At 43.6% G+C, this 72,089-nt stretch overlaps 3 protein-coding genes and 1 pseudogene across 3 annotated transcripts; 2 read left to right on the forward strand and 2 right to left on the reverse strand.

Annotated features, from left to right (window-relative positions):
- The first annotated feature begins 8,087 nt into the window (after positions 1 to 8,087).
- On the forward strand, positions 8,088 to 9,770 carry LOC123098913 (24-methylenesterol C-methyltransferase 2). The gene has a single exon (XM_044520989.1). It carries the CDS (start codon positions 8,261 to 8,263, stop codon positions 9,353 to 9,355), a length of 1,095 nt encoding a protein of 364 aa, XP_044376924.1. The 5' UTR covers positions 8,088 to 8,260; the 3' UTR covers positions 9,356 to 9,770.
- A 19,184-nt stretch (positions 9,771 to 28,954) lies between these two features.
- LOC123098914 (ABA-inducible protein PHV A1) lies at positions 28,955 to 29,856 on the reverse strand. The gene is made up of 2 exons (XM_044520991.1): positions 29,331 to 29,856; positions 28,955 to 29,223 (listed from the first exon to the last, which is right to left on the reverse strand). The coding sequence occupies exons 1-2, from the start codon at positions 29,754 to 29,756 to the stop codon at positions 29,122 to 29,124; spliced, it is 528 nt and encodes a 175-aa protein (XP_044376926.1). The 5' UTR covers positions 29,757 to 29,856; the 3' UTR covers positions 28,955 to 29,121.
- Positions 29,857 to 30,830: 974 nt separating this feature from the next.
- On the reverse strand, positions 30,831 to 31,745 carry LOC123098915 (ABA-inducible protein PHV A1). The gene is made up of 2 exons (XM_044520992.1): positions 31,256 to 31,745; positions 30,831 to 31,114 (listed from the first exon to the last, which is right to left on the reverse strand). The coding sequence occupies exons 1-2, from the start codon at positions 31,673 to 31,675 to the stop codon at positions 31,034 to 31,036; spliced, it is 501 nt and encodes a 166-aa protein (XP_044376927.1). The 5' UTR covers positions 31,676 to 31,745; the 3' UTR covers positions 30,831 to 31,033.
- A 13,130-nt stretch (positions 31,746 to 44,875) lies between these two features.
- On the forward strand, positions 44,876 to 48,718 carry LOC123098912 (protein FAR1-RELATED SEQUENCE 5-like; annotated as a pseudogene).
- Positions 48,719 to 72,089: the final 23,371 nt, after the last annotated feature.

Consider the following 72,089-nt stretch of genomic DNA (forward strand, 5'->3'; position numbering starts at 1 on the left):
TTTCACACATTAAGGTAAATAATTTGGATCAAGTGGTCAGCTGAAAAAGAAAATTTCTAGACCTAAAAAAAGACGCGAGGGAAGTTCTTGGGCTTGAATGGAGCCTTTAGGCAGTCAAAAGAGATCTGCTTGCATCTAAAACAAGTGCCAAACAGCTACCGCGGCAGGTCTATAACAGGTCCAAGATCAAGGAGGGCGGTAAAAATGAAAACTACCGAAGAACTTGCGGGCGACAGCGAAGAACATGAAGAACACGGGTGAACCCTACAGCAGATCTGTTCTACAGGGCAAGCAGGACTTACGGTGGCTGGTGAGTCGCGGAGGTCGTCGCGTTTCTCTGGTCAGATCAGGGTGATGCAGCGGCCTGAGTTGGTGACGACGAGAAGACCTACGGCGGGGGCAGCAGCAGAGCTCGGGCAGAGGAGCAGTGGCGCGAGGAAGAAGACGAAGGAGAGAGAAGTGGCTGAAGGCCCGTCGGGCCGGCCTATTTATAAGGGCGAGCTCATAAGTGGGCGCGAGAATCAAGGAGACCACGGCATGATTATCTCCCCACAAAACGCCTCGATTTTCAGGATGGCAGTAAAGATAAGATCCGTTGCGGATCTGGTGGAGTAAAAAACTGGCTTAATGGAAGATGATGTCACGGCGGATTACCCGGAGTCCAGAGGATGATGTCACGCCGGGTTATGGCCTTCACACAAATGGTAAGCCGGAGGTTTTTTCTGTCGAAGGAATTGAAGATTGACATGAGCCGGCTCGAATCAATCTGGGGCCTAATGTTGAGGATATAGACCTTAGAGTCACCCGCCAGGAGGGGCCGGGTTACTCATATGGTCATTGCCAGAAGCCCGGCGCTAAGCTTAAAGACGGTGGGCCAGAGATGGGCTTAAGACCCGGATACGGCTTAAGGCCCGTAGTTGCAATTATTATCATGGTGGAACTTGTAGTGTAAGGCAAGAATAGTTGAGAGTCCGAGCCGGACACTCTTATGAGCCGGCCGGGACTCTGAGAGCTGCTGGGCGTCAGCCTCCCTATATAAAGGGACGACCCGGCAGCGGTTTAGGGACAGAAAAGATCTCGCCGAGAGCCAGGCATAGTAGTTAAGCTCCCTGGTCATCGAAACCCTAATCAATACCACCTCAAACTGGACGTAGGCTTTTACCTTCACCGTAAGGGGCCGAACCAGTATAAACCCTCGTGTTCCTTGTCCCACTAACCCCTTCAAGCTTCCTAGTTGCGATGGCTCCACGACTAAGTCCTAGCTCGAGGACATCTGCCGTGACAATTCCACGACACCATCTTTTTATCCTCGATGGCAACAATACAATACGTGTCGTTTCCCCTACTGTCACTGGGATCGAGCACCGCAAGATTGAACCCAAAGCTAAGCACTTCTCCCATTGCAAGAAAGATCAATCTAGTAGGCCAAACCAAACTGATAATTCGAAGAGACTTGCAAAGATAACCAATCATACATAAACGAATTCAGAGGAGATTCAAATATTGTTCATAGATAATCTTGATCATAAACCCACAATTCATCGGACCTCGACAAACACGCCACAAAAATAAGAGTTACATCAAATAGATCTCCAAGAGAATCAAGGAGAACTTTGTATTGAGATCCAAAGAGAGAGAAGAAGCCATCTAGCTAATAGCTATGGACCCGAAGGTCTGAGGTAAACTACTCACACATCATCGGAGAGGCTATGGTGTTGATGTAGAAGCCCTCTGTGATCGATGCCCCCTCCGGCGGAACGCCGGAAAAGGCCCCAAGATGGGATCTCACGGGTACAGAAGGTTGCGGCGGTGGAAATAGGGTTTTTGCTCCTCCCCTGATGGTTTGGGGGTACGTAGGTATATATATGAGGAAGAAGTAGGTCGATGGAGCTACAAGGGGCCCACGAGGGTGGAGGGCGCGCCCAGGGGGGTAGGCGCGCCCCCCTGCCCCGTGGCCTTCTCGTTGATTGCTTGACGTCCACTCCAAGTCCTCTGGATCACATTTGTTCTGAAAATCACGTTCCCAAAGGTTTCATTCCGTTTGGACTCCGCTTGATATTCCTTTCCTTCCAAACACTGAAATAGGCACAAAAAAACAGCAATTTGGGCTCGGCCTCCGGTTAATAGGTTAGTCCCAAAAATAATATAAAAGTGTATAATAAAGCCCATTAAACATCCAAAACAGAATATAATATAGCATGGAACAATAAAAAATTATAGATACGTTGGAGACGTATCACTAAGACAATGTCTGTTGTGTGTTCTAGGGTGCCCCTGCCCCCGTATATAAAGGAGCAAGGGGGGCGGCCGGCCGGCCCTAGGGCGCGCCAAGGAGGGGAGGAATCCTCCTCCTAGTAGGAGTAGGATTCCTGCTTTCCTAGTCCTACTAGGAGGGGGGAGGAAGGAGCGGGAGAGGGGAAGGAAGGGGGGGCGCCACCCCCCTCCTAGTCCAATTCAGACTCAAGGGGGAGGGGCGCGCGGCCTACCCTGGTAGCCCCTCTCTCTCTCTCCACTAAGGCCCATCTACGCCCACTAGTTCCCCGGGGGGGTTCCGGTAACCCTCCGGCACTCCGGTTTTTCTCCGAAATCACCCGGAACACTTCCGCTGTCCGAATATAGCCGTCCAATATATCAATCTTCATGTCTCGACCATTTCGAGAGTCCTCGTCATGTCCATGATCATATCCGGGACTCCGAACTACCATCGGTACATAAAACACATAAACTCATAATACCGATCGTCACCGAACGTTAAGCGTGCGGACCCTACGGGTTCGAGAACTATGTAGACATGACCGAGACACGTCTCTGGTCAATAACCAATAGCAGAACTTGGATGTTCATATTGGCTCCCACATATTCTACGAATATCTTTATCGGTCGAACCGCATAACAACATACGTTGTTCCCTTTGTCATCGGTATGTTACTTGCCCGAGATTCGATCGTCGGTATCTCTATACCTAGTTCAATCTTGTTACCGGCAAGTCTTTACTTGTTCCGTAATGCATCATCCCGCAACTAACTCATTAGTCACATTGCTTGCAAGGCTTATAGTGATGTGCATTATAGAGAGGGCCCAGAGATACCTCTCCGACAATCGGAGTGACTAATCCTAATCTCGATCCATGCCAACTCAACAAACACCGTCGGAGACACTTGTAGAGCACCTTTATAATCACCCAGTTACGTTGTGACGTTTGGTAGCACACAAAGTGTTCTTCCGGTATTCGGGAGTTGCATAATCTCATAGTCATAGGAACATGTATAAGTCATGAAGAAAGCAATAGCAACATACTAAACGATCAAGTGCTAAGCTAACGGAATGGGTCAAGTCAATCACATCATTCTCTAATGATGTGATCCCGTTAATCAAATGACAACTCATGTCTATGGCTAGGAAACTTAACCATCTTTGATTCAACGAGCTAGTCAAGTAGAGGCATACTAGTGACACTCTGTTTGTCTATGTATTCACACATGTACTAAGTTTCCGGTTAATACAATTCTAGCATGAATAATAAACATTCATCATGATATAAGGAAATATAAATAACAACTTTATTATTGCCTCTAGGGCATATTTCCTTCAAGTAGTTGCTATCTTCCGAATCCTCGTGATCGGCGAGTTCGTCAGGGTTGACTTGACCCTCTTCCATCTCATCCTGCTCGAACGCAGGCTCCACGGGGTGGTCGGAGTCTTCGGTGTTGTCCGGAGTGTTATTGTCTCCGGTGCCAGTGTACTTTCGCTTCCCTGACGCGACCGTGAGCGGCGCCGCTGACGCTAGCGCTTTGGTGGATCATCAACGGGCTTATCCTCATCTGGATCTTGGGTGCCATCGTCGTCCTTCTTCTCAAGTGTGTCCACCATGTATACATCGTAAGTAGAGGTGGACGTCCACCACCCTGTGATGGGCGGGTTTTGACCTGGTTCGGCCTCAGCATCGTCATCCATGCCGTCGATGTCTTCGGAGGCGTAGTCTAGCATGTCGATTAGGTCCTTGACAGTGACTACCAAGTGGGTGGTGGGTGGGACGTAAAATTCCCTACTCTCAGCCCCCGGTTTAGGATGGGCATAGTTCGGAGGTGATACTTCCGTGATGGCGAGAGATTGCATTAAGTCCAGAGCTCCGTCTAAGAGCGAAAGCTGGGCATGAGTCTAAGGACCTGCGGAGCTAGGTTCGGTAATAACCACTTGACCGAGCCCGATGGACGCAGACCTCGAGAGTTTGGAGTTGACGTCCAGAGGCGAGTACGGCTTCCCGATGACAGGGAGAGTCCCGTTTGACTCTGGGTCTGCTGATGGCATGGTCACATCTGGGTCTCCGTTAAGAAGCTCCGTAATGGGAGAGAGTCCGACGAGGTTTATCCTCTCGTCTTCGGACGAAGGGGTCCGCCTCGGATCTAAGGCCGGGGCGGGTGTAGGCGTCGACCCTTGAGTGGAATCTGATGGTCGATCCGAAGGGCCTCCTTCATGTGGATGGGGAGCGGCGGCCGAGGCCGAGAACCCTTCGAAGATCAAGTCACCTCGGATATCAGCGACGTAGTTTAAGCTTCCGAACCTGATCTGGTGACCAGGGGCATAGCTATCGATCTGCTCAAGGTGACCGGTCGAGTTGGCACGTAGCACGAAGCCGCCAAACAAAAAGAGTTGGCCAAGGAGAAAGGTCTCCCTGAAAACAGCGTCGTTATTGATGACGAGGCAAGCCATCGATCCTTCTATCGACAACACAAAGGACTCTCAACGAAAGCACCAATGTTGGTGTCAAAACTGGCAGATCTCGGGTAGGGGGTCCCGAACTGTGTGTCTGAAGATCAATGGTAACAAGGGACGATGGGGACACGATGTTTACCCAGGTTCGGGCCCTCTTAAAGGAGGTAAAACCATACGTCCTGCTCGATTATATTTGATGAGTATAGGGGTTACAAGAGTTGATCTACCTTGAGATCGTAATAGCTAAACCCTAGCTGTCTAGCCTATGAGAATTCTGATAGCCTCTACGGACTAAACCCTCCGGTTTATATATACACCGGAGGGGCTTAGGGTTGTACAAAGTCGGTTTTTAGAGAAAGGAAACAACATATCCGGACACCAAACTTGCCATCCAAGCATACAGGAGTCCTATCCGGACACGGGGCATAGTCTTCTGTTTTTATCTTCACGGCCCATCAGTCCGACCCATATCGAACAGACTGGACACCCGAGGACCCCCTCCCTCACATGTGGAGTCTCATAAGGGTTGATGCTTCGAAACTTGCCAAACTCTTTCCCAGTCAAAGTGTTCAGAGGCTTGGACATTCGTTGCTTGAGTGCCAGAGACTTCTGATGACGGGTAGGCTTGGATATCGAAGTCACCTCTTCTGACTCAATAGGCCTCTTCTCTTGCCTGGCACACTTCTTTGTGTTATGAAAAGGACCACCACGAGAACTAGAACCACCTGCACACGATGAATAAATAGGGGGGCCGAGCATAGATGAGAAACAACAAACAATACACGAGTCATAAAAAAGAAATGCACGTAATAGAATCAAAGTAAACCAGTGAGTGGCCGAATTAGAGGGATTGGTTGTACCACCCCTAGCACCGGTTGTACTGCTATAGCGGTTGTACCGCTCAGGGGAGCGATTGTACCGCTGGCTGACAACGGTTCCACATGGGCCGGGGTAGGCACAAGCGCAAATTTGAATCTAATCTTCACAAAATTACTTTGCAACTACTACACACATGAGTCTAGTATGTAGGATGATATTCACCACCAATAGTTAGCCAAAAATCAAAAATACATAGCAGTGCCCTAGGGAACAACGGATTCAAACACTGAAACCAAAAGAAAATGAATTGGTGGCATTACTAGCATCCATTGGAGAAGATCTAGGAGGAGGATGGATCCACGGAGCCGATCCGATGAACGACTGGAAGAATTGAGGAGCCGGAGGGCTCCCGGAGCAGAAATGACGGCGGCACAGAGGCTAGGGTTATACACGGGCGTGGGAAGAATGAGGCAAAAAGATAACTCCTCGTCACGTGCCCACTTATATAGCCCTGAGACCAGAGCGATTGTCCCACTCTTGGTACAACCAGCAGCAGTGAGGGTGGTACTTCCGCTCGCCTGGGGTGGGAGCAGTAGTACCACACACACTACAACGGTTGGAGTGCCTGACGCTATAGCCCGCCAGGTGGTCGGTTGAACCACCCACCTGAGTGATTGCACCGCTTGCCACAGAAATTGCTGCTATATGCAATTTTGGAATTTGGGACTTGTGCGCCAAGATATTTAGAGGGTTTTTAGATGAGGAATTGCATGGGATGGAGACAAAGTCACTGAAATAGGGTAGTAAAGGTTGCAAGATGCAAAGAGAAAAACCAACTTTGGAGTGTTTTCCCACATATTTAGCATATAGATGACCTTAAAGTCTAATATGTCAAAATGAAGATCCTGTAACTCCAACTTCCCAAAGGGAAGGGCGGTGGCCGAAGCCACCATGTTTGAGCGTTTCGCTTGGGCAACGAAGATGTATATTGAGCCCAATGACCAAATCTCTTCATTGAAGCACATTTGTCACCGAAGTGACGATAGTGAATTATTTTTTCAATCCATAATAAGAAGAGTGTAAGTTCATGAAAGAACAACACGCCCACTATATTAACCTTCTCGGCCTTTTTTCCCTCCTTGACGTCGGAGTGCTTGACACATGCCTCCTCCTTCGTCGCCAAGAGGTCCTCGAACCTCCCAGTCATCTTGGCCACCTGCCTTCCTCTCTTTTCCTTCTCCTCCTCCCACTTCTTTCGCTAGAACCCTCTTCTAACCTTCTTGGGTGACTCTGTAGGCTCGGTTGGATCACCCGCTTCTTCATCGATGCTGATGATGGCGGTCTTGACGATGTTAGCAATGAATAAATTCCAATTGGGTTACCCACTCAACTTCAACCAACAACGCATGAGGACGAAGTTCCTCTTCTCCCTTTCAAGAGCAAGTTGCACGCACAGGAAGGCTACAGAGAAAGTTGAGAAGGGGGGTGAGTGGCGGGATGGTAGAGGAGATAGTTGAGAAGGTGGTGGGGGTGGGGGGGGTCTCGCAGGAGCAGTGCGGCCAGCTCTAAATGCACGGGCTCCGCCTCAGCTTGGGTGGGCCGGGATGTCGGAGTCCAACGTGGCTAGTGTCCAGACTGCTACAAAGCCCTATGGTTTACTTCTGGTTTGCAGGAAAACGAACACCCGAACTTGTGTGCGGACAAATACGAGACAACGTTGGATGGCTTGCGACGTACGGACAGCTCGGTCCGGACGCTTGCGGGACGTTGGCGTTGGAGATGCCCTTACCATGCGTGTTCTTGTATCTTGGAAGTCCTGTGAATCAAAAAAGGTCCAAAAATGAGCTCACAAAGCTCAAAATAAACTTTCATCCAGTTTATGAATGAAACACCAACCAAGTCCGTACAAACACCTCGCAAAGCTAGCGACATTTTCCCGGAAAATGTGGTAAACAGCTCATGAAGAAAAAAGAGGTATAGCTCGCACGTGTGCTAACATGAATGACCATAACGTGCGAGGATCGTGAGGTAACATGGTTTTATATCGATCGAGCCAGCGGGCACGCCGTTGAAACCAATGCCACACGATGAATCGACGTCGCATCAGGCTGGAGAAAAACCAGGCTGCCTGTTCCCACACCCTTTCCCTTCCCAGCGAAAAATGACGCCACCGAACCAAATCAAATCCGAGTGCTGGCTCTCTGTTTCTTCTTCTTTTTAAATGTTGGGTGGCTCTCTGTTTTCTAGCATCGAAGAAACTACGTAACTAAAAAATGGCGGCAGCAGATACGAATACTGGCAGCGCAGTGGCAGGAAAAAGAAATGGCCGTACACGTCACCGCACACATGGCGGTACGGCAGGTTCTCACTGGCTCCGGCTGGCTGGCGCCCCCTCCTTCATCCCAATCTCACCCACGCACGGTGTCAGGCCGCCAGCGCTCCCCTCTCTGGCTACATCGTGCCAAAAACCATCTGGCAGGAGGAGCGAGCGGTGGAGCCCACCACCACCACCCCGCCTCCACCATGTCGCCAGAAATATCAGCCTAAACCCGCACCAAAGCCCCGAGCGCCGTCGGATCAGATCCCACTCCACCACCACCACCACCACGCTCCTGCCGGCCACCGCTCCTTATATTCCGAGGCCGGCCGGAGACCCCCTGCTCATTTTCCGTCTCCCCCCCTCTGCCCGCCCTCCTCCTCCTCGAGCTGAGCTCAAGGGGAAAGAACCATGGAGCCGGCGACGATGGCGTGGACGGCGGGGCTGGTGGGCGCCGGCCTGGTGTACTGGTTCGTGTGGGTGATGGGCGCGGCGGAGGTGAAGGGGAAGCGGGCGGTGGATCTCAAGATGGGATCCATCACGCGGGACAAGGTGCAGGACAAGTACACGCAGTACTGGTCCTTCTTCCGCCGCCCCAAGGAGACGGCCTCCACGCAGGCCTCCGCCGACAAGGTGCCCGCCTTCGTCGACACCTTCTACAACCTCGTCACCGACATCTACGAGTGGGGCTGGGGCCAGTCCTTCCACTTCTCGCCCTCCCTCCCGGGCCGCTCCCACCGCGACGCCACCCGCGTCCACGAGGAGCGCGTCGCCGACCTGCTGGGCGCCGAGCCGGGCCACCGCGTGCTCGACGTCGGCTGCGGCGTCGGCGGGCCCATGCGCGCCATCGCCGCCCACTCCGGCGCCCGCGTCGTCGGCATCACCATCAACGAGTACCAGGTGAACCGCGCCCGCGCCCACAACCGCAAGGCCGGGCTGGACGCGCAGTGCGAGGTGGTGTGCGGCAACTTCATGGCCATGCCCTTCGACGACGCCTCCTTCGACGGCGCCTACTCCATCGAGGCCACCTGCCACGCGCCCAGGCTGCAGGACGTGTACGGGGAGGTGTACCGCGTGCTCAAGCCGGGCCGCCTCTACGTGTCCTACGAGTGGGTCACCACGCCGCTGTACCGCGCCGACGACCCGGCGCACGTGGAGGCCATCCACGGCATCGAGCGCGGCGACGCGCTCCCGGGGCTGCGCCGGCAGGACGAGATCGCGTCCATCGCGCAGGAGGTCGGGTTCGAGGTGGTGCAGGAGCTGGACCTGGCGCTGCCGCCGTCGCTGCCCTGGTGGACGCGGCTCAAGATGGGGCGCCTCGCCTACTGGCGCAACTCGCTGGTGGTGCGCGTGCTCACCCTGCTCCGGATCGCGCCCAAGGGCGTGGTGGAGGTGCACGAGATGCTGTACGAGACCGCGCAGCACCTCACCCTCGGCGGCGAGACCGGCATATTCTCGCCCATGCACATGGTGGTCCTCCGCAAGCCCGCCGCCGCCGCCGAATAGAGCGAGCGATCGAACAAGAAGTAATTTCAATCAATTTCTAAATCAGAGGTAAGAAAAACCGGGAGGAGGAAAAACAGAGGCTTATTATTAGCTAATGGAGTGCTAGTGCTATTGATTTGGCGTTGTAGCCGGGAGGAGAGAATAGGAGCGGCCGATGATGCTTACTGTTGGTGGTAGCTTTCGTTTTCTTTTTCGATTTTTGGGTGGAGTTGGACTGCATGCAGGCTGGATTCAGATTTGTTTCTGCTTCGATCCGTGGATAGATCTTCCTTCTTTTTTCTTCATGTAATCGTCATCTATATTTTGTCTTCCGCAACTAAATATCGGATGGATAGAGTCTCTCGTTGCACACTGAAATTGTGCAGGAAATCAATCAGTCTTTTATCTGAATCAATCAGTCAGTTTTGAGAGCTCATCAGTTTTCTACCCCTCGGTTCCCGTCCGTGTGTGTGTTGGGCGGTAAGAAACGACAAACATTCCCGCGTTCCCCGTTCACTGCCGCTACAGTGCTACTCTACCTTATCTTTCTCACCGGCCTCCACGTATACTCCACCCAGTACCCCTGCCCAGACGCCAGAGGAAGCTCCAAAGGTTCACGAACTCCGAGCTGTAGCGCGTGGCGGCACTCGGGCGTCCCAATGGCAGGTGGAGCCGTGAGATCGGATCTCGTTCGTAGCGTAGAGAACTGTGGGTGGTAGGTAGGTTGTGGTCGGGGCATCGATCGGTGCAACACAACACGTGAGCCCGGTCACGGAGGTCGACGCGCCATGTTTCGTCCGCCCGCCACCGCTTTCCTTTGTTTTGTTTTGTCCGGAAAGCTGGCCGCCAGCTGCGTGCCTGTCCTTTGCTTTCCTGCGTGGCCGCCGGCCCGTCCGTGGCCCCTAGCCAGAGGCCGCCACAAGTCAGTCTCTCTGGCGGCAGTGGGGAATCGTATCGAAAATATCCGTTGGAGCGTGTGCATGGCAGGTGGGGTCGTTCGTGTCAGTCGGCGTGCGGGGATGAGGATCGGGCTCTGCCGGTGAGGTGACAGGACCAGTCTGTCCATGCGGTGGCACCCATGCTGGTAAATAAAAAATGGTTCTCCTGGTCAATGTTACCACTGCGTCTTTATGTGAATTATCAGGTCCGCAATTTATGTTACAATGCTATTTACACATATAGTTATATGAGTCTTTAATGAGGACGCAAGTGGAGCTTAAATGGGTTGTAGATAGTGTGGCCCGTTCTGCACGCGCTATTTTTCAATTTATTGGTAAAACATGTACTCCCTTCGATCCATATTACTTATCGCTCAAACGGAAATATCTATCACTGAAATGCGTCCAGGTACATCTGTTTGAGCGACAGATAATTTGGATCGGAGGGAGTACGTAATAATAATTATGTTCAAATATTTGTGTATGTAAATTATTTGATAGGGAGATTTAAAATTTATATTAAATTAATTAATTAATTAATATAAAAATATATACACTCACAACTTATATTTAAATTATACAAAATGATGAATGAAAACATTTACAAATTTTTATGAATATTCCCTTGTGTATAGTTTGTACTCATGACTTATATTTAAGAAACTTATATAATTTAAATATTAGACACAATCATTCATATCAAAAGTTTAAATTCTAAATTATGAATCTTTGTAATTATATAAAGATTGAACTATAGAATGCGTGTATAATTATTGAAATGTTTGTATAATTAAATTAATATTATGAATCCCGAATTTAAAAAACATTATTTGAAATTATACAACTTTTGGTAATCCATAGAAATTATTTTAAATATACGAATATTTAGAAATAAATATATGAGTACTTTTTGAAAATAAATTAATTCGCTTGTATGCACAATATTTATTATACATGAATATTTCAACCGTTATTTGAATTACTAAGATTATAATTTACATACACAAATTTCTAGAAAAAATGAATAGGTGCAAAATCGGTCGCACTGACCGCAACCCATTTCAGCTTCACGGTGGCCTTTGTTCTACTCCCTCCATCCGTAGAAATTTGTCCATCAAATGGATAGTGTTACATACATCTATCTGAGAGACAAGTTTGGGACAAGCTTTTTTGGACGGAGGGAGTAGTACATTAATCCTACTTATCCATTGCAGACGTGTGAAGATGTGGAGGCTGGCTAGACCGGGTTGCGTGCTAGTTCGAGACTTGGTTGCCCTCTTTTACATGTAAATTTCACTCTGTAATGACAGACGGGACCCACGAGTCGTAGAGGTGAAAATGCCATGTGCTTTTCTGAAAAAAAATTCCAAGTTTTTATGTAAAAACCTGGCAACACGCCCCCTTCTCTCAGGTTCAGTGGCTGACAACGGACCTCACATGTCTAGTCAGAGCAAATTATGTATATAGACGGGATAAGAACATTGTATTGGCACACCGAAGCCAAGTTTTTACATCACTTCGATGTATACCGCAACCTCTAGCATCAATTGATCGTTTACGCCAAGTTCTAACACAACCAGTGTAATTGACTCTACAGAATTCACACAAACCAAATGAGGCCTTAGATTCGTGGACATAACTCTTGTTGCTCGGTACTCAGCAGTACTCCTGTGGCGAAACTAAATGAAAGAGTCAATTACACCACTGGTGCCACAACTTGGCAAGAAAAGTCAGTTTAGTGCTAAAACTTGCGGTATACATTGAATTGGTGCCACAACTTGGCTTTGGCGTGCATATACGGTGCAAATCACGTTTCTATACGAACACAGTGCTGATTAGGCGCGCCAACGTGGCATGGGGCCCACTGTCAGCGAATGGATGACGTGTGCTTTGCTATTTTGTGAAAAAAACCTAGCTAGGATTTGATCACGTCACGTGAAACCTGCAGTACCGCCGGCCAAACCAATACACCCAACGTCGTTCCTTGTGATTAACCGATGCGAAACACATATAACCATTCTAAAATACATGTAAATTGTAAAATAAATTTAAAAATAAAAATGAACACTTTTATATACTACATATTTTTTATTAAGATCATGAGCATTCTAAACTTATATAGCATTTACTGAAATAAAATATATATTTTATAAATTCCTAAAAAAAATAACGCTGCTGGGTGGTGTGGTGGCCACTAGCACATGATGACTACATGTCGCTGCTTCTAATCCCAGCCAACTATTTTTACATTATATGAATCTTTTAAAAGCATGAACACTTTATATACTACATGTGTTAAAACTGTGAATATTTTATAATACGTTTAAGATTTTATGAAAATATGTAGTAAAATAAGAAACTTTCTTAAAGTAAAACACTTTTATAACCAATGAATATATTTTTTAAACCGTGAGCATTTTTAAACTTATATAAGCATTCACTAAAATATGTAAAAACTTAAACACTTACTTAAAGCATGAATACATTTGTATATTACATTAATATTTTGTTAAAAATATGAACAATTTTAAACTTATATAAGAATTTATTGAATATATGTTCTTATTCAATATGCAAATTATTACATGAACAACTTTGTAATTCATAATTTATTATATGGATAAATGCTAAATCCATACGTGATTATTTTATAATGTAATTTATTTTATACTTATATATATTATTTATAGCATAATATTATAATTTACTCATATTCTATAAAATTCTGAACAAAAAAACAGTGCAAAATGGGATGCAGGGACTGCAGCCCGGTTAATAGTCAAAGAATGTATAGCGGCAGCATCCAGGTATTACATAAAATTCCTGAGGATCAGGTGGTTAGCCTTACGCTGCTGCTTTTTTTTTTTGAGACACGCGCTGCTGCTATCTACAAGTCATCCGCTCGAGTCCTCGCGCGTACCAATTTTTCATTTATTTGTGGAAGGCTGACAAGCGGACCCTTGCGGCCATGCCATAGTATTTTTCATGAGAATTTTTTTTTTGAGTTTTTTTTTGCAAAATAGCAGACCAAACGTCCAGTTTGCCATCCAGTCACCTCATGCCATGTTGGTGTGCCTAATCAGCACTCTGTTTGTATAGAAACATGATTTGCACCGTATATGTACGTCAAAGTCAAGTTGCGGCACCAGTTCAATGTATGCCGCAAGTTTTAGCATTAAAGTGACTTTTCACGCCAAGTTGCAAAGTTATTATTGGATGTTGCTCTGCTCACTAGCTAGAAGTAAAATGAAGTGGTACACAGCGGCGCCCAGTGGATTGGGTGGTAGATTCGTGCCAAAAGAGGGGTTAAGTATTACCGGATCGATGAATCACATGTCTTCGGTGAGCATAGTGGAGGGGAATCAGGGCATATCTGCGTTTGGTGTCCGTCAGTTAACTTGCATTGAATATCTGTCTATCACGGATATTTTATGATCTTCACGATCAGGCGCCACTGAATGAATAATTAGTTTCCCTAATAAGATGCACATCGTGCACTCCGGCGACCAAGCAAAACGGTCCCTGCTGCATATGCCGCTGAGATTCGCCGGCTCCCGCTCTGGATCTGCCTGGCCGGAGCAAACCCTTCCCTTTCTTTATGTACCGACTTTCTTGCTGTTTTGGTTTCAGTTTAGTGGCATTAGTCGAGGTCGAGGAGCTGTCAGCCAGTCACAATCCATCATAATCTGTCAACCGTGGCAAAGCCGCTTCAGATCAGATGCTTGACAACTGTGTAACTCTCTAGACCTATTTTCGCCTTGGGTCACGATCTCCGCGTCCGATCACCACGCATACTACCTTTTCTGGATCACGATCTACGGCATCGGATGCACGTTTCCCCGTCCTGCTTTTTTCTACGCCGTGTAACGTCAGCTGTTACGTACTACGTGCACAAATCGGCAGTAAAATTCGTCGTGCGCGCGTGTCATTTCCTCCGTGATCGCCCGGATCACTTGTGACTTCTGGCCGTGGATGGATCACAAAAGCGTGGCCGGCATGGAGCGCCGACGTGGGTGACGTCGGTCTCGATCGCCTCTCCGCACCACTCGCTCCCGTTGGCCGTTATCGATCCGGACAGGTGGTGAGACAAGGAGCGGGCCACTTGGCCGTGGCGTCGCGTACGAGGGCGACGTCGCCCAGCAACGTGACTGGCAGGGAGCCAGGGACCATCGCTCCGGCCACGGTTAGGGCATCTCCAATGCTCAGCGCTTATAGCAACTCCAACGCGCCGACCCATTCGTGCGCGCGCATTCGTTTGGTTCGGCGCGGATAGAAAAGTCGGCCCAACGCGTTGACTCAAACGGACCGTGTCTGGTTTTTGTCCGCCCGTCGATCCATTCCCGGACTATTTTTTAGTCGGATTTATGTCGGCGCGGATGCGAGACGAACGAGCGCACACGCCTGTCTACTCCTCCCCCTGGCCCGCTGGTCGGTTGCAGCCTCCACCATTTTCTTTCATTTTCCGTAAAACCCTCCCGCCCATGCGCGCTCCCGCCGCTCGCCATGGACGACGACCTCGATGCCGCCGCCGGAGTCCCCTGCTGCCGACAAGGCAAGGGTTTGCTCAAGCCCATCCCAATGCGCGTCCTCCTCGAGTCGGCTAGCCTCCAGCGCGTGCTGCAGGGCCTCCTCGAGGGCGGCTTGGTTACTCCGCCTCCGCCTCCATTTCCTCCGGCACTACCCGCGGGGGCGGCGGTGGAAACAGCGGGTTGGCGTCGAAGCCTAGCCGCCGTTGCTCCTCGTGTTTGAAGGCAAACCACGCCTCCTAGTTGGGAGAGATGGCGGCGTACTCGGACATTCGCAGCTGCGCCGGCGTGAGCTGCGCCCGGCACCTGCGCACCTCCTCGTCGTGCGGCCGCTGTGTCCACGGAACCGCCGGCACCGGATCCGGTGCGGATCCAGGTGCCAGTGGTGCGGCAGCGTCACGTCGGGGTAGGGCAGCGGCTGCCTCTACTCCCAGTGCCATCGCGCTATGTGCACCGGGATGTGCAGACGCTGGCGACCTGGGCGGACACGCGCTGGCGCCTGAGGAGGAGGGGGAGGAGGAGCACGGGAGGATGAGGCGTCGGCGGTGCACTTGCCCTTGCCGCTGCCGCTGCCGATGAGGCCCATTGCTTGTTAGGGTTTGGTGGTGTCGCCGGCAAGGAAGCACAAGGGGGTGGTGGGGGGACAAGATGTGGACGACAGTGGATGAGGCCGGCCCCGGCCGCACGCGTGGGTTAAAAAAGGATGCTTCCACTAGCTGACTAGGGGGCCCACTATCGGTGGTCGTTATAAATTAGACGTCGGGCGGTAGTTGAGTGGCCGCCAAGTGGGACCGCGGCGGACACCGAGGAGACGCACGTCGCGTCCGCGCCGACGCATTTCCGGCGCAATTTTGGGCCGGAAATGGGTCGGCGCAGACGCCAGGCGGACGAGATTTGGGTTAGGGTCGGCGCGTTGGGCGTCTACTTTTGTCCGCGCCGACCCAAACGGACGCATGCGGATAAAATGGGTCGCTGATGACCCACAAGTAAAGGGGATCAATTGTATCTCTTTTCGATAAATAAGAGTGTCGAACCCAATGAGGAGCAGAAGGAAATGACAAGTGGTTTTCAGTAAGGTAGGAAATTGTAAGTAACAGAGTAGTTTGATAGCAAGATAATTTGTAACAAGCAAGTAACGATAGTAATAACAAAAGTGCAGCAAGGTAGCCTAATCCTTTTGTGGCAAAGGACAGGCCAAAACGGTCTCTTATAATAAGCAAAGCGTTCTTGAGGGTACACGGGAATTTCATCTAGTCACTTTCATCATGTTGGTTCGATTTGTGTTCGCTACTTTGATAATTTGATATGTGGGTGGACCGGTGCTTAGGTGATGTTCTTACTTGAACAAACCTCCTACTTATGATTAACCCTCCCGCAAGCATCCGCAACTACGAGAAAAGTATTAAGAATAAATTCTAACCATAGCATTAAACTTTTGGATCCAATCGGTCCCTTAGGGAATAGCGCATAAACTGGGTTTAAACTTCTGTCACTCTCGCAACCCATCATCTAATTGCTACTCCATAATGCATTCCCTTAGGCCCAAATATGGTGAAGTGTCATGTAATAGACGTTCACATGACACCACTAAGGGAATCACAACATACATACTATCAAAATATCAAACACATATCAAGTTCACAAGATTACCTGCAACATGATTTCTCCCGTGACCTCAAGAACAAAAGTAACTACTCACAAATGATAATCATGCTCAAGATCAGAGGGGTATTAAATAGCATATTGGATCTGAACATATGATCTTCCACCAAATAAACCATATAGTAATCGACTACAAGTTACCTACAAGCACCAATCTATAGTTCCGGTAACAAGATTGAACACAAGAGATGAACTAGGGTTTGAGATGAGATGGTGCTGTTGAAGATGTTGATGGAGATTGCCCTCCATAAGATGGGAGAGTTGTTGGTGATGACGATGACGATGATTTCCCCCTCCGAGAGGGAAGTTCCCCCGGCGGAATCGCTCCGCCGGAGGGCAAAAGTGCTCCTACCCAAGTTCTGCCTCGAGACGGCGGCGCTCCATCCCGAAAGTCCTCTCCTTATTTATTTTTCTAGGTCAAAATGACCTATATACCAGAAGATGGGCACCGGAGGTGGTCCTGGGTGAGCACAACCCACCAGGGCTGCCTGGCGCGCCTAGGTGGGTTGTGCCCACCTGGTGGGCCCCCTCTGGTAGTTATTTGCTCCAATATTCATCATATATATGATAAAAATTCTCCGTGAAGTTTCAGCTTGTTTGGAGTTATGCAGAATAGGTAGCCTGACGTAGCTTTTTCAGGTCCAGATTTCCAGCTGCCGGAATTCTCCCTCTTTCTGTGTACCTTGCATATTATGAGAGAAAAGACATTAGAATTACTCCAAAAAGCATTATTATGGATAAAAACTGTTGGGGAACGCAGTAATTTCAAAAAATTTGCTACGATCACGCAAGATCTATCTACGTGATGCATGGCAACGAGTGGGAGAGTGTGTCCATGTACCCTCGTAGACCGAAAGCAGAAGCGTTATATCAACGTGGTTGATGTAGTCGTACGTCTTCACGATCCGATCGATCCTAGCACCGAACGTACGACACCTCCGTGTTCAGCACATGTTCAGCTCGATGACGTCCCTCGTACTCTTGATCCAGTTGAGGCCGAGGGAGAGTTCCGTCAGCACGACGGCGTAGCGACGGTGATGATGTAGTTGCCGGCACAGGGCTTCGCCTAAGCACTACGACGATATGACTAAGGTGTGTAACTGTGGAGGGGGGCACCGCACACAGCTAAGACAAATCTTGAGTGCCTTTGGGGTGCCCCCTGGCCACCTATATAAAGAAGGGGAGGGAAGAGGTGGCCGGCACAAGGGGGGCGCGCCGGTGTGGGGAATCCTACTAGGACTCCCCACTCCAAGTAGGATTCCCCTCCTCTTTCCTATTCGGAGCAGGAGAGAAGGAAAGAGAGGGAGAGGGAGAAGGAAAGGGGGGCCGCACCCCACCCCTTGTCCAATTCGGTTTGGGAATGGGGGAGGCACGCGCCACCTCTTGGCCCTTTTTCCCTCTCTCCACTAAAGCCCAATAAGGGCCATTACTTCTCCCGGCGAATTCCCGTAACTCTCCCGTACTCCGAAAAATACCCGAATCACTCGGAACCTTTCCGATGTCCGAATATAGCCTTCCAATATATCAATATTTACGTCTCGACCATTTCGAGACTCCTCGTCATGTCAATGATCTCATCCGGGACTCCGAACAACCTTCGGTACATCAAATCACATAACTCATAATACAAATCGTCATCGAACGTTAAGCGTGCGGACCCTACGAGTTCGAGAACTATGTAGACATGACCGAGACACATCTCCGGTCAATAACCAATAGCGGAACCTGGATGCTCATATTGGCTCCTACATATTCTATGAAGATCTTTATCGGTCAAACCGCATGACAACATACGTTGTTCCCTTTGTCATCGGTATGTTACTTGCCCGAGATTCAATCGTCGGTATCATCATACCTAGTTCAATCTCGTTACTGGCAAGTCTCTTTACTCGTTCCGTAATGCATCATCCCGTAACTAACTCATTAGTCACATTGCTTGCAAGGCTTATAGTGATGTGCATTACCGAGAGGGCCCAGAGATACCTCTCCGATACACGGAGTGACAAATCCTAATCTTGATCTATGCCAACGCAACAAACACCTTCGGAGACACCTATAGAGCATCTTTATAATCACCCAGTTACGTTGTGACGTTTGATAGCACACAAGGTGTTCCCCCGGTATTCGGGAGTTGCATAATCTCATAGTCAGAGGAACATGTATAAGTCATGAAGAAAGCAATAGCAATAAAACTAAACGATCATTTATGCTAAGCTAACGGATGGGTCTTGTCCATCATATCATTCTTTTAATGATGTGACCCCGTTCATCAAATGACAACACATGTCTATGGTCAGGAAACTTAACCATCTTTGATTAACGAGCTAGTCTAGTAGAGGCATACTAGGGACACTTTGTTTTGTCTATGTATTCACACATGTATCAAGTTTCGGGTTAATACAATTCTATCATGAATAATAAACATTTATCATGATATAAGGAAATAAAATAATAACTTTATTATTGCCTCTAGGGCATATTTCCTTCAAAAACATCGTAAATAATAGTAGGAAAACATGATGCAAAATGGACGTATCAACTCCCCCAAGCTTAGACCTCGCTTGTCCTCAAGCGAAAACCGAAATCAAAAAACATGTCCACATGCTTAGAGAGAGAGAGGTGTCGATAAAAACAAAATACGGACATAGAAGCATCATGTTCATTATTATAATAGCAACAAACTTAAACATAAGACTCTTATCATAGAAATTTTATCATAGACTTCTCATGAATAAGTATCAGTTCATCACACAATCGAAGTATAAAGCAAAAACTCTATTAGAAACCAACAAACTATGTTCTGAGTCAACTTTGCAACTACAATTCATCATCTTTTCAGGAAGGGTCACGTATCGGAGCCTTTAGGCAAGTCCACATACTCAACCATCATATAGTCTTCTATGATTGCTAACACTCACCGCATACACATGAGCAAAACGTTTCAACTGGACACATAGGAAGATAGGGGCTGATAGTTTCGCCTCCCAACGTATTCACCTCAAGGGTGATGTCAACAAAAATAACTCATGCTACCCATATTCAACTGGACATATGTGCCTAGATCTTTCCTCACCACATGATGCTTGCCAAAGGAGAAAATAAAAAGGAAAAGAAAGAAAACTTTGACTCTTTGCATAAAAGTAAATACATAAAAGTAAAAGATAGGCCCTTCATAGAGGAAGCAGAGGTTGCCATGCGCTTATTTGTTTGTATGCTCAACCCCTTAGTGCAAAAGAACGTCATGTTGCATTGCCCCTTGTGATAGCGACCTTTATTATGCAGTCTGTCGCTTTTATTCTTCACCATCACAAGTTCGTGCAATGCTCAATTTTTTCTTACACTAAATGATCTCACATTTTTAGAAGCAATTTTTATTGCCCTTTTTGCACCGATGACAACTTACTTGAGGGACCTTGCTCAATCCCTAGGTAGGTATGGTGGACACTTGAAAATAAGATTTGGGTTTAAGGGTTTTTGGATGCACAAGTAGTATCTCTACTTAGTGGAATTTTTGGCTAGCAAAGATAGGGGGTAAGCACCACATGTTAAAGGATCTATGACAATATGACTTCTATGTGAATATGAACAAACATAAATCATTAAGTTGTCTTCCTTGTCCAGCGTCAACAGTTTTGGCATATAATATTTTGATGGGGGCTCACAATCACAAAAGATTTCTAGGATAGTGTATTTATATGTGAATCTTCTTTTACCTTATTAATTCTTTCATGAATTGCATCACTGAATAATGCTATGTTTGTCAATATCTAACAAAATTTTTGGCTAGCAAAGATGGGGGCAAGCACCACATGTTGAAGGATCTATGACAATATAACTTCTATGTGAATATGAACAAACATAAATCATTACGTTGTCTTCCTTGCCCAACGTCAACAATTTTGGCATATAATATTTTGATGGGGGCTCACAATCACAAAAGATTTCCAGGATAGTGTATATGTATGTGAATCTTCTCTTCCCTTATTAATTCTTTCATGAGTTGCATCATTGACCAATGCTATGTTTGTCAATCTCTAATAAAATTTTCTACTTATACTTTTCCTTATGTGGTGCCATCACCTACCATAAGATTAGTATATGATCTTCTTGATTTATTTCCTTTCCTTTTATTTATATCTTTTCCTTTTATTGCAACAAGAAAATAAAGAAACCAAAAACTCAAACTAAACTTTATTATATATCTTGCACACGATTACAAGGATAGATCACTAAGCAAACTCTCAAAAAGAAAGGATCGAACTAAACTTTTATTCATCTAAGCAACAGATCGAACTAAGATAAGTAAAGGCAAAAGATAGTGGGGATGATACGATACCGGGGCACCTCCCCCAAGCTTGGCGGAAGCCAAGGAGAGTGCCCATACACGATACTCCATTTTCCTTTGGTGATGAAGTAGTATTCTCCAATATAACCATGAGTAGATCCTTCAAGCCTTGAATCTCTCGAAGGGCTTGATGAAGTAACTCACTGTTTTTCTTCACCTCAGCCATTATGTGTTTATTTTCCGAGCCCCACGGGTTTGTTCCTGCACCGTTTTATCTTGGGCGAGATATGTCCCAATTGGACGGTATGTGCCTACGAGGAGTATTCTCGAACCCATAATTGTGAATCAAATTGCAAAACTTGTCACGATGTAACCTGTGTAAAGGCCTCCTTGGTGGGAGTTCTTCTTGCGCTTCCAGGTTCACTTGATTGTTTGATGATCCCATGGCTTGGTGAGGATTAGGGTGGATAGAGATGCCAGCTAGTGTGCCGCTATTGGAGGCCGGAGAATGAACCCCAAAAGGATTTTCCTCTTCTTCCTCCATAGCAAGCTCTTCAGCTTCCTCTCTCCTTCGATCCTCCTGAACCAACCCTGCATCTTCTTCTCCGTTGTTGAAGGGTGAGGAAGACATGATGTTGGTCTAGCCGAATCTATCAGAAAACAGCAAGGAAAAGAAAATAGAGGATTTCTCCGTGATACGGTGGTCAATAGGTTCGGGGGTATATAAAGATTTTTTTTTATCTTGGGACACAAACAAACGGAAGAAAAACAGAGTCCGGAAGGTGTCCCAGGTGGGCACAACCCACATGGGTGCGCCCACCAGGGTACGCTTCCTGAAAGTTTCTTATTTTCCTAATTTTCTAAATATTCCAAAACTGAACAAAAATATTTTTCCGGATTTTTCAGAGTCCGTTTACTTACCGTATCACGTAGCTCCTTATTTTCATGATTCTCGAGTGTTCCAGAAGGATTCTTTTATGTGTTCTTCCGGTGTCAATGTTTGGATAATATTACTTTCAACATTAATGGGCGTACCTGAGATATAATGTTTTATTCGTTGCCCATTCACAACCTTCGGGTTAGTCCCTTCGGTATTATTTATTTTGATAGCTCCAGACCGATAAACCTCCTCGATAACATAGGGTCCTTCCCATTTTGAGAGGAGTTTTCCTGCAAAGAATCTAAAACGAGAGTTGTACAAAAGAACATATTCTCTGACTTTGAACTCACGCTTTTGGATTCTTTTATCATGCCATCTTTTAACTTTTCTTTAAATAACTTGGCATTTTCATAAGCTTGGGTTCTCCATTCATCTAATGAGCTAATATCAAATAACCTCTTTTCACCGGCATGTTTGAAATCATAATTGAGTTCTTTGATTGCCCAATATGCTTTATGTTCTAACTCAAGAGGCAAATGACAAGCTTTTCCATAAACCATTTTATAAGGAGACATACCCATAGGATTTTTATATGCTGTTCTATAAGCCCAAAGTGCATCATCTAATTTCTTAGACCAATTCTTCCGGGACCTATTGACAGTCTTTTGCAAAATTAATTTTATTTCTCTATTGCTAAGTTCAACTTGACCACTAGACTGAGGATGATAAGGTGATGCAATTCTATGGTTAACATCATACTTGGCAAGCATTTTACGGAAAGCACCATGAATAAAGTGTGAACCACCATCAGTCATTAAATATCTAGGGACTCCAAACCTTGGGAAAATAACTTCCTTAAGCATTTTAATAGAGGTGTTGTGATCAGCACTACTGGTTGGAATAGCTTCTACCCATTTAGTAACATAATCAACAGCAACCAAAATATGTGTATACCCATTAGAGGAAGGAAAAGGTCCCATGTAATCAAATCCCCAAACATCAAATGGTTCAACAGCAAGTGAATAATTCATAGGCATTTCTTGACGCTTACCGATATTACCTATTCTTTGGCATTCATCACAAGATAAGACGAACTTACGGGCATCCTTGAAGAGAGTAGGCCAATAAAATCCAGATTGCAATACCTTGTGAGCAGTTCTATCTCCAGCATGATGCCCTCCATAAGCTTCGGAGTGACATTTCCGTAGGATTTGTCCCTGTTCATGCTCAGGTACACAACGTCTAATAATACCATCTACTCCTTCTTTATAAAGATGTGGGTCATCCCAAAAGTAATGTCTTAAATCATAGAAGAATTTTTTCTTTTGTTGGTATGTAAAGCTAGGTGGTAAATATTTAGCAACAATGTAATTAGCATAGTCAGCATACCAAGGAGTATTATGAGCAATAGTTGTTGCAGCTAACTGCTCATCAGGAAAACTATCATCAATAGGTAGTGGGTCATCAAGCACATTTTCAAGCCTAGACAAGTTATCAGCTACGGGGTTCTCAGCTCCTTTTCTATCAGTGATATGTAAATCAAATTCTTGTAGCAAGAGAACCCATCGAATAAGTCTAGGTTTAGCATCTTTCTTTTCCATAAGATATTTAATAGCAACATGATCGGTGTGAACAATTACTTTTGAATCAACAATGTAAGATCTAAATTTATCACAAGCAAACACCACTACTAAGAATTCTTTTTCAGTAGTTGCATAGTTTCTTTGAGCATTGTCTAGAGTTTTACTAGCATAATGAATAATATTCAGTTTCTTATCAACTCTTTGTCCTAGAATAGCACCATGCAATAGCATAATCACTAGCATCACACATAATTTCAAAAGGCAAGTTCCAATCAGGTGGTTGAACAATAGGTGCAGAAATTAAGGCTTTCTTGAGTGTTTCGAAGGCTTCTAAACAATCATCATAAAAACAAAAGGAACATCCTTTTGCAAAAGATTTGTAAGAGGCCTAGAAATTTTAGAAAAAGTCTTTGATAAATCTCCTATAGAAACCAGCATGACCTAGGAAACTACGAATACCTTTGATATCTTTAGGACATAGCATTTTCTCAATTGCATCAACCTTAGCTTTGTCCACTTCAATACCTCTTTCAGAAATTTTATGACCCAAGACAATGCCTTCATTAGCCATAAAGTGGCACTTCTCCCAATTCAAGACAAGATTTGTTTGCTCGCATCTCTGCAAAACTCGATCAAGATTGCTTAAACAATCATCAAAAGACTTCCCATAAACAGAGAAGTCATCCATGAAAACCTCAACAATCTTTTCACAAAAGTCAGAGAATATAGCAGTCATACATCTTTGAAAGGTAGCAGGTGCATTGCATAAACCAAAAGGCATACGTCTATAAGCATAAGTTCCAAAGGGACAAGTGAAAGTGGTCTTTTCTTGATCAGGTTGAGAAACAGGTATTTGTGAAAAACCAGAATATCCATCAAGGAAGCAAAAATGTGTGTGCTTAGATAATCTTTCTAGCATTTGATCAATAAAAGGCAGAGGGTAATGATCTTTTCTAGTTGCTTTGTTTAATTTTCTAAAATCAATTACCATTCTATAGCCTGTAACAATTCTTTGTGGAATAAGTTCATTCTTATCATTAGGAACAACAGTAATACCTCCTTTCTTAGGGACACAATGAACAGGACTTACCCATCTACTATCAGCTATAGGATAGATTATACCTGCTTCCAGAAGTTTTAATATTTCCGTTCTTACCACTTCCTTCATTTTCGGATTTAACCGACGTTGGTGATCAACAACGGGTTTAGCATCAGGTTCCATATTAATCTTGTGCTGACATAGAGTGGGACTAATGCCCTTTAAATCATCAAGAGTATATCCAATAGCAGCTCGGTGCTTCCTTAGAACTTTCAATAATCTTTCTTCTTCATGTTCTGAAAGGTTAGCACTAATAATAACAGGATATATCTTCTTTTCATCAAGATAAGCATATTTCAAAGTGTCTGGCAATTGTTTTAATTCAAACACAGGATCACCTTTAGGTGGAGGAGGACCTCCTAGAGTTTCAATAGGCAAATTGTGTTTAAGCAGAGGACGTTGTTCAAAGAAAATCTTATCTATTTCATTTCTTTCATGCATATGTAAGTCATTTTCATGGTCTAGCATATATCGTTCTAAAGGATCAGTAGGTGGTACAACAATAGAAGCAAGACCAATTATTTCATCCTTACTAGGCAATTCTTTTTCATGAAGCTTTCTACTAAACTTGGAAAAATTAAACTCATGAGACTCACCACCAAAGCTAACACCGATAGTTTGTTACACACAATCTATTTTAGCACTAACGGTGTTCAAGAAAGGTCTACCAAAGATAATGGGACAAATGTCATCTTGTGGGGAACCAAGAACAAGAAAATCAATAAGATATTTTATTTTCCCACACAAGACTTCAACATCTCTAACAATCCCAATTGTGAATTAGTGTCTCTATTAGCAAGTTTAATAGTAACATCTATGTCTTCTATCTCTGCGGGTGGTATGTCATTTATAATTTCTTGATATAAGGTGTAAGGAATAACACTTACGCTAGCACCTATGTCACATAAACCATGATAACAGTGATCTCCTATTTTAACTGAGACAACAGGCATGCCAACAACAGGTCTATGATTATCCTTTTTATCAGGTTTGGCAATTCTAGCAGCTTCTTCACAGAAGTAAATAACATGCCCATCTACGTTTTCTTCCAGGAGATCCTTAATCATAGCAACACTAGGTTCTACTTTGATTTGTTCATCAGATTTAGGTGTTCTAATATAGCTTTTGTTAACCACAGTTGAAACTTTAGCATGTTCCTTTATCCTAACAGGGAAAGGTGGTTTCTCAATTAAGCAGTAGGAACAACTGGATCAACATTATAAAGTATGATTTCTTCTTTAGCTAGTACCGGTTCTATAATTTCTTCTTTAATATGTGGGTGATATTGAAACCACTTCCCTTTAGGGAGATCAACATGAGTAGGAAATGATTCACAAAAGGAGGCTACTATCTCAGAGTCAAGTCCATATTTAGTGCTAAACTTTTGAAAAGCATCGGTATACATAAAAGATTTAACACAATCATATTTAAGCTTAATACCTGACTCTTTACCTTCGTCGAGTTCCCAATCTTCAGAGTTGCGTTTAATTCTTTCCAAAAGATCCCACCGGAATTCAATAGTCTTCTTCATAAAAGAACCAGTACAAGAAGTATCAAGCATGGATTGATCATCACGAGAAGGCCGAGCATAAAAGTTCTGGATAATAATTTCTTTTGAGAGCTCATGGTTGGGGCATGAATATAACATTGACTTAAGCCTCCCCCAAGCTAAAGCGATACTTTCTCCTTCACGAGGCCAAAAATTATATATGTAATTCCGATCACGACTAACTAGATGCATAGGATAATGTTTTTGGTGGAACTCCAATTTCAATCGATTCCAATTCCAAGATCAAATATCATCACATAGCCTATACCATGCCAATGCTTTTCCCTTCAAAGATAAAGGGAAAACCTTTTTCATAACTTCATATCCGGGTAAACCTGCAAGTTTAAACAATCCACAAATTTGTTCCACATATATCAAGTGGATATCAGGATGTTCTATTCCATCTCCTGCATAAGGATTAGCTAGCAATTGTTCTATCATACCCAAAGGAATTTCATATTCAATATTTTCAGTAGGTGTAGTAGGTTGAGGGGTAGCTAATTATGGTTCTGGACGAGGTGAAGATATCCCGAACAAAGCCCTCAAAGGATTGTTTTCCATAGTAACAAGTGACAATACATTTTAGCACACCATATAAATATTTCCTTACCAAATTCCACTTACCAAAGACGCTTCACTCTCCGGCAACAGCGCCAGAAAATAGCCTTGATGACCCAAAAGTATAGGGGATAAATTGTAGCTCTTCTCGGTAAGTAAGAGTGTCGAACCCAATGAGGAGCAGAAGGAAATGACAAGTGGTTTTCAGCAAGGTAATGTGTGCAATTGCTGAAATTGTAAGTAGCAGAGTAGTTTGATAGCAAGATAATTTGTAACGAGCAAGTAACGATTGTAGTAACAAAAGTGCAGCAAGGTAGCCCAATCCTTTTATGGCAAAGGACTGGCCAAAACGGTCTCTTATAATAAGCAAAGCGTGCTTGAGGGTACACGGGAATTTCATCTAGTCACTTTCACCATGTTGGTTTGATTTGTGTTCGCTACTTTGATAATTTGATATGTGGGTGGACCGATGCTTAGGTGTTGTTCTTACTTGAACAAACTCCTACTTATGATTAACCCTCCCGCAAGCATCCGCAACTACGAGAAAAGTATTAAGAATAAATTCTAACCATAGCATTAAACTTTTGGATCCAATCGGTCCCTCACGGAATAGCGCATAAACTGGGGTTTAAGCTTCTGTCACTCTCGCAACCCATCATCTAATTGCTACTCCACAATGCATTCTCTTAGGCCCAAATATGGTGAAGTGTCATGTAGTCGACGTTCACATGACACCACTAAGGGAATCACAACATACATACTATCAAAATATCGAACACATATCAAGTTCACATGATTACTTGCAACATGATTTCTCCCGTGACCTCAAGAACAAAAGTAGCTACTCACAAATGATAATCATGCTCAAGATCAGAGGGGTATTAAATAGCATATTGGATCTGAACATATAATCTTCCTCCAAATAAACCATATAGTAATCAACTACAAGATGTAATCAACACTACTAGTCATCCACAAGCACCAATCTATAGTTCCGGTAACAAGATTGAACACAAGAGATGAACTAGGGTTTGAGATGAGATGGTGCTGTTGAAAATGTTGATGGAGATTGCCCTCCCCAAGATGGGAGAGTTGTTGGTGATGATGATGACGATGATTTCCCCCTCCGGGAGGGAAGTTCCCCCGGCGGAATCGCTCCGCCGGAGGGCAAAAGTGCTCCTGCCCAAGTTCTGCCTCGAGACGGCGGCGCTCCGTCCCGAAAGTCCTCTCCTTATTTTTTTTCTAGGTCAAAATTACCTATATACCAGAAGATGGGCACCTGAGGTGGGCCTGGGTGAGCACAACCCACCAGGGCGCGCCTGGGCTGCCTGGCGCGCCCAGGTGGGTTGTGCCCACCTGATGGGCCCCCTCTGATAGTTATTTACTCCAATATTCATCATATATTTGATAAAAATTCGCCGTGAAGTTTCAGCTTGTTTGGAGTTGTGCAGAATAGGTAGCCCGACGTAGCTTTTTCAGGTCCAGATTTCCAGTTGCCGGAATTCTCACTCTTTGTGTGTACTTTGCATATTATGGAGAAAATGCATTAGAATTACTCCAAAAAGCATTATTATGGATAAAAACATCATAAATAACAGTAGGAAAACATGATATAAAATAGACGTATCAGTCGCTAATTGGAATTGCTCTTAGTCCCTCGCGTAGTGGCGACGCGCATCCCTTGTGCAAAACGAGAGAGGAGAATAGAAGGTGAGTGCAGGTGGGACCTAGGTGGATTGGGAAAAATTTAGGTCGACGTGGCAACAGACGTGTCCAAGTGCTGGACATCCAGCACGTATGGAAGGGATTGGGAGCCTGATTGGTAGGCTTTTTTCTTCTCTTCTATCTGAATTGTCCGAGTGGTCATATAGGGAGAAAGTGGGCTCCCTGATTGTAGGTGCTCTTATTCGACTCCAGCATGCTCATATTTAATCCTCTTTTTATTCTGAATTTTTATTGCTCATTATATTTTATATAGCTCGTCATTCATGCCTAATGGTTTTAACTCTGAATTTCAGATAGGTTCTAATTGTTAGCGGGTGCCAGTCGTTTTGAGACTTTGTTTGGCTAAAGTTGTAAAACTAGTTCTCTACTCCCTCTGTAATAGAAATATAAGAGTGATCTAAAAGGTCTTATATTTCTTTACAAATGAAGTGCTTCTTTAGGCCGCCTACTGTCTGGGCGGGTTATTGCTTTGTTGTTTGGTCCTTTATTCATCGTATATCTCTTAGAGACTTTCCTCAAGGAAAAGGAATCTCTTAGAGATTTCGTACATTCTCTTCTTCTATTAAGAGATACCATGGTACTAAATCTCGGTTGAGACTTAGATATGTCTCAAGCGATGGTATATTCGTAAGATCTTGCATTGAGATTCGTGCAAAATTTTCTTCCCAGTTTTCTTTTGTTTCTTACATGTTATGTCACTTGACTAAGACTTGATTAAATCTCGGTCGACTAAGAGCTAGACACACCATTAAGCTGACATGCTGGCCTCATGAATGGTTTGAAAAAGAAAATCTGATATGTGAAGAATATATTCATCAGATGAGAATTAGCAAATCTGTATATTCAAAGCATCTTTGAATACACCGGACGAAGTTACACCGACGCATGCGTAGAAATCAGTTTCTTGGAACGGAAAATAAAGCAACACGGAGGGAATAACGAAACGAAAAGTGGGCTAGCCGTCCTTTGCGCTTTGCGGTCTTCATTTGGCGGTGCCGGTGTCGGCTTTGTCTCCTCCCATCCCGAGCGTGTTCATGACGGCGTCCCTGGCGCCAGTAGCGGCACCCATCACCTGCCCGCCGGCCTGCATAGAAACAGTGAGACATCAGTCTTGAGAAACTTAGCATGAACTGCTCAAATGGCCTAAGAATATCGTCCTCAACATGGTTAGTTTGCAAGCGATTGATTCACCTGCTGGAACATGTTGCCGGTGGGCTCCTTGGGGGCGGCGGGTTCCCCGGTGAACTTCGCCGCGGTCTCCTCGACACACTTTGCGGCCTCGGCGGACTTCTGCTTGGCAGCGTCGCCGGTGTCGACGGCCATCTTCTTGGCAGCCTCCGTCTTCTCTCCGAAGAAGCCGAACGTCTGGTCCTTGCTCTCGATGGCGCGGTCCGTGATGGCCTGCCCCGTCTCGGAGGCCTTCCCCATGGCGTCGCCGCCCATCTTCATGGCCGCGTCGGCGGTGTCCGAGGCCGCCTTGGTGACGGCCTCGCTTTTCTCGCCGATGAAGCTGATGGTCTGGTCCTTCGCCTCGATGGCGCGGTCCTGGACGGACGGCCCCGTCTTGGCGGCCTCCTCGTCCTTGGCGTCCGTCTTCCCCCCGAACCAACCCGACATTTTTGAAGGTGATAAAGCTTACGTACGTGGTGGCTTGTTGTGTTGTTTCTTCTTTCTTTTCACTTGCTTCTTGTGGAGAGAGATACTCGTGCTCTCTTCCTTTATATAGGCGCCCTTGGCACCATTGCCGAATGGCATGCTCAAGATGATATAGATCGCTCTCATGGCATCAAGATATTTTTTCTTGCAAGGACGTATCCTTGTCGACCACTTGTCCAGCATTGATGCCTAGCGGCATGTCGGCACAACCACACTGCCTTGAATCTGTCCATCAATACTGTGTGGTTTTGCCAAGAGTGAACAGCCAAAAGAGGGGCTTAACTATTTACTGGATCGGCGTGCCCGGCGGTGAACCACATGTCTGCTGCGACCTGAGCTGAATGGAGGGGAATCGGAAATATCTGCTAGCGCTGCTTGTGTGGCCTCCGTCAGTTAATTTACTGCCAGTACCTGCTTGTGTGGCGTCCGTCAGTTTACTTTACATTGATTGTCAATCTATCACAGATGTTGAATGTTATTCGCTATCTGGATGATCAGCACCTAGAATAGTTTCCCTAATAAGGCGCACACGATGGGAGCACTCCTGCGATGAACCACAAATTATCCATGCTGCTGACTTGTTGAGCAGGATTCTGCTCTGGATCTTGCCTGGCTGAAGAAACCTTTCACTTCTTTATGTACTGATGACTTTGTTATTGGTTTTGAACGGTCGCTAGGCTCTTTACTTATTTATTATGTACTCGCAATTACTAGTCGAGTTCGACAAGGTGTCGTCAATCATCATCGGTTCACGATCTTCGTCCATCGTGTTTCTCGATAGGTAGGCAAAGCATCTGGAACCGCCAATTACGAGGCGCCTATGATGGTTTTGTCGATGTTCAAACTCATAGGACTTTAATGTTCAACGGGAGCTATATGTGTGTGCGTGTTTGTTGGGGGAGGTACTCGTGTAGACGTCAACATTACACATGGTGTTTCTTATGAGAACATGTACAACATCCAAATCATTCATGCTCATTATGATTATACATAATGTTTCTTACGGGAAAATGTGCAACATCCAAATCACTCGTGTTGATTATGATTGGTGGAAAATATATTCATACCTCGGTCGGATACATCATACAAAGTTACACCAAGGAGCATGTGTAATTAGTGCCATGAAACTGGAAATTAAATTATATTGAGGGAATAGCGAAACAGAAGGAGGGCTAGGGCAAGCAGGCGCAGACACGCCTATTATCCTTTGTGGTCTTCTTGGTGGCACCACCCGCATCTCACTTGTCTCCTCCCATCCCGAGCGTGTTCATGACAGCGTCCTTGGCGTCAGTAGCAGCACCCACCATATTCCCGCCGGCCTGGAAACAAACAAACAGACAAACAAACAAACATTCATTTCAAGAAATTCAACATGAACAGATCAGATGGCCACACAAAAAATTCGTTGCCATGGTTAATTTTGTGTTGTCTTTGAATAGTTTGCAAAGTGACCGATTCACCTGTTGGAAGACGTTTTCCTTGGGGGCGACCGGGGTATCCTTGGTGTACTGTGCAGCGGTGTCCTGGACATGCTGTGCGGCCTCGGTGGACTTCTCCTTGGCAGCATCGGCAGTCTCGGTGGCCGTCTTCTTGACAGCGTCAGTCTTGTCGCCGAAAAAGCTGCCCGTCTGGTCTTTGCCCTCGACGGCGTGATCCTTACCGGCTTCCACCGTCTCGGACACCTTCCCCATGGCCTCGTCGCCCATCTTTTTAGCCGCCTCGGTAGTCTCGGAGGCAGCCTTCGTGACAGCCTCGCTTTTCTCACCAAGGAAGGCCCCGGTCTGGTCTTTTGCCTCAACGGCGCGGTCTTGAATGGACTGCCCCGTCTCGGACGCCGTCTTGGTGGCGTCGCCGGACTTCTCTTGAAACCAACCAGACATTTTTGAAGTTGATGGAGTGTTGGTACGTACTAATTTGTGGTGTTCTTTCCTTGTGCTTGTGGTGGAGAGACGTGTGTTCTTCCTTTATATAGGCCATTTGCCCCATTGCCGAGGTTGATACTGAAGAGAATACATCGCTTTCCAAGTACGTTGGCGTTATATGAGATATTTTTGTAACAAGGGTATCTCATTGTGGCCACTTGTCCACTCAGCTGTGTATACGCACAACGGTATGTCGGCACAACACATTTGTGTAAGATCTGTCGATTAATATGTGCATTTAAGACATTTTTCTGGAGTCATGCCATATACTTCCTGTGATTGTGTCTCTTTTCGTCTTGACCTTTGTGAATGTGTCAGTTTCAATGTTGTGTCTTAGATGTGATATTTTCTGAAAGTACACGTGATATATAATGAATTCATGTAGCATGTTTGATCAGTACAGATGTTATTGGAAAACTTGAAATTCAGCAGCTAATTTGTAGGTAAAAACCAACGCAACATATTCTTTCGATAATACAAGTTTTTACTCATTTATCGTTGGAACTCAAGTTCAACTGTCCGCCTTTAGTGCGGAAAACTAGCTTGGGAAGGGTCAAACCAATGGAACAGAAAGCTAATACACTGTTTTAGCAGAAGTACTCATTGTTCTAGTGAAAAAAAATAGCATGTTGACTGGGCCCGGGCCTGGCTGGCACCCCCTGTCTCCACCTCTGTCCGCCTTTGCATACGAGAAGTTGAGAATGCACACGGTCAAACAAACAAAAATTGAGTTTAGCTTACCGAAGCAAAACTCTAAAATTTAGACCATACATAGGAAATGCCTTGGTCAAGCCCATATATTGGACCGGATAAATTCACACCACACGCGTGTATAAGTCGGCCGATGTTGCCCAGTGCGGTTGTTGTGACGGTTTTAGCCCGTTTTTTGCTAATTAACCGGACACTTTTCTTCTTCTTTATTAATGAGATGAGGCAAAATCTTGGCCTCCTTTTTTTAAAAAAAGTTCGCAAATCTCTCCTCTAGCATTGCCAAAAAACGTGAATCTGCACATGTGCAACCTCTCCATATATCGGATCCACAAAGACCAAGCATGGTGCAGATACATGCATAAGAATATAACAATAGTGGAGAATAAAACTCCTGCAAAAAGCGGCATCATTTTTGTATGGCTATAGCATTTAGCAAGGCCCACCACCTCAACCAAAAATTGAGCCCTTTAGCTTGGCATTAAGGATGGCAATGGGTAGGGTATGGGGCGGGTAGAGCAATACCATACCCATACCCGTGTGGTCAATGGGTATAAAATTCTACCCATACCCGTACCCATGGGTATGAAACTTTACCCATACCCATACCCGACGGTTACCCATACCCATTGGGTACCCAACGGGTAGATCAAACGGTACACAAGTTATTCATAATTTTACATTCTCTATGGCACATTTGACTAAAAAACATTGACCTCAACTCAATAACATATAGATGAGTACGTGACAATTATCTTAATTCAAATTGAAAATTGGTGACAACTTTAACATAGGTTTACAAACTCATGACACAACTTTAACATAGGTACACTTGTGAATCACGCGTAAGGTTCACATGTCGGTTTAAATGGATAGATATGGGTATATCCATGGGTAAAAGACTATACCCATGCCCTACCCATGACTTGACGGGTAGGGTATGGATACTACCCGTGAGTATAAAATTATGTCCATACCCTGCCCATACGGGTACGGTATCCGCGGGTAACCGTACCCATAGATAAAATTGCCATCCTTACTTGGCATCCGAGCCATGCAACTAGCTAGTGGTCGACATGGATCGCCGACGTCCCCCGGCACAGCTCGTTCCGTGAATTCTGGGCGTAGCACTGGACAACATGTGGATGGCATTTGCATGGTCGACATGGAGGGCCGACGTGGGAGGCATCCTCTCGTCTCCCGGCACCACTCGTTCGCGTTCGCCGTTATCGGTCCGGACACATGGCGAGACAGGAACGGGCCACTTGGACGTGGCGTCGCGTACACGTCGCCGACGTGACTGCAGGCAGCTCGTTCTGGCCAAGGTGGTCCAACTCCAAATGTGGCCCATGTCCGTGTGGTTCGTCAGGACAGTACAGGGCAAGGGATTTAGGATAATACCAAGCTTATAGCCTGTTCATATGGCACTTTGATCTATGTGGAGGAGAAAGATAAACTCTACACGGGCTCCCGTCTAAACTGGGAGCACGATTCAACCAACATGAAAATCATAACGAACTTACACGCAAACATCGTACACCCTTCTTCATAAAGAAAAATCGTACACCCTCCTGTCCCCGGAATTACATGTGCCGCTCTCACCAAAATCAACAAATAAGTAAAGAACTGACAATTCAAAGCCTAGTACTCGTGCTGCAAAAACCATACACAGGTTATGGGAAAAAAATGATTTACCTGATATAAAACTGCAGAGGTATTTTTCCTTATCATACCCCTATAAGAGAAAACAAAGTTTTGTTGATTTACTTGAAAGTGGAAGATAAAAATGGGGAGGTGAATTATGGTTCACCATTCAAATGAGTAATTCTCTGTCAAGAAAAGACTGAAATCAGTCTAACATATAACCTTTTGAGTTTACCGTCGGAGAGTTAAAATCATCTAAAGCCTCTTCATGCAAAAAGTGCACACCGGGCAGATGACACTACTAGGGAAAACCTTATACGCAGAGGATTATCAGTAGCGCTGGTTAAAGGCAAACGCTACTGCTACTTACCTGCAGTGTGGGAACACAAAGGGCGCTACATATATGTTGCTAGCAGTAGCGCGTCTACAGAGAAAAGCGCTACTACTATAATTTCCACACTGTTGCCGCCAGGCTAGGCATAGTAGTAGCGAGCTTGGGGAAACGCGCTACCGCTATGGCGTTTAGCAGTAGCGCTTTCATCTAACACGCATTGCTGCTAAACCCATCCTATCTTCTCCACCGTCCGCCCCACACTCTTACTCTCCCCCGCACCCCGTCGTCCGCGCCGCTCCTGCTCCTCCTCCATCCCTCCTCCTTCCACCTCCCTCCCCTCCTCGTCCCTTTCCCGATCCCTCCCTCCTTCCACCTCCCTCTCCCTCCTCCCTCCCACCTCCCTGCCTCGTCTGTCCTCCTCCTCCCTCCGTCCTCCTCCTCCCTCACTCACCCCTCCCTTCGTTCCCGCTCCCTCCACCTCCCTCTATTTTTGAAAATTTAATAATAGAAATTTTTAGGTATGAAATTTAGTAATAGAAGTTTGTAGTAAGAAAATTTAGGGTAGAACTAGGGTAATAGAAATTTTAGTAAGTGTTCAATAGAGTAGAACTATGGTATTTAGTTATGTCAACATCACATTGCCAAATTTAGAGAGAGAGAGAGAGACCTATATTGTTTGAATGAAATGTTAGGATTTTTAGTAAGTGTTGAATAGAGTAGAACTAGAGTAGAACTAGGGTATTTAGTAAGTGTATGATGATCCTATTTAGTTATGCTTCTTGTGCGAATGAAATGTTAGGATTATATAGATATATTGAAATGTTTTTGTTAATATTTTCAACCATTGAAATGTAATGAGCATCAAGTTTGAATGCTCATGTGGCGCAGGGTACGTAGATCACCGACGAGCCGGTCGACGACGCCCAGAAGATCACCGACGACACCCGCACCCTTGACATCCATCGTCTATAGTGAGTAAACATGTATATCTAGTGTTGTGTACTAGCTAGTGTTGCTCAAATATGATGTAGATATAAACATGTATATCTAGTGTTGCTCAAATAGGATATGTGCTTGCCCAAGTGGCCTATGTTTGCAGGGAACACCTCCGAGTGGCCTATGTTTTGCCGAAGTGTTGATTAATTTCCGTTCCGGCAATTTCAGGCGCTCGATATGTCCTTTTTTAGCAAAGGTCATGCTGAATTTTTCCGTAAATTTTAGCATGGCTTGTGCTAGAATGTAGGAAATATCGAGTGCGTTGGATTTGCCGGAAAGAGCATTAAACGACATTTTGGGTTTTGCCGTCGAACTATAATCTTTGAATTTTGAACACAGGAGATATCTGATGACGATAGGATCCCGGAGTGCGAGTACTGCTACGATGACTGGGTTTTGTGCGACATGTTTCCTCACCTGCAAAATGATAGGTTTTTCACCGTGAAGCTGGAAGAGACCTTTGATGTTTGTAAGGTACACAACGACAAGCATTTCATCATAATCAATATCACCACTTCTGCTTCTTTTGTTCAACGTGTAATTTCTGAATTTTTTCAATTCGATTAGTACATCCCGTGCCATGCAAGACCATATGTGTTGAACAAACTCGGTTTCAAAGACTTTGAGAATATGGAGACGAGGAGAGCTCACTTATAAGAACTAAACATGGTTATGCGTTTCCGGTTAAGCTGTACAATGCGGTCAATCACTCCCATTTCGGTTGCTCTAATTGGGAAGCTCTCTGCAATGCATATGGATTTGAGGAGGGTATGCAAATAACATTTGATATTCGTCCCAAAGATGATGATGATGATAATACCGGCATCTGGGTGGATGTGGATATGCCTCCAGTTTTGCCTAAATGTGAGTTTGTCAAACTAATTTGTTAAGTTAAGTAACTTATATTGTCAATTTAAAAATATTTGGTGTTCATCGGTACTAAACTTATTTATTTATAATTGTCAGCTTATTTCTTATCTTCAACAAATACTCGGAAGGCTGTAGACAGGACATACTACAGCAATGACTCCGAGCTTAATTGTGAGGAGAAAGGTTATCTTGTCTCATTCATAGATGATGTTGAGGCCTTTAAAACCAATCACTCTATTAGCCCAAATTTTACTAGATACGTGCCACTAGTCCATAAATTGCTTGATTGTAACTTCATTGCCAAAAACTTGGTAAGATTTTGTTAATGATTGTATCTTCTTAAGTAAACTACATTGCTAACTATATATGTTACTGATGCGGCTTGAAGCTACGTCGGTATTTCCCCAAAGAGGAAGGGATGATGCAGCACAACAACGGTAGGTATTTCCAGATGAAACCAAGGTTATCGAACCGGTAGGAGAACCAAGCAAAACTACGTAAATAACACCTGCACACAAATAACAAATACTCGCAACCCGACGTTTTAAAGGGGTTGTCAATCCCTTTCGGGTAACGGCGCCAGAAATTGGCAAACAGACGTGAGAGAGTTGTAAATATTGATAGATCGAACGCCAAATAAAATAAAGTGCAGAAAGGTATTTTTGTATTTTTGGTTTAATAGATCTGAAAATAAAAGTAAAGGAAAATAGATTGCAAAGGCAAATATAATAAAGAAGAGACCCGGGAACCGTAGGTTTCACTAGTGGCTTCTCTCGAGAAGAATAGCAAATGGTGGGTGAACAAATTACTGTTGGGCAATTGATAGAACTTCAAATAATCATGACGATATCCAGGCAATGATCATTACATAAGCATCACGTCCAAGATTAGTAGACCGACTCCTGCCTGCATCTACTACTATTACTCCACACATCGACCGCTATCCAGCATGCATCTAGTGTATTAAGTTTATGGAGAAACGGAGTAATGCAATAAGAACGATGGCATGACGTAGACAAGATCTATTTATGTAGAAATATACCCCATCATTTTATCCTTAGTAGCAACGATACATACGTGTCGGTTCCCTTTTTGTCACTGGGATCAAGCACCGTAAGATCGAACCCACTACAAAGCACCTCTTCCCATTTCAAGATAAATAGATCAAGTTGGCCAAACAAAACCCAAATATCGGAGAAGAAATACGAGGCTATAAGTAATCATGCATATAAGAGATCAATGAAGACTCAAATAACTTTCATGGATAAAAAGATAGATCTTATCATAAACTCAAAGTTCATCGGTTCCCAACAAACAGACCGCAAAAAAAAGAGTTACATCATATGGATCTCCAAGAGACCATTGTATTGAGAATCAAACGAGAGAGAGGAAGTCATCTAGCTACTAACTACGGACCCGTAGGTCTACAAAGAACTACCCACACATCATTGGAGAGGCACCAATGGACATGATGCATCCCTCCGAGATGGTGTCTAGATTGGATCTGACGGTTTTGGACTCTGCGGCGGCTGGAATAAAATTTCGTCGACTCCCCTAGGGTTTCTGGACTATTGGGGTATTTATAGAGCAAAGAGTCGGTGCGGGGGAGTCCCGAGGTGGGCACAACCCACCGGGGCGCGCCTGGGCCCCCAGGCGCACCCTGGTTGGTTGTGCTCCCCTTAGAGCATTCCCTAGGTGCTGCCTTGGCCCATTGGGTGTCTTCTGGTCCATAAAAATCTCCGTGAAGTTTCGTTGCATTTGGACTCCGTTTGGTATTGATTTCATGCGATGTAAAAAACATGAAAAAATAGCAACTGGCACTTGGCGCTATTTCAATAGGTTAGTACCAAAAAATGATATAAAATGGCTATAAAATGATTATAAAACATCCAAGAATGATAATATAACAGCATGGAACAATAAAAAATTATAGATATGTTGGAGACGTACAGCATCCCCAAGCTTAATTCCTACTCGGCCTCGAGTAGGTAAATGATAAAAAACAGAATTTTTGATGTGGAATGCTGCCTATCATGCCATGTCATATTCTTTTCTTTATAGCATGGTCATTTGGACGTTTATATGGTTCAAAGCAATAGTCTAGTTTTGACATGATAACTTAAATACTCAAGCATATCAACAAGCAACCATGTCTTTCAAAATATCAAGGCTAAAATAAGTTATCCCTAGACCATCATGCTCAATCATTGATCCATTCATGAAACACACTCGCATATTAACTACACCCAATGCTCAAGTACGATCATAGTACCTCCTGGTTGGTGCTTTATAAGAGAAGATGGAGACTCAAATTCAAAATAAAAATTGCATAAAGTAAAATAAAGGCTCTTCAAAGGGAAGTAGGGATTTGTAGAGGTGCCAGAGCTCAAAACGAAAAACTTAGAGATAAAAAAAATTGGAAGGTATACTTTTCCCACCAACGAAAACGACTTAAAGTTCTCCACACTTTCCATGCTTAGATATATCATAGGCAATTCCCAAACAGGAAATAAAGTTTATTCATTTTTCCACCATACTTTCACTTTCCATGGCTAGCCGAATCCACGGTTGCCTTCCATACCAACACTTTCCAGGAAATTTTTTATTTGACAACATAAAGTAATTTTTTTTCATTTCGGGAACGGGCATCCCTAATACCTTTGCCTTACTCTTGTGCAATGACAAATGAATAAACACTCATCGCGAGAATAACACATCTTAGCATGGAAAATATGGGTCACTCCTCACCGCCCCGCGAGCGGTAGGAGCACACAAAAGAGAAATTTATTTTGAAATTAGAGCTGGCACATACAAATTTTCTTAGAACGACACGAAAATATAGGTAGGTATAGGAAGGTATAGTGGACTCATATGGCAAAACTGGGTTTAAGGATTTGGATGCACAAGTATAGGTCATACTTAGTGCAAAATGAAGGCTAGCAAAAGACTGGGAAGCGACCAACCAAGAAATGAATAATCTCATAAGCGAGCATTAAGCATAATTAACAACGAATAATGCACCACAAGTAAGATGTAATTTCATTGCATGCCTATTGACTTTTCGTGCTTGTATAGGGAATCACAAACATTAACACAATATTCTTACTAAAGCACAATTACTTATCAACATGGCTCACATATCACATCATCATATCTCAAAACTATTACAAGAAATCAAGTTTATTTTGTCCAATGATCTTCATGAAAGTTTTTATTATATCCTTCTTGGATATCTATCACCTTGGAACTAATTTTCATGTGTTGCTTTTGATAGGCTCAAACGAATATAAGTGAAGATCATGAGCATAATTTTTCTTTCTCTCGAAATAATTTAAGTGAAGCAAGAGAGAATTTCTTGAAAATTTTACTAACTCTCAAACAAATCTAAGTGAAGCAAGAGAGCATTTCTTCAAAAGTAACCAAGCACACCGTGCTAAAAAAGAAATAAGTGAAGCACTAGAGCAAATCCATAGCTCATAAAAATTTAAGTGAAGCATAGAGAGCAATTCTAACAAGTCATGGCATAATTTTGGCTCTTTCAAATAGGTGTGTCCAGGAAGGATTGATGACTTAAAATATAAAGGAAAACAAGCAAGGACTCATATCATACAAGACACTCCAAGCAAAACTCATAGTATGTGAGGAATACAAATATAGCTTCGAGTAAAATACCGATGGTTGTTAGAAGAAAGAGGGGATGCCACTCGGGGCATCCCCAAGCTTAGTTGCTTGCTTCTCTTTGGATAATAGCTTGGGATGCCATGGGCATCCCCAAGCTTAGGCTCTTCTTACTCCTTATTCCTTCATCCATCATAAGATAACCCAAAACTTGAAAACTTCAATCACACAAAACTCAACAAAACTTTCGTGAGATCCGTTAGTATAAGAAAACAAATCACTACTATAAGTACTGTTGTAAACCAATTCATATTTTATTTTTGTATTATATCTACTATATTCCAAATTTTCCATGGCTAAAACTCATCAAGGAAAACCATAGAGCCATTAAAACAAGCACACAACGCAAAGAAAATAGAATCTGTAAAAAACAGAACAGTCTGTAGCAATCTGAATTATGCGAATACTTATGTAACTCAAAACATTCTGCTAAATTTGGACGACCTGGGAAATTTGTATATGAATCTTGCATAAAAAATTAAGAGCAAAATCACGCTTCTGTGATTTAGGTAAATTATTTTTCTGGGCGCAAAATTTTCTATTTTTAAACAAGATCAAATCAATATCACTCAAGAAGATCCTAAAGGCTTTACTTGGCACAAACACTAATTAAAACACAAAAACATAATCATAACAGTAGCATAATTGTGCAAACACTCAAGAACAGAAAGCAAAAGCAAAAAATAAATTTTATTCATTGGGTTGCCTCCCAACAAGCGCTATTGTTTCACGCCCTTAGCTAGGCATAAAGCATGGATCTAAGTGTTGTCATCTTTGGTTCTAGATCCATAAGATTCCCTCATGATTGATTCATATGGTGGCCTAATTATTGTTCTAGAGAAGTGTTCCATACACTTCCTTAGTGGAAATTGAAACTTAATATTGCCTTCTTTCATATCAATCACGGCACCGATAGTGCGTAAAAACAGTCTACCGAGAATAATTGGACAAGACGGATTGCAATAAATATCAAGAACAATAAAATCTATGGGCACATAATTCCTATTTGAAAGAATAAGAACATCATTAATTCTTCCCATAGGCTTTTTAATAGTAGAATTCGCCAAGTGCAAATTTAAAGAACATTCTTCAAAATCGGCAAGACCAAGCACATCACATAAAGATTTTGGAATCGTAGAAACACTAGCACCCAAGTCACATAAAGCAAAACACTCATAATTTTTAATCTTGACTTTGATAGTAGGTTCCCACTCATCATGTAATTTTCTAGGGATTGAGACCTCTAATTCAAACTTTTCTTCAAAAGCTTTCATCATAGCATCAACAATATGTTTAGTAAAAGCTTTATTTTGTTCATAGGCATGGGGTGAATTTATTATGGATTGCAACAAAGAAATACAATCAATCAAAGAGAAACTATCATAATTAAAGTCTTTGTAATCCAAAATAGTGGGCACATCACTAGCTAAAGTGTTGACCTCTTCAAACCTACTTTTATCAATTTTCTCAACAAGATTTTCACCCTCCGAATTTTAGGGATGCCTTCTAGCTAAAGTTGACTCTTCTCCAGTCCCTTTTTAATCAATTTTAACTTTACTAAACAAGGAACCAATAGAAGAAACACCAATCACTTTAAGATCTTCATCACTTTTATCTTCTAGAGAGATTGGTTTAGCAGCCATTTGGTTTACTAGAGTAGCTTCTGCATCGGATATTTTTCCTAGCAAACTTTCAGCAAAAGCATATTTAGATTAGAGATTGCAAACTTCTTTACTAATATCATCAAGTTGCTTTGTAATAGCATCCAACACAACGGAGTGTTCCTTAAGTTCTTCAGTAAAATACTTATTATGGTCAAATTGTGTAGTCATATAATTCTTAGTACTTTTCTCAATTTCAAGCAAAATATTGGTGTAAGGAACTTCATAATATTTTCTTTGTGGTAACATGAATAGGCAAACAAGAACGGACACAAAATAGATCTGATGAGAAAATGGCGAACGAAAAAGAGGGCGAATAAAACGGCAAATTTTTGTGAAGTGGGGGAGAGGAAAACGAGAGGCAAATGGCAAATAATGTAAATTGCGAGGAGATGAGATTTGTGATTAGGAACCTGGTATGTGTTGAAGATCCTCCCCGGCAACGGCGCCAAAAATTCCTTTTCATGCGGCTTGAAGCTACGTCGGTATTTCTGCAAAGAGGAAGGGATGATGCAGCACAACGATGGTAGGTATTTTCCTCAGTGATGAAACCAAGGTTATCGAACCAGTAGGAGAACCAAGCAACACTACATAAACAACACCTGCACACAAATAACAAATACTCGCAATCCGACGTGTTAAAGGGGTTGTCAATCCCTTTCGGGTAACAGCACCAAAAATTGGCAAACGGATGTGAGAGAGTTGTAAATATTGATAGATCGAACGCCAAATAAAATAAAGTGCATCAAGGTATTTTTGTATTTTTGGTTTAATAGATTTGAAAATAAAAGAAAAGGAAAATAGATCGCAAAGGAAATATAATAAAGAAGAGACCCGGGGGCCATAGGTTTCACTAGTGGCTTCTCTCGAGAAGAATAGCAAATGGTGGGTGAACAAATTACTGTTGGGCAATTGATAGAACTTCAAATAATCATGAGGATATCCAGGCAATGATCATTACATAGGCATCACGTCCAAGATTAGTAGACCAACTCCTGCCTGCATCTACTACTATTAATTCACACATCGACCGCTATCCAGCATGCATCTAGTGTATTAAGTTCATGGAGAAACAGAGTAATGCAATAAGAACGATGACATGATGTAGACAAGATCTATTTATGTAGAAATATACCCCATCGTTTTATCCTTAGTAGCAACGATACATACGTGTCGGTTCCCTTTCTGTCACTGGGATCAAGCACCATAAGATCGAACCCACTACAAAGCACCTCTTCCCATTGCAAGATAAATAGATCAAGTTGGCCAAACAAAACCTAAATATCGGAGAAAAAATACGAGGCTATAAGTAATCATGCATATAAGAGATCAAAGTAGACTCAAATAACTTTCATGGATAAAGATATAGATCTGATCATAAACTCAAAGTTCATCGGATCCCAACAAACACACCGCAAAAAAAAAGAGTAACATCATATGGATCTCCAGGAGACCATATAATTGAGAATCAAACGAGAGAGAGGAAGCCATCTAGCTACTAACTACGGACCTGTAGGTCTACAAAGAACTACTCACGCATCATCGGAGAGGCACCAATGGACATGATGCACCCCTCCGAGATGGTGTCTAGATTGGATCTGGTGGTTCTGGACTCTGTGGCAGCCAGAACAAAATTTTGTCGACTCCCCTAGGGTTTCTGGAATATTGGGATATTTATAGAGCAAAGAGTCGGTGTGGGGGATGCCCGAGATGGGCACAACCCACCGGAGCGCGCCTGGGCCCCCAGGCGCGCCCTGGTGGGTTGTGCTCCCCTCAGAGCACTCGCCAGGTTATGCCTTGGCCCATTGGGTGTCTTCTGGTCCATAAAAAGTCACTGTGAAACTTCGTTGCATTTGGACTCCGTTTGGTATTGATTTCCTGCGATGTAAAAAAAGCAAAAAACATGCACTTGGCACTATGTCAATAGGTTTGTAGCCAAAAATGTTATAAAATGATTATAAAACATCCAAGAATGATAATATAACAGCATGGAACAATAAAAAATTATAGATATGTTGGAGACGTATCAGTTACTATTACATTTTTCAACAGAGGCTCTCGAAGGAGGTTGTGTCGGACATGATGTTTATCGAAGGTGATATGCATATGGTTAGCTTACGACCAACTCCTTCGAAGACTTACCACAGTGCATACTCGATTTCGTCAAATGATGAAAGACTCAAAATCAAAGAATGGAGCAAAGTGATGAATGCGCACACACAACTAACTGGAAACAACATGAATGTGCGCAAGCCACAAGTTGGAGATAGGTTTATCTCCATTCTCCATTATGGAGATGGACCGGTTTATCTGTTTTATGGTATTTTACCTAGGAGAGAGGAGTAGGTCCTAGGTATTACGAACAATTAGTTAGTGTTGATTATGACTATGATGATGACGAGAAGTTGTTATTATCTGCTACAGTGTGTTAGAGTTGATGATGATGATGAGGAGGAGTTGTGATTATGAGTACTATGATGATGATGAGAAGGAGTTGTTATTATGACTAGTGACCAAGTTGTTATATGATGTCCCATGGACGAAAATGATGATGATGAGTTGTTATATGACAATGATGTATTATGATGATAAGTTGTTAATGATATTATGATGATGATGATGATAAGTTATTATATCATTGGATGAAAAACCGCGTATTAGTTTCAAGTGGACGGATCCAAAGTGACCAAACTAATACTAGCAGTGGACAATTGATTAGCTTCTAGAGCACAGACCCATTAACCACGTAATAGTACAGCCGACCTCTAAAGCAAACATTTTGGTATATACACAAGGGCTCCAATTTCATTCAAAATTTATCATTTTTGTCTCAAAAGATGTCATAGCACGCTCGAGTGCAACAATCCAAAAGAAGACTACAAAGAGCGACCACTTTGCTCTATTTTCTGTAAGACATCCCATTATAAAGCTAAAGGCATCGAGTGCGGCGATAGAGCGCTCGTCCTTGCCTGCTCCCGTTAGTGCTGGCGAAATGGAGATCAACGCGTGGACGTGACGATTGCCTCCGCTGGCAGTGCGCGGGTACGAACATACTTCCTCCATTCTAAAAAATAGATGATCCAATTTTGTATTAATTTTGTATAAAGTTGAGTCATCTATTTTGAAACGAACAGTCGTATACGGAAACAGGCCCGTCTTCGGGCAGTAATTCGGACGGTCGCTGCCTGATGTTCCATTGGTACATAACCGGCAACAACACGGTACTTAACCCGTTAACATGTAACGACATCCAATTTGCATATGACGGAAAATTACCCCCCAGCTGCCCCTGCCCCACCAGTGGGACCCCCGACTTAACTCGGCTTTACGGAAGCGAAAAAAAAGAAACCATATCCCTTGATCCGCCGCACAAGCTCCCGAGCTCGCGGGCATGGCGACGGCGGAGGCGGAAAGCAATGGCTTTGAGTTCCTGTCGGATCCCATGGACAGGTATGTTCCCTTCACTTTTGTTTCGCCTCTCCATCGAAGTTGTCGGTGGCGCCGTACAGGAAGACATCCAACTATTGCGGTCGCTTTGATTTTTGGTAGATTTCCGCCGATGGATCTATCCCACGACAACTCCCTGGAGTATGACGAAGGCGCTGAAGTTCTTATCCGCGCCCGGTCAGATTCCAGCATGGGCGACGCTGGGGATGCAGCGCTTACAGTGGATGCCGATCTGAACAGTACTTGCGAAGCCGTCGCCCTGACGGTGGCACCTTCAAAGACGTCAACAGGGAGGGACGATCCTCAGGTGCCTGGATGGACAAGGAGGTATACCCTCTCAATCGCTCCGGTTTGCCCAGTTCGTACTTGTTCTGAATTTTTCTTTCCATTGCAAGATATGACTGACAACCTATATATGGAACTCCATATCACATAAAGCAGACCGCTGCAGCCATAGGTTCTGAGTGAATTATTGGTTTGCATGCTTGCTTCCGAACATCTGACAACAGAGTTCTCGTCTATGCAGAGTCCGTGTTGGAAGAGCACCAATGGAACGCTCCCCCCCTGCGCCGGCGGGACAACTGCCCTGGAAAAAGCACTTCGTGGTTATGCAAATGAGAAGACACCAACCGTCATAGTACATGTAGTCGGAAGCACATTTGATTCACTTGGGGAGGCGTACGATTTTTACAATCTCTATTTATGGGAAAAAGGGTTTGGAATCAGGTACAGCAAAAGCAGGCTAAATGTGGAGAGAACAAAGTGCATGCAAGAGATTGTGTGTGGTTGCTCGGTAAGCAACATGCTTCACTAAGTCAACTTTACATATTCAGTCCGCATCTTTGCTGATTAGTACCTACAGCAGCCAGTACAAGTGAAGAACAAACTAACAAAACATTTGATTTGTCTGTCAAAACTTCAGGGTGTCCCCAAAAGAAGCAACACACGAACCTGTCGCTGCCGATGTCCCGCAATGATAAGGTTACTCCGGACAAATGACAATGGCTGGTATATTAGTGAGCACAGAGCATCCCATAATCACTCACTAACGGAAAATTGTAGCGAGAAGCTGTACTGGCCTTCACACAGACATATTGACATATACACAAGAGATGTTGTGAAGCAGCTGCGCGAAAACAACATAAGTATTGGTAAGGTGTACAACATAATTGGTAGTTTCTTCGGCGCAATGAGCAACGTGCCATTCAGCAAGAGAGCTTTGAGGGGGTTGTGTGGACAGATCAGCAGAGAACAAGTTGATGATGATGTGCGCAAAACAATGGAAGTTTTTGCTGAGCTTGGAGCAAAAGACTCTGGCTTGTACTACAGGGTGCAGCCAGATGAGGACAATCGGATAAGGAATTTGTTGTGGTCAACAGGAGCAAGCAGGTCTCAGTACCATTTCTTCGGAGATGCAATAACATTTGACACCACATACCGGACAAATATGTAGGACATGCCTTTCGGCTTATTTGTGGGAGTCAACAATCACTTCCGAACTATTATCTTTGGCGGCGTCCTGGTTCGAGATGAGACTGTTGAAACCTTTGAGTGGGTATTCACCGAGTTCATCCGTATGATGGGTGGTAAACACCCACAAACTGTACTTACAGGTTAGACAACATACAACCCGACACCTTCCAACTTCTTCTTACATTTCACATGTATTTTTTCGGCAAAAATAACAATCATGGTAAAAATCAACTTCTGGATTCAGATCAGTGCAGGGCGATGGAGCTAGCACTGGAGAACGTCATGCCCGACACAACTCACAGGTGGTGCAAGTGGCATGTGCTCAAGAGTGCAAAGGAAAAACTTGGCCCACTTTATACAAAACGAAGCAAATTCAGATCAGAGTTTCACAAGAGAATCCAACACATGCTAACAGTTGATGAGTTTGAGACTGCATGGAAGGATCTGATAGAAAGCCATGGTTTACAAACACACCCTTACCTCACAAACATCTATGAAACAAGGGAGAAATGGGCAAAGCCATACTTCAACGGCAAATTCTGCGCGAAGATGACAAGCACACAGCGCAGCGAGAGTGCCAACCACATGCTGAAGGGTTATGTCCCAGCAAGTTGCCCAATGCACCTATTTGTCCGTCAATACATGAGGCTACTTTTCAATAGGGAGGCAAGTGAAAACTATGAAGAGAGGCGTACAAAAATAGTAAGATTTCCAACTAGCTTCATGAGCTTGTTCTGTTTTCAGCTGACTACTACATCTTATGTTACTAATTCTTCTTTGCCTCAATGCAGACACCCCCAGTCATGAAAATGAATGCACCACTTGAAATGCATGCCAGTGAGATATACACCCGGGCTATGTTCGATAAGTTTGGCGATGTTGTGTATGAATCAATGCAGTACAAAGTAGAAGAGGTCTGCAAGGGAGAAACTTATTTGGTACGGCGATACCATCCAGAAAAACATGAGAAATGGTGCAGAGTAGTGTACAGGGTAGAAGTTGACAAACTAGCAGACAAACTGAGGTGCGAGTGTGCTAACTTCGAGCACACAGGCTTGCTTTGCTGCCATTCAGTGAAGGTACCAAAAAAAAGACAAACTTTCCCATCAGTTAGAATACCATAACCTAGTATGATTTCTGCTTTGTAGGTCCTTGACTTCCTTGGTATAGACTGTATACAAGCACACCATATTTTGAAACGATGGACAAAGGACGCACGGGATGTTCTACCAAATCATCTATCACACCTCCAGAAGGACATCATTTCTCTGAACTCAGTTACATTCAGGCACTCAAACTTGTACACTCATGCTCTCGAAGTTGTGCATTTGGGTGATTCCAACACAGAAGCATACGAGTGTGCCATGGATATCTTGAAGAAAGCAATGGACACATTGACTCCAATAGCAGCCTTGCAGGATGGTATGGGCTTGGAAGCAAGAATTGAGACACAAAAAATAAAACAAAAAGATTTGGTTCCCCTGTCTGTCCCCTACAACACAGCGTGCAGTGATGCTGAAGGAAGTGCAGTTGGTAATTTTAGTGGCCTCAGAGCTCCAGAACGCAAACGGAAACCAGGCCGACCAACCACCAGCAGGGACAAACCTCCATACGACGACCAGAGTGCAAAGAATAAGTCACACACTCCTAATGTGCATGCTGCGAATGGTTATGGCACAAGTAAGTGAACTTGCTTCTGTAGTATATGCCGGGAACCAGGACACAAGAGCCCCACATGCCCGAAGAGAGGTGACATGCCTCACAAAGAGAGGAAAGAAGCAAAATGCTCAAACTGTGGGGTTGGTGGCCACAGGAAGAATACTTGCAACAAGCCTAAGGTCGTCCTCCATGTTGTTCCATCTACTGGATTCGACCCAAGCACCATCTGTGAATGATTATACTCTACATTGCAAATCTATCTTGATGAGGGCTCTGTAGCCATTCGTTTGCAAAACGAGAAAAGAAATTGTTAAAAAAGAGTTGGTAGTTTTCCGTCCTGTGAGGTGTATCAGTATGCTTCATGCAGAAATAATGTTTCAATTTGTTGTTTTCATAAATTAGTAGCTGTGGTTGTTTTCCAGCCTGCAGTCGCTTCCCTGTAAAGAACAAATGGTCGTTTTCTGTTTTCTGAGATGTATCATCAGTATGCTTTATGCAGACATAAATGTTGGAATTTGTTGTTCACATAAATTAGTAGCTGTGGTTGACCCGTCTGTGCCTCCGGTACACCTTGCTACCCTCCGTCCGTGCTTCTGGTACACCTTTGCTTCTGCCCTTAACGTCGTTAGCGCTAACGACCGTCCCTCCGCTAGATACAAACGTTGTCCCCCTCCCATCTCCCCTCCCATTAAAATATCCGTAGACTACTGTGGCAGTATACATCACGCGCTAATACTCTGGACCCCGATGGACGCCAGCCGATTCCGTGAGCAGGCGCGGACGAGCGCTCTTGCGAATTATCGTAAAGGCATCATCATAAATAGGCCACTGACAGCATCATAGGACACTTCGTGTTGCGTCATTTTAACATTTCTGCTTCGGTACAACCCCTCTAAATACATTAACGGATGAGATCGCTCTATACCCCGTCATAATAAAGGGCAGTATGGTCTTTTTTAAAATGCGTCGCCCGTGCCGAGCCCACCAATACGCGCCCTATGTATGTACCGCTAGTACAAGGCCCGGCGAACTTTTTTGTGTGCTTTTGGAATCTTCATATGAAACAAATAACATTCTGGAACAGTTTAGGACAGAACAGACCTCAGTAGAATTCAAGATTTTTTCATGTATAGCCACCACGAAGCCCAATTAGCGCACGGGCTGCACCCTCAACTCAACCCAACCCTGATGAGTACACAAACTTGGTCAGGGAGCATTTGCACGGTGCGGTTAGTATTGACCACTACTGCTCTTTATTTTTAATCTTCAAGAAATGTCCGCCACGGGGGATTCGAAATCCAACCCTCAAGGATTACTTCAAGTTCTAGTAACCAACCGAGACATCTTACTTGTTAGGCTCACATGCTTTCCTTTTCGCTTTTTATGTGGAAAATGTAACTTCGTGAATTTTTAGGCCAGTTTTTCGTGTTTTTTAAACCTGGTTTTGTCCTCTTTTATTTGGGTTTTTCTTTTTCTTTTTTTCCTTTTGTTATCCTTTCTTTTATTTATTTTGAAACACATGAACTTTTTAAAATTAGATAATCAAATTCATGAACTTTTCTTAAATTTGTGAATCTTTTTCAATTTTTTTAAAATATTACTTTTTTAGTGAACCTTTTTTGAAAATCTGCAATTTTTTTTTGAAATTAGTGAATATTTATTCAAAATCGAGGAAAATTTTCAAATTCGTGAACGCTTGGCCGGCCCAACAGCCCCCCGAAGGGAGTGATGCCGTCGCCTAGCTGGGTCAAGGCCTAAGCATTTTTTCTTTCTATTTTCCCGCTTTTCTTCTACTTTTCTGTTAATTCATTTTTCAGTTTATTATTCTTTTTGAAACCTGCTAAAAAAATTAAATATTTTTAGAAGACCGAAAAATGTTCTTGTTTTCAAATGTTGTTTACAAGTTTGATTTTTTTTGTGGAATTTCAAAAAATATTCCAGTTTTCGAGTTTTTGTCATAAATTTATGAAATGTTTGCTTTCAACAAAAGTTGATAAATTTGGAAAATGTACATGGTTTATAAGTGTTTATTTTTTTAGCAATTCTTGAGAATTTTATTTTGGTAAAAGTTTTTTCATTTTTAAAAAATTCGTACAGTTTGAAATTCCAAAATTTTGACAAAACTCTAGAAATGGTAGGACATGGGAAAATGTTTATGTTGAGTGATAATGGCAGAAATTGCAAACAACAAAGCTTTTAAAATAGGAAAAAGTACATGCTTTCAGATACACCCGTGTGGCCTAGTCTGACACACTCCTCTTAACTGGTGGTTTTTCTGGACTATGGATAAATGACCCTAACTTTTGCAAGCAAGTGGGCATACCCATGGTTGGTTTCCATGCCAACTTTGAAGAATTTCCGACACCATATGCAAGTTGTGACACATCCGATTATTTATTGTTCACTTTTGACCAAAAACTCCAGAAGATGTAAAATTTGTCGAAAATCATAACAACTTGACATGGTGTCTTGAATTAGTCATACAAGGCCATGAAAAAAATTGGGGCCGTTTCAAGGATGTCGAGAGAAAGTGTGCTCTCAAACAAAGCATTCTGGCTTTATCCGGACACTATGTGTTGAACATGGTCTAGTTTTGGACATTCTCTAAATGACGCAAACTTTTGCAAGCATGGTTTGAATGATTTTCGATAGTGCATGCAAGTTGTGACACATCTGGCCATTTATCGACCTTTTTGACCAAGAAATCTTCAGAAAATGCGAAATTTGTCAAAAAAAACAACTTGGCAATGTTCCTTTAATTGGTCATACAAGTTAATGAAAATTTGGGCTCATTTTACGGATTCCGAGAAACAAGGTGCTCTTACACGGAGCCTTTTGGCCTACCTAAACACCTTACGTTGAACATGATGTTTTTTTGAACATTCTTGAAGCGGCCCCAACTTTTTCCAGCAGGTAGGCACGCCCATGGTTGCCATCCATGCCGGGTTTGAGAGTAAAAGGTATTTGGAGTCATAATTTACATAGGTACTTAAAACTGTTATTTTAGGTTTTTAACAAAAGTAATAAATACAAAGGGAGAGAAATGAACACGGAAAATGGTTTTTTAAAAGCACTTAATAAATACTTGAACAAAATAATAATTTAAAAACATAATTTAAACAGTTACTTAAAACTGTTAGTTTGGTACTCTAAAAAATATTTCAAATTGTTGAACATGTTTTAAAAACACTAATAAAGTTCAATAAGGAGAACAATGAATTAACGGAAAAGAGAAGGAAACCCTAAAAATAGAAAAAGCCCGCTTAGGCCTTGGCCGAATTAGGCGACGGCATGGCTCCCGTCGGGAGCCTATTTAGCTGGCCCATGCGCTTGCGGATATAAAACGGAGCCTCTCAGCATGGTTTTTGCGGTTTTGGGAACCTTCCAGGGGGTTCCTGAATTGCATTCCTTTTCCTTTTCTTTTTTCTTTTTATGTTCTCTCCTATTTTCTCTTTATTTCCGTTTTGTTTTCTTTAACATTTTCATTTTTTCTGCTTATATATTATATTTTCATATATCAAAAAATTAGAGAATTTCATTTTTTGTTTATAATTTCGAAATATTTCATGTTCAAAAACATTGTTCAAAATTTTCAATTTTTGTACATATTTCTTAATCAATGTTCTAAAAATTCAGAATTTCGAAAATTTGTTCAAGATGCAATTGAGTTATATGTTTTAATCAATGTTTGAAAATTAAATAAAAATGTACGTTCCAAAATTGTTTGCTTTGTCAAATTTTGTTCAGGATTCAAAATGTGTTCCTATTTTCAAAATTTGTTCACAAATCCAAAAAATATTCACATTCTGAGCAGTTTTGAAAGAAAAAACTTTTAATAAAATTTATGTACAATTTTTTTTAAAAAATTCGGTAATTCAAAATGAGAAAAGTTCATGAATTGTGGACATTTCAATTTTATCGATTTGAAGAAAAGTTTACAAATTTGAATTTTTTTAAGAAAATGGAAAAAAGTTCATATATTTGAAAACAATTCACGGATTTGGAGACAACTTACAAAATTGAAGCAAATTGATCGATTAGTATAGAAGTTCATGAATTTGAAAAAATGTCAACGTTTTGTAAAAATGTTCATAGACTTGAAAAGAGTTTGTGAATTTAAGATGTTTTTTATGGATTTAGAAAAATGTTCACGAATTTGAATAAGTTCATGATGTAGGAAAACACAAATTTAAGCAAATGGAAAAGAAAAGGACAAAAAAGATAAAATCAAAGAAAATAGATAGAGAAGACACACAACAAGAAGAAAAAAGAAAGTAACTATGCACAACAAAGTTTGCTTTCTTTTTTAATGTTATGCTCGATGAATTCCCACTTCACGCACCAATTTTCATCGAGCATAACACTAAAAAATAATCCTAACTGGGAAGTTGCTATGGCACTGTAAAATCGAGCATTATTCACTATGACCTAGTGACGCGAAATCAGACGAAATACCTTTGCTGCTGGAGTTTATGCTATCTGAAGATGCTTCATCCTTGAGTAGTCTAGCAAAAGGACGCAACAAGATCTCTTGCCACAGATATATCCTTATAAAAAAATTCGGGGTGAGAACCTAAGGGCATCCAACACCGACTCGCAAATTCCTCTGGTATATGTTCATTTTTATGTCCGGACGTGGTCCGCAGACAAGATATGGGAGGGAGCCATCCAACTCTAATTACAAAGTATCCGTCTGGGAGGAGAAAAGTTAGATGGGGACCATGCATGTGATGGGGTATTTGTGGTTTAATGTCGTTGGAAGGAGAGAGAGAGAAGATGGGGACCATGTATATGCGATTGGGAGGAGAGAGAGAAGAGATGGACATACATGTGATTGGTCAAATGCATGTCTGAACTCCGGCAAAACTATCCCACGTTTGTTTTCAAAATATCGGAATTTGTTCGCCGAGCCTGCTTCGCGGACTGATACAAGTCATCATTGAATTGCAAAAGTGAATAAATGTGTACGATCAGACATATACCAATGTTTTATGGGTCTCCCTTCGAGATGCCCTAAAGCAGCATCTAGAAGAACTAAAACAATATAAGCTTCAATGCAGAATTAACTTCATTCTACTGAAAGTACAATCACTATGACCAAATCTGTTTAGAGCATGGTTAATGGTATAGCCAACTGCTGGCTATATGGTGTTTCCATGTCATATATAGTCATCACTTATACAAGGTTGGCTATAAGAGTACTACTTTTTTTTCACCTTCTCTCTATCTCTTTCTTTATATTTATTGCGTTTGCCTAAGAGTACACATATTGCTAGGGTCTTGCATGAGAGCCCACTCCCACCATTTTTTCATCTCTCTCTCCTCCATATAGGCAAAAGTGTCATGTAATTGGGCTACAAACCCATTATTGTACTTGCTCTTATAAAAAATAGAGGAAGAAGCCTAACAGGGTCTTAAATGAAACTAATAACTTACAGACTAATTAGTAGGCAACTTAATGTAGATGTACATTTGAACGGCTTTTTACAGTTTTTTCGGTTCAAGTATTTCTTTGTAATGGCTAACGGCATCTCCAACAACCCCCCCCCCCCCCAAATCAGACACTGCATTTGTCTGTGGATAGGAGGCCAGTCCGCAGACACGGATGAGGGAGGAGGTCATCCAAAACTATCGACATATGTTCGTTTACATTTTGGAAGAATTTGAATGAAAATGAATAAATTTGATGTATATTTGAACGCACTAGACAATATTTATTCATACATAGATGAATTTTACATAAAATCAAAGGCTTTTCATCTAAACCGGAGTAAATTCATTACATTTAGAGATATTAACCAGACTGAACTCTAAATCTAGACTAAAATGACCGCAGGTGTCCATTCCCCATCTTTAGCCGGCCATGAGCCCCGAAAAATGAAGCCCCACCTCGTTCGCAGCCATGAGCCCTGGGAAATGAATCTACCTGCCTCCACGTTGCCGCCAAGTGGCTAATCGACCGACGATGTTGAGACCACCAAGCTTGACTTTAATGGGAGCGGAGGAGCGGTGTCCTTCATGGGATACAAGCGTCGACGACCTCCCATCCGCTACTCTTCCTCGTTGCCCGCGGCGCTTGCGGACATGCTGGCTTCGTGGCCATGTCCTCCTCATCGCTGCTCTTGCCAAACACCTCATCCGCCAACTAGTCCATCTCCTTGCAGGCGGCCTGTAAATCTGCCTAATACTGGATGTACCGCCAGCGGTCGCGGCGGATTTCACGAGCGATGCGGTAGGAGTCGGCCAGTGCCTCCTGCTCGTCCACATCCATGTCCAACACTGTGGTCGTGCCAGGGCGAGAAGCTCCTCCATGCATTGTGCTCGTCGAGGAGGCAGAGGTTGTACGCTTGGTCGGCCTGCACCTGCCAGAACGCAGCTTACCGCTCCTCCCGCACCATGTCAGTGTAGTGAGCACGAACCCCGCCCGTTATGGTGCCGGCATGGACCGGCGAGGAGGGTGGCATCGACTCGTCCACGGCGCCGCCTTCCGTCTTCCTGTCGGCTGCAATGGTCGCGATCTCCTTTTTCTGCTCGGATTCGAGGCTGTCCCAGATGGCTTTGGAGCTCGAGGATGCTTTGGCGGGTGTGGTGCAAAGAGGAGAAATGGAGCGGAGGATGATGTAAGCGGGTATGGCGGGGCCTGCTGTTATATTGCGGGGGGATGGCAGGGCAACTAGCAACGTGCTTAATGGTGGATGGTAGACGGATGGACGGGTGACGCCGGCTCGCTGTTCCTTGGCAACTGCAAATGTGTTTAATGTAGGCAGGCGGACGTATAGGCTGTCGTTTGAACGTGGGGTAACCGCATGCACTGGGAAGCAGCAAGGGTGGCGCTCTCGGCCAGCGCTCCGTTTCAATGCCGGAGCACTATGAGAGGTTGCATCGCTCTGAGCCGACATGCATGCGGCACCGGTGCTCTGGAGCAGCGCTGACAGCTTCAGGCGGGAAGGGGCGCGGGCGCAGGAAAAGATTTTTTCATGGGCTAGGTTAGTCAGACACGGACGTGGGAGTGGTGCGGACGTCTGCAAAGGCCCCCACCCCCACTTTGTCTTGGGTTTGCGGAAAAGAGCGCCGGAGCACCAAACGAACCGGTACGGGACCATGTTGCACATGTCCGGACTACGCAGTCCGGACGGTTGCGGGTGGTTTGAGGGTCGGCATTGGAGATACCTTAAGGGGGGAAAATAAACTAGTTTTATTGAAAGGACATGTTTAAATGATTATGCATCTAACGAAGCTGAAATAATGTACAAAAGAAAGGGAACCCAGAAAAAAACAAATGAAATTGATGTTCAGCTTTTACTGTAATTGACAACTAAATTCCATAACTCACTTACGGTTTTCAAGATGAATCCTGAATAATTCAAGGAATGTTTATATAATAATTAGCTCCAGATCACAGAAAACAAGTGCACAAGTTTGTGCAATAAAGGTACGTGAGACTAATGGCTCAAGTATATGATGCTCGACCGCTTTATAATTTGTAGTAAAAAAGTGTTACCACGAAGATGTTGGAAATATGAGCAAATTACTACGAGATTTAATTCGAATAAACAGAAGATAAATCATGACAGCAATAGTAGAGATTAAACTAATCATGCAAACTAGCACACTAGATGAACATATCACATCTATGGCACATACTAGAAACATGAATTCTACCACGATCTCGAACAAGAAGGATAGAATCACATATGGTGCAGCGGGAGCAGCACTGCCAGCGTTGAGGTTGTCGCCCATGTCGTCGAGGATGAGGTTGCCGAGGTCGGGGAAGAAGTCGTCGTTGGCGAAGTCGTCGCTGCCAGCAGTCGCACGAGTGCGCTCCCCAAAAATCTGATCGCCCCTCTCCCGTACAAGATCACGAGAGGCGGGGTTCCGGAGGCCTGCTGTCCCTTCTCTCGATGCACGCCGAAAGGAGGGATGGAGAAGACTCGCTTGGCGGCGCAATGATCTGGAACGGTGGTGCGAAACCATACGATATGGCGGCGGCTAGGGTAGACGTCTGCCTGACTATATAATGCGGGCCGGGTAGGTCGTGGGAGTAAACTCTAGGTCCGAGTCGTCACGATCCAAAAGAATCGGAAACGCTTCAGTAATTAACGCGTCCGTTAATTATTAATTAACGACTCATTAATTTTCCCGAGCAGCAAAAATATAGACAACGTGCATTGCTCTGTCCTTGGCTCGGCTCATTCCGGCAACCCGCGGCGCGTCGTGACGAGGCGTGGCGTGGCGAGGCGAGCGAGGAGGAGGAGTGCACGTGTAGGTCTCCTCTTCTCATGCTCATACAAGTGGTAGAAGAGCTCACCTTATAAAGTGGTGCAACTCTCACTCAACTTATGTGGTGGGACTAAATTTTAGTCTCACTCACTCCACTCACATGTGTGCATGAATGTGCGAAGAGAATTTCAGAATTTTAGTTGGGCTTTGGGCCAAAGTCCTACTAGCAAAATTCCGACAATCCCCCACAAAGTCTCATTGGCACATCTCATCATTCAGTTCCAAAACATTGTTTATATACCGGTGTTCAGTGGAGACTGTAAAGTTTAACTTCGATTCAGAGATTTATGCTACACTAGATCACAACTTGAATAGTGGACTATGCCTTGAACTACAAGTTTTCTGCCAGACTAGTTTCACACAAATTCTTGACCGATACTGGGTTGCCGCAAGGCTTCCCCGCGGGTGGAGCATATACGTCATACTCCCGGGCCTTTCATGAATTTATTAGAGAACACCAAATTCTCACAGACTGCGACGTTCAACAGTCAAATTCATATAGGTGTGTTCCTCAGGAGATGCTCTACAGGAAAACATCTCTGCTTACCCGAATAAGCCAGTTGGAACACATTAAGATAAGTATCAACCTGCCATGCAGACTAGGAGAGTATTGCATCTTCACTGAGTGGGATAATTAATATAGGGATACTCTCCTCCCAGCTGACCAACAGCTTGTCTCCCACTTCTACTTCATGGCATCTCCGATCACACAGAGTGGTTTACCACTATGGACAACTCATGCGGTGGGTCTCAAACCCGTCTCCATCGATGCATTATATATCACATTACGTGATAAACCCTTTGTGAAGGGATCTGCCAAGTTCTTCGACATTTGGATATAATCCAATGCAATAACTCCCGAGTTCCTCAATTTTCTGACAGATTTTAGTCTCCTCTTCACATGTCTTTAGGACTTCATATTGTCCTTAGAACTGTTTATCTTGACGATCACAGTTTGATTATCACAGTTCATTAGGATAGGGGGTATTGGTTTTTCAACCATAGGTAAGTCCATCAAGAGCTCACGAAGCCACTCTGCTTCAACAGTGGCAGTGTCTAATGCTGCGAGTTCTGCTTCCATAGTTGACCTCGTTAAGATGGTCTGCTTGCAAGACTTCCAGGAAACAACGCCACCACCAAGTGTAGAAACATAACCACTTGTGGCCTTAATCTCATCAGCATCAGCTATCCAGTTTGAGTCACTACAACCCTCCAGTACCTTTGGATACCCGGTATAGTGAATCCCATAGCTCGCGGTGCCTTTCAAATAGCGCATAACTCTCTCAAGCGCATGCCAATGATCATCTCCCAGTTTTGACACAAACCGACTCAGCTTGCTCACAGCAAAAGAGATGGTTTATTGCCACGGATGGCCTGGCGGATATCCATAGTTGTAGCCAGGGTCATACTGAGATGAAGAAGATTCTGACTGCCACTGGTTGGCAATCATATCCGGATCCCACTGGTAGTTAGACTGTCGTGGAGGTTCAAATTGTGGTTCCGGCTCCGTGGCTGGTGTAGGGTTCCGGTAGGCGTGAATGGCCGCCAACGGAACGAGATACGAACCTTTAGATAAATTAAACAAGGAGGGAGCAGGCAAGGTAATAGTCTCAGGGTGATGTTTATCAAAGAACAATTTGTATTTAAGCGCTCCTTCCCTATTCTTAACAATAAAGTCATGCGCTACCATACTCTTATAATCTAAATAAGCATTGGGCAGCAATTTTTCTTCTTTTTCATAGTGCCTAATAGGTATGTTATAATGTGCAGCAAGGCATGAAGCATAAATACCTCCAAAAATGGGGCCCTTTGTACGGTTCAAACTTAACTGTTTAGCAATAATACCGCCCATACTAACAGTGTTATCGCAGAATAAACCATGGAACAAAATGGTAATATCAGGAACACTAAGGTTTTCACAGTTTCCGCGACCAATTAAGCAACGACTAGCAAATATGGCAATGTAGCGTAAAACAGGAAAATGTATGCTAGTGATTCTTGCATCGGAAACCTTCCTAGTTTCCCCCACAGTGATAGTGTCAATAAACCCATCCACATCTTTACGATGTGGTTCCTCTAAACTACCCTCAAAAGGTATTTTGCAAACCTTGCAAAATTCATCTAGTGGCATCTTCTTAACAACATCATATAAATGAAACTCTACTGAAGGAGGTGATTCCTTAGGAAAATAGTAGAAGTTTTGCACAAAAGTATTGGTGAGTAAGAGATACTGATTGCGTTGGTCACGGAGGAAGTCGGTGAGGCCTGCATTCTCAGCCAACTCATAAAAATCATCATAAATCCCGGCTTCTCTCAAGAAATCATTGGAAGGCCATTCACACGGCCGGACCTCCGCGGTGCGAGGCAAATTATATTTGGGCCTCTGTGCTTCTTCACTTTGCTTTTCCTTCGAGCTTCGGCTCGATGAGCCCCTCAAGAATCTCTTCATTATTTTTTGAAAAATTCTGGATTTTTTAGTAACTTCAAATAAAAGTGAACCAAGCTCAACAAAATTGATAGCAACTACTCCTACAAGTTCCTAGAGCCTATATCAAGCATTAGAACTACTTGGAACCATATAAATTTGACATGCAAGCTCAAGAACATGGTCACCTAGGCAGCACAAATTTGCAATGAATAAAGCACTAGAACAAAAACTAATTGGACCAATGGAGGATTCACATACCAAGGAACAATCTCCCCAAGCAGTTTTGTGAGAGGTGCTTTGAGCAAGGAGATCGAAAATCGCAGCAAAATGAGCTAGAACTCGTGCTTGAGCTGGATGGTGATTTTTTTGGGAGGAAGAAGAAGTGTGTGGGTGTAGGAATAAGTGGAGGGGAGCCACTGTGGGCCCACGAGGCAGGGGGCGCGCCCAGGGGGGTAGGGCGCGCCCTCCACCCTCGTGGCCAGGTGCTTGCCCCTCCTGTTGTGTTCTCGGTGCCAGATATTCTCAAAAATTCTAGAAAAAATCATATTCCATTTTCAGGGCATTTGGAGAACTTTTATTTTCGGGGTATTTTTATATTGCACGGATAAATCAGGAAACAGACAGAAAAATACTATTTTTACTTTATTTCAACTAAATAACAGAAAGTAGAGAGAGGGTACAGAAGGTTGTGCCTTCTAGTTTCATCCATCTCATGCTCATCAAAAGGAATCCACTAACAAGGTTGATCAAGTCTTGTTAACAAACTCACTCCGAATAACATGGAACCGGAGAAATTTCGAATAACACTATGTTACCTCAACGGGGATATGCACATCCCCTATAATAAGAATATCATATTTCTTCTTGACAGTAGGAAGAGGAAATTCAAAACCTCCAAAAATAATCGATGGAATTTTTCCAATAGAATTGATATTGTGGACTTGAGGTTGTTTCCTCGGAAAGTGTACCGTATGCTCATTACCATTAACATGAAAAGTGACATTACCTTTGTTGCAATCAATAACAGCCCCTGCAGTATTCAAAAAAGGGTCTTCCAAGAATAATAGACATACTATCGTTCTCGGGAATATCAAGAATAACAAAGTCCGTTAAAATAGTAACGTTTGCAACCACAACAGGCACATCCTCACAAATACCGACAGGTATAGCAGTTGATTTATCAGCCATTTGCAAAGATATTTCAGTAGGTGTCAACTTATTCAAATCAAGTCTACGATATAAAGAGAGAGGCATAACACTAACACCAGCTCCAAGATCACATAAAGCAGTTTTAACATAATTTCTTTTAATGGAGCATGGTATAGTAGGTACTCCTAGATCTCCAAGTTTCTTTGGTATTCCACCCTTAAAAGTGTAATTAGCAAGCATGGTGGAAATATCAGCTTCCGGTATCTTTCTTTTATTTGTAACAATATCTTTCATGCACTGAGCATAAGGATTCATTTTGAGCATATCAGTCAAACGCATACGCAAAAATATAGGTCTAATCATTTCAGCAAAGCGCTCAAAATCCTCATCATCCTTTTTCTTGGATGGTTTGGGAGGAAAAGGCATGGGTTTCTGAACCCAAGGTTCTCTTTCTTTACCATGTTTCCTAGCAACAAAGTCTCTCTTATCATAACGTTGATTCTTTGATTGTGGATTATAAAGATCAATAGCAGGTTCAATTTCTACATCATTATCATTACTAGGTTGAGCATCATCATGAACATCTTCATTAATATTATCACTAGGCTCATGTTCATTACCAGATTGTGTTTCAGCATCAGAAATAGATATATCATTTGGATTCTCAGGTGGTTTAGCAATAGGTTCATGCAAAGTCCTATCATTTTTCTTTTTCTTCTTTTTAGAAGAACTAGGTGCATCAATATTATTTCTCTGGGAATCTTGCTCAATTCTCCTAGGGTGGCTTTCAGGATACAAAGGTTCCTAAGTCATTTTACCAGTTCTAGTAGCCACTCTAACAGCATAATCCTTTTTCTTACTATTCAATTCATTGAGCAAATCATGTTGAGCTTTAAGTACTTGTTCTACTTGAGTGGTAACCATAGAAGCATGTTTACTAATGAGTTTAAGTTCACCTTTAACATTAGCCATGTAATTACTCAAGTGTTCAAGCGTATCGGAATTGTATTTCAATTGTCTACCAAAATAAGCATTGAAGGTTTCTTGTTTGACAATAAAATTATCAAACTCTTCTAAGCATTGTCTAGCAGACTTATACTGAGGAATATCACCTTCATCAAATCTATAGAGAGAATTTACCTTTACTACCTGTGTCGGGTTATCAAGACCATGAGTTTCTTCAATAGGTGGAGGATTAAGATCACAAGTTCCTTCAACAGGCAGTAAATTAAGACCATGTATTTCTTCAATAGGAGGTAAATTCTTAACATCTTTAGCTTTAATACCCTTTTCTTTCATAGATTTCTTTGCCTCTTGCATATCTTCAGGACTGAGAAATAAAACACCTCTCTTCTTCGGAGTTGGTTTAAGAATAGGCTCAGGAAGTGTCCAATTATTTTCATTTGTCAACATATTATTCAATAGAATTTCTGCTTCATCCGGTGTTCTTTCCCTGAAAACAGAACCAGCACAACTATCCAGGTAATCTCTGGAAGCATCGGTTAGTCCATTATAAAAGATATCAAGTATTTCATTTTTCTTAAGAGGATCATCAGGCAAAGCATTAAGTAATCGGAGAAGCCTCCCCCAAGCTTGTGGGAGACTCTCTTTTTCAATTTGCACAAAATTATATATTTCCCTTAAAGCAGTTTGTTTCTTATGAGCAGGGAAATATTTAGCAGAGAAGCAATAAATCATATCTTGGGGACTACGCACACAACCAGGATCAAGAGAATTAAACCATATCTTAGCATCACCCTTTAATGAGAACGGAAATATTTTAAGGATATAAAGATAGCGAGATTTCTCATCATTAGTGAACAGGGTGGCAATATCATTTAATTTAGTAAGATGTGCCACAACAGTTTCAGATTCATAGCAATGAAAAGGATCAGATTCAACCAAAGTAATTATATCAGGATCAACAGAGAATTCATAATCCTTATCAGTAACACATATAGGTGAAGTAGCAAAAGCAGGGTCAGGTTTCATTCTAGCATTAAGAGATTGTTGCTTCCATTTAGCTAATAACCTCTTGAGCTCATATCTATCTTTGCAAGCTAAAATAGCTAAAGCAGCTTCTTTTTCAAAACACAACCATCAGGAATAACAGGAGAGTCTTCATCATCACTTTCATCAATATTATCGGTTTCAATAATTTCTTTCTCTCTAACCCTAGCAATTTGTTCATCAAGAAATTCACCAAGTGGCACAGTAGTATCAAGCATAGAAGTAGTTTCATCATAAGTATCATGCATAGCAGAAGTGGCATCATCAATAACATGCGACATATCAGAACGAATAGAAGAAGCAGGTTTAGGTGTCGCAAGCTTACTCAAAACAGAAGGTGAATCAAGTGCAGAGCTAGATGGCAGTTCCTTACTTCCCCTCGTAGTTGAGGGATAAATTGTTGTCTTAGCGTCTTTCAAGTTCTTCATAGTGACCAGCAGATATAAATCCCAAGTGACTCAAGAATAGAGCTATGCTCCCCGGCAACGGCACCAGAAAATAGTCTTGATAACCCACAAGTATAGGGGATCGCAACAGTTTTCAAGGGTAGAGTATTCAACCCAAATTTATTGATTCGACACAAGGGGAGCCAAAGAATATTCTCAAGTATTAGCAGTTGAGTTGTCAATTCAACCACACCTGGATAACTTAATATCTGCAGCAAAGTATTTAGTAGCAAAGTAGTATGGAAGTAACGGTAATGGTAACAAAAGCAATATTTTTGGGTTTTGTAGTGATTGTAACAGTAGCAACGGAAAAGTAAATAAGCGAAGAACAATATGTGAAAAGCTTGTAGGCATTGGATCGGTGATGGAGAATTATGCCGGATGTGGTTCATCATGTAACAGTCATAACATAGGGTGACACAGAACTAGCTCCAATTCATCAATGTAATGTAGGCATGTATTCCGAATATAGTCATACGTGCTTATGGAAAAGAACTTGCATGACATCTTTTGTCCTACCCTCCCGTGGCAGCGGGGTCCTAATGGAAACTAAGGGATATTAAGGCCTCCTTTTAATAGAGTACCGGAACAAAGCATTAGCACATAGTGAATACATGAACTCCTCAAACTATGGTCATCACCGGGAGTGGTCCCGATTATTGTCACTTCGGGGTTGCCGGATCATAACACATAGTAGGTGACTATAGACTTGCAAGATAGGATCAAGAACTCACATATATTCATGGAAACATAATAGGTTCAGATGTAAAATCATGGCACTCGGGCCCTAGTGACAAGCATTAAGCATAGCAAAGTCATAGCAACATCAATCTCAGACATAGTGGATACTAGGGATCAAACCCTAACAAAACTAACTCGATTACATGATAGATCTCATCCAACCCATCACCGTCCAGCAAGCCTACGATGGAATTACTCACGCACGGCGGTGAGCATCATGAAATTGGTGATGGAGGATGGTTGATGATGACGACGGCGACGAATCCCCCTCTCTGGAGCCCCGAACGGACTCCAGATCAGCCCTCCCGAGAGGTTTTAGGGCTTGGCGGCGGCTCCGTATCGTAAAACGCGATGAATCCTTCTTCTTGATTTTTTTCTAACTGAAAGTGAATATATGGAGTTGGAGTTGAGGTCGGTGGAGGGTCAGGGGGCCCACGAGGTAGGGGGTGCGCCCTAGGGGGGCAGTCGCGCCCTCCACCCTCGTGGATAGGGTGTGGGCCCCCTGACGTGGATTTTTCTTCCGGTATTTTTATTATTTTCCAAATAGATGTTCCGTGGAGTTTTAGGTCATTCCGAGAACTTTTGTTTCTGCACATAAATAACACCATGGAAAGTCTACTGAAAACAGCGTCAGTCCGGGTTAGTTCCATTCAAATCATGCAAGTTAGAGTCCAAAAAGAAGGGCAAAATTGTTTGGAAAAGTAGATACGACGGGGACGTATCATTTCCCAACAGTGGTATCAGAGCCAGGTCTATGCGTAGATGATATGTACGAGTAGAACACAAAGAGTTGTGGGCGGTGGTAGTCATACTTCTTACCACCAACGTCTTATTTTGATTCGGCGGTATTGTTGGATGAAGCGGCCCGGACCAACCTTACATGACCACGTTCATGAGACCGGTTCCACCGGCAGACATGCAACTAGTTTTGCATAAAGGTGGCTGGCGGGTATCTGTTTCTCCAACTTTAGTTGAATCAAATTTACTGCGGCCGGTCCTTGTTGAAGGTTAAAATAGCAAACTTGACGAAACACCGTTGTGGTTTTGATGCGTAGGTAAGAACGGTTCTTGCTAGAAGCCCGTAGCAGCCACGTACAACTTGCAACTACAAAGTAGAGTACGTCTAACTTGTTTTTGCAGGGCATGTTGTGATGTGATATGGTCAAGACATGATGTGATATACGTTGTTTTATGAGATGATCATGTTTCGTAAGAGATATCGGCAACTGGCAGGAGCCTTTTGGTTGTCATTTTATTGTATGAAATACAATCTCCATGTAATTTCTTTACTTTATCACTATGCGTTAGCGATAGTCGTAGAAGCAATAGTTGGCGAGACGATCACGACGCTTCGATGGAGATCAAGGTGTCAAGCCGGTGACGATGGAGATCACGACGGTGCTTTGGAGACGCAGATCAAAGGCACAAGATGATGATGGACATATCATGTCACATATTTTGATTGCATGTTATGTTTATCTTTTATGCATCTTATTTTGCTTAGTATGGCGGTAGCATTATAAGATGATCCCTTACTAAAATTTCAAGGTACAAGTGTTCTTCCTGAGTATGCACTGTTGCGACAGTTCGTCGTGCTGAGACACCACGTGATGATCGGGTGTGATAGGCTCTACGTTCACATACAACGGGTGCAAGACAGTTTTGCACATGCCGAATACCTGGGTTACACTTGACGAGCCTAGCATGTACAGACATGGCCTCGAAACACTGGAGACCGAAAGGTCGAACGTGAATCATATAGTAGATATGATCAACATAGAGATGTTCACCATTGATGACTACTCCATCTCACGTGATGATCGGACATGGTTTAGTTGATTTGGATCACGTGATCATTTAGATGACTCAAGGGATGTCTATCTAAGTGGGAGTTCTTAAGTAATTTGGTTAATTGAACTTATTTTATCATGAACTTAGTCCTGATAGTATTTGCATATCTATGTTGTAGATCATCGCAATATAGCTCCCCGTTTATTTTTGATATGTTCCTAGAGAAAAATAAGTTGAAAGATGATAGTAGCAATGAAGCGGATTGGGTCCGTGATCTACGGATTATCCTCATTGCTGCACAGAATAACTATGTCCTTGATACACCGCTAGGTGACAAATCTATTGCAGGAGCAGATGCAGACATTATGAACATTTGGCAAGCTCGGTATGATGACTACTTGATAGTTTAGTGCACCATGCTTTACAGCTTAGAACCGGGACTTCAAAAACGTTTTGAACGCCACAGAGCATATGAGATGTTCCAAGAGATGAAATTGGTATTTTAGACTCGTGCCCGAATCGAGAGGTATGAGACCTCTGACAAGTACTTTGTCTACAAGATGGTGGACAATAGCTCAACTAGTGAGCATGTGCTCAGAATGTCTGGGCATTACAATCACTTGAATCAAGTGGGAGTTAATCTTCCAGAGGAGATAGTGATTGACAAAGTTTTCTAGTCACTCTCACCAAGCTACTAGAACTTCGTGATGAACTATAATATGCAAGGGATGACGAAAGTGATTCCTGAGCTCTTCACGATGCTGAAATTGACGAAGGTAGAAATCAAGAAAGAGCATCAAGTGTTGATGGTTAACAAAACCACTAGTTTCAAGAAAAGGGCAAAGAAAAATAAAGGGAACTTCAAGAAGAATGACAAGCAAGTTGTCACTCCCGTTAAGAAGCCAAAGCTAGACCTAAGCCTGAAATTGAGGGCTTCTACTGCAAAGGGAATAATCACTGGAAGTGGAACTGCCCCAAATAATTGGCAGATAAGAAGGATGGCAAAGTGAACAAAGCTATATTTGATATACATGTTATTGATGTGTACTTTACTAGTGTTCATAGTAACTCCAGGGTATTTGATACCGGTTCAGTTGCTAAGATTAGTAACTCGAAACACGAGTTGCAAAATGAATAGAGACTAGTTAAGGGCGAGGTGATGATGTGTGTTGGAAGTGATTCCAAGGTTGATAAGATCACCATCGCACACTCCCTCTACCTTCGGGATTAGTGTTGGACCTAAATAAATGTTATTTGGTGTTTGTGTTGAGCATGAATATGATTAGATCATGTTTATTGCGATACGGTTATTCATTTAAATCAGAGAATAATTGTTGTTCTGTTTACATGAATAAAACTTTCTATGGTCATACACCCAATGTAAAAGGTTTACTGAATCTCGATCGTAGTGATACACATATTCATAATAATGATGCCAAAAGATGCAAAGTTGATAATGATAGTGCAACATATTTGTGGCACTGCCGTTTAGGTCATATTGGTGTAAAGCGCATGAAGAAACTCCATGCAGATGGACTTTTGGAATCAATTGATTATGAATCATTTGATACTTGCGAACCATGCCTCATGGGCAAGATGACCAAAACTCCGTTCTCCGGAACAATGGAGCGAGCCAATGACTTATTGGAAATAATACATACCGATGTATGCGGTCCGATGAGTATTGAGGCACACGGCGGGTATCGTTATTTTCTGACCTCCAAAGATGATTTAAGTGGATATGGGTATATCTGCTTAATGAAACACAAGTCTGAAACATTTAAGAAGTTCAAAGAATTTCAGAGTGAAGTGGAGAATCATTGTAACAAGAAAATAAAGTTTCTACGATATGATCGCGGAGGCGAATATTTGAGTTACGAGTTTGGCCTTCATTTAAAACAATGTGGAATTGTTTCACAACTCACGCCACCTAGAACACCACAGCGTAATGGTGTGTCCGAACGTCGTAACCGCACTTTATTAGATATGGTGTGATCTATGATGCCTCTTACCGATTTGCCACTACTGTTTTGGGGTTATGCATTAGAGACAGCTGCATTCACGTTAAATAGGGCACCATCTAAATCCGTTGAGACGACACCATATGAACTGTGGTTTGGCAAGAAACCTAAGCTGTCATTTCTTAAAGTTTGGGGTTGCGACACTTAGGTCAAAAGGCTTTAGCCTCATAAGCTCAAAACCAAATCGGAGAAGTGCGTCTTCATAGGATACCCAAAAGAAACTGGTGGGTACACCTTCTATCACATATCCGAAGGCAAGATCTTTGATTGCTAATAATGGATCCTTTCTAGAGAAGGAGTTTCTCTCGAAAGGTGAGTGGGAGGAAAGTGGAACTTGATGAGGTAATTGTACCTTCTCTCAAATTGGAAAATAGCTCATCACAGAAAACCGTTCCCATGATGCCTACACCAACTAGAGAGGAATAATGAAAATGAAACTTTACTTCAAGTTACTACCGAACCTCGTAGGTCAACCAGAGCACATTCCGCACAAAAGTGGTATGGTAATCCTATTCCAGAAGTCATGTTACTAGACCATGATGAACCTATGAACTATGAGGAAGCAATGATGAGCTCAGATTCCGACAGATGGCTTGAGGCCATGAAATCTGAGATAGGATCCATGTATGAGAACAAAGCGTGAACTTTGGTGGACTTGCCCGATGATCAGCAAGCCATTGAGAATCAATGGATCTTCAAGAGGAAGACGGACACTGATGGTAGTGTTACTATCTACAATGCTCGGCTTGTCGCGGAAGGGGCTTTTGACAAGTTTAAGGTGTTGACTATGATGAGATTTTCTCACTCGTAGCGATGCTTAAGTCTGTCCGAATCATGTTAGAAATTGCCGCATTTTATGAAATCTGGCAAATGGATGTCTGTGACGCCCGGATAATTAAGCTACAGTAACCCTCTACTAATGATGCCACGTCACCACTGTTATTGTTACTAAACTCACTCTGGTTCAAATCCCGTTTGAATTCAAAATTCGAAATCAAGTCAAACAATAAAAGTTTTCGAATATTAAAACTAAACTGTCCAGAGTGAACCAAATATTGCATAGGTAATTATTTGGAGAAACCACACCTTTATAAAATGTTCAAATACTATCAGATGAATAAAACAGCAGCATAAATAATTATTTAAATACCTTTTGTAATTAATAAAATGTCAAACTAAATTATTTGAGGACTAGACTTTTTGTGACAATGGCCTAAATTGAATTACTAAATTAGATGCCAAGTATATATTTTACAAAAAAAATAAAACAATAGGAAACAAAGACAAAAACAGAAAACAAAACTAACAAAAAAAAGAAGAATGAAAAGAACCCCCTGGGCTCCGGCCCAGCAGGCCATCAACCCCACTGGGCCAACCCACCAGGCCCAGCCGGCCACACCTTATCCCCTCAGCCCCAGCCAAACCCTAACCTAACCCGAACCCCCACCCACTCTCCCCGATCCCCTCTCTCTCTCGCTCCTCCTCAATCGGGATCGGGGGTGCTCGACACCGCCGCCGCCCGGAACCCCCACCGGGGCCACCCTCCCACCCGCTGTCGTCGGTGCCGCCACCTCGTCTTCGTCGCTCATCCTCACCTCCCTCCTCGCGACGCCAACGCCCCGCTGCCCCCTGGACATCGGCGCCGTAGCCGTGCGCTACACCACCGCCACCCGGAGACCTCGCCGCCTCGACCTCTTCCCTGTCGTCGACCCCGCCGATCCGTCCCCGTCCTCCTCCCCGCCGGACCACATCGAGCCTCGCCGCCACCTCTGCTTTCCAACGCCGGTGAAGGCCGTGCCCTCCTCCTCCCCTACTCTTGTCTCCCTCGCGCACGCGCTCACGGCCACGGCCAGGTCCAGCACACGCGTCGTCCCGCGCGCGCACGTCACCCGCTCTGGCGCCCGTCGCGCGCCCGCGAACCCCGCTGCTGCCTCCAAACGCCTCCGTCGCCCCGTCCGCTTTCGCCCCTGGCCTCCTTGCGGTTCCCGCAGTGGCTGCCGCTGCTCGCCGTCCCACCTCCGCCCCCTGGTCGCGCTCCGACGAACACTCGCCGCACCCTGGGTCTGCCTTCGGGCGCCCACGCCCGAGCGCCTCCGCCCGGCTCCGCCCGATTAGCCACACCCGCTATGGCCCCTCTAGGCCACTGACAGGGGGGCCCCGCCCCCTAAAATGTAAAAAAAAGAATTAGAAAATAGAAATATTAATTAATTAATGAATTAACTAAATTAATTAACTTAATTAATTGAGTTTAATTAACCTAATCAATTAACTAAACTAATTAAACCTGCTTAGTTAGTCTTAGATAATGACAGTGGGACCCACATGTCAGTTTGACTAGGTCAACTGACTAGTTGACTGCTGACATCACCCTGACATCATGCTGACGTCATAATTGCATTTTCTAATTAAATTAATTCTGTTAATTCTAAAAATGAATTAAATATTTAAAAATTAATATAAAATAATCCGTAGCTCGGATGAAAATACTTTGTACATGAAAGTTGCTCAGAACGACGAGACGAATCAGGATACGTAGCCCGTTCGTCCGCCACACATCCCTAGCATAGCGAACCCGCAACTTTCCCCCTCCGGTTCATCTGTCCGAAAACGCGAAACACCGGGGATACCTTCCCGGATGTTCCCCCCTTCGTCGGTATCACCTCCTACCGCGTTAGGGAACACTTAGCACCGCGCATTGTCATGTCATGCTTCGTCGCGCATATGTTTGCATTATATTTATTGTTTCTTTCCCCCCTTCTCTCGCGAGACACCGAGACCAACGCCGCTGCTACCCAGTACGACTACGGTGTTGACGACCCCTCCTACTTGCCAGAGCAACCAGGCAAGCCCCCCCTTGATCACCAGATATCTCCTATTCTTCTCTATACTGCTTGCATTAGAGTAGTGTAGCATGTTACTGCTTTCGGTTAATCCTATTCTGCTGCATAGCCTATCATCGTTACTACAGTTGTTACCCTTACCTGCTATCCTACTGCTTAGTATAGGATGCTAGTGTTCCATCAGTGGCCCTACACTCTTGTCCGTCTGCCATGCTATACTACTGGGCCGTGATCACTTCGGGAGGTGATGACGGGTATATACTACATACTTTATATACATGACACATGTGGTGACTAAAGTCGGGTCGGCTCGTTGAGTACCCGCAAGTGATTCTGATGAGGGGGCTGAAAGGACAGGTGGCTCCATCCCGGTAGAGGTGGGCCTAGGTTCCTGACGGCCCCCAACTGTTACTTTGTGGCGGAGCGACAGGGCAGGTTGAGACCACCTAGGAGAGAGGTGAGCCTAGCCCTGGTCGGCGTTCGCGTATACTTAACACGCTTAACGAGATCTTGGTATTTGACCTGAGTCTGGCCGTTTGGTCTATACGCACTAACCAACTACGCGGGAACAGTTATGGGCACTCGGCGTCATGGTATCAGCCGAAGCCTTCGTGACGTCAGCGACTAAGTGGCGCGCGCCAGATTGGACTGGAACGCCTGCTAGGCTAGGTCTGCTTCCGGCCGCGTTCGCAACGTGTAGGTGTGCAATGGGCGATGTGCCCAGATCCTGCGCCATAGGATTTAGACCGGCGTGCTGACCTCTCTGTTGTGCCTAGGTGGGGCTGCGACGTGTTGATCTTCCGAGGCCGGGCATGACCCAGGAAAGTGTGTCCAGCCAAATGGGATCAAGCGTGTTGGGTTATGTGGTGCACCCCTGCAGGGAAGTTTATCTATTAGAATAGCCGTGTCCCTCGGTAAAAGGACGACCCGGAGTTGTACCTTGACCTTATGACAACTAGAACTGGATACTTAATAAAACACACCCTTCCAAGTGCCAGATATAACCCGGTGATCGCTCTCTAACAGGGCGACGAGGAGGGGATCGCCGGGTAGGATTATGCTATGCGATGCTACTTGGTGAACTTACCATCTACTCTCTTCTACATGCTGCAAGATGGAGGTGGCCAGAAGCGTAGTCTTCGACAGGATTAGCTATCCCCCTCTTATTCTGGCATTCTGCAGTTCAGTCCACCGATATGGCCCTTTACACATATACCCATGCATATGTAGTGTAGCTCCTTGCTTGAGAGTACTTTGGATGAGTACCCACGGTTGCTTTTCTCCCTCATTTCCCCCTTTCCATTATACCTGGTTGTCGCAACCAGATGGTGGAGTCCAGGAGCTAGAGATCCCGAGGATGATTCTACATGGAGTTCGGCTTCGAGGAGTAGTTAGGAGGTCCCAGGCAGGAGGCCTTGCCTTTTCGATCGTTGCTACTTTTGTGCTAGCCTTCTTAAGGCAAACTTGTTTAACTTATGTCTGTACTCAGATATTGTTGCCTCCGTTGACTCGTCTATGATCGAGCACTTGTATTCGAGCCCTCGAGGCCCCTGGCTTGTATTATGATGCTTGTATGACTTATTTATGTTGGAGAGTTGTGTTGTGATATCTTCCCGTGAGTCCCTGATCTTGATCGTACACATTTGTGTGCATGATTAGTGTACGATTGAATTGGGGGCGTCACAAGTTGGTATCAGAGCCGACTGCCTGTAGGAATCCCCCTTCCGCACTCCTTGGCCGAAGTTGAGTCTAGTCATTGCAAAACTTTTACTAACATGGCTGTGTGGCTTACGGGCCCACGTCGCCATTGGGTGGTATTAGGATCTTTTATTCCTCGTCTATACTCTGGGACTCTTATCTCTCTTCTATTCGGGTTTATTGAATTTACTAAAATCTAACTTTAGGTTCTCGAAAATACTTTCTCTCGGAGAGCCCCTTCAGTCCAGATGATCGCCGGCTGCACCAGAAGATTCCGAAGATAATCTCCGATGTTCTCTCGAGACACTTGTGCCCACCGCCTTTGCAAATTCCCTACCACTGTTATATCATTATGGATAACTACATACACTTGCCCTTTCAATCCCATGGATCTTGTTCTTACAAGATACCCTGAAAATTCTCTCTATAGTTCCGAGAATTCTTAGTGCCTACTGTCTTGCAGTTCATTACCCACATGAACACTCCTACGGATAATTC

This window comes from Triticum aestivum, chromosome 4D, assembly GCF_018294505.1.
Source record: "Triticum aestivum cultivar Chinese Spring chromosome 4D, IWGSC CS RefSeq v2.1, whole genome shotgun sequence".
NCBI classification, from domain to species: domain Eukaryota; kingdom Viridiplantae; phylum Streptophyta; class Magnoliopsida; order Poales; family Poaceae; genus Triticum; species Triticum aestivum.

What these genes read in the sequence shown, in the direction of transcription:
- LOC123098913 (XM_044520989.1), top strand. Translation starts at nt 8,261, where the DNA reads ATGGAGCCGGCGACGATGGCGTGGACGGCGGGGCTGGTGGGCGCCGGC.
- LOC123098914 (XM_044520991.1), bottom strand. Translation starts at nt 29,756, where the DNA reads ATGTCGGGTTGGTTCGGGGGGAAGACGGACGCCAAGGACGAGGAGGCC. An exon ending in CCGGCAACATGTTCCAGCAG is followed by an intron (nt 29,224 to 29,330) that starts GTGAATCAATCG and finishes GTTTCTATGCAG; the next exon opens with GCCGGCGGGCAGGTGATGGG.
- LOC123098915 (XM_044520992.1), bottom strand. Translation starts at nt 31,675, where the DNA reads ATGTCTGGTTGGTTTCAAGAGAAGTCCGGCGACGCCACCAAGACGGCG. An exon ending in AGGAAAACGTCTTCCAACAG is followed by an intron (nt 31,115 to 31,255) that starts GTGAATCGGTCA and finishes GTTTGTTTCCAG; the next exon opens with GCCGGCGGGAATATGGTGGG.